Below are 71,729 nucleotides of genomic sequence, written 5' to 3'. Positions count from 1 at the left end.
AGAATTTTTGTGTCTGTATTCATCAACAATATTGATCTGTAATTCTCCTTTTTAATGGGGTCTTTGTCTGGTTTGGGGATCAAGGTGATGCCGGCCTCATAAAATGAGTTAGGAAGTTTTCCTTCCATTTCTATTCTTTGGAACAGTTTCAGGAGAACAGGAATTAATTCTTCTTTAAATGTTTGGTAGAATTCCCCTGGGAAGCCGTCTGGCACTGGGCTCTTGTTTTTTGGGAGATTTTTGATGATTGCTTCAATTTCCTTGCTGGTTATTGGTCTGTTCAGATTGTCTATTTCTTCCTGTTTCCATTTATAAGTTTCCCGGAATGCACCCACAGTTTATAAGCTTCCTGGAATGCATCTATTTCTTCCAGATTGCATAATTTGTTGGTATATATTTGCTGATAAGAATTTTAAACAATTGTTTCTATTTCCTTGGTATTAGTCCTGATCTCTCCCTTTTCATTCATGATTTTATTAATTTGGATCCTTTCTCTTTTCTTTTGGGTAAGTCTGACCAGAGGTTTATTGATCTTATTAATTCTTTCAAAGAACCAAATTCTAGTTTCATTTATCTGTTCTACTGCTCTTCTGGCTTCTATTTCATTGAGTTCTGCTCTAATCTTTATAATTTCTCTTCTCCTCCTTGATTTAGGCCTTATTTGCTGTTCTTTCTCCAACTCCTTTAGGTGTAGGTTTAGCTTGTGTATTTGAGACTTCTCTAAGTTTTGGGGATAGACTTGTATTACTATGTACATCCCTCTTAGGACCATCTTTGCTCTATCCCAAAGGTTTTGAACAGTTGTGTTTTCATTTTCATTAGTTTGCATGAATTTTTAAAATTATTCTTTAATTTCCTGGTTGACCCATTCATTCTTTAGCAGGATGCTCCTCAGCCTCCAAGTGTTTGAGTTTCTTCCAAATTTCCTCTTGTGATTGAGTTCGTTTCCAAGAATTGGTCTGAAAATATGCAGGGAACAATCTCAGTCTTGTGGTACCGGTTGAGACTTGATTTGTGACCCAGTATATGATCTATTCTGGAGACTGCTCCATGTGCACTCGAGAATAATGTGTGTTCTTTTGCTTTAGGATGGAGTGTTCTGTATATATCTGTGAAGTGCATCTGGTCCAGTGTGTCATTCAAAGCCCTTGTTTCTTTATTGGTCTTCTGCTTAGATGATCTGTCCATGCTGTGAGTGGAGTGTTGAAGTCCCCTACTATCATGGTATTATTGTCAATATATTTCTTTAATTTGGTTATTAATTGGTTGATGTAATTGGCTGCTTCCCAGTTAGGAGCATAAATATTTATAATTGTTAGATCTTCTTGTTAGATACACCCTTTAAGTGTTATATAGTGTCCCTCTTCATCCCTTACTGCAGTCTTGGTTTTAAATCTAATTTGTCGGGTGCCTGGGTGGCTCAGTGGGTTAAGCCGCTGCCTTCGGCTCAGGTCATGATCTCAGGGTCCTGGGATTGAGTCCCATGTCGGGGTCTCTGCTCAGTGGGGAGCCTGCTTCCTCCTCTCTCTCTCTGCCTGCCTCTCTGCCTACTTGTGATCTCTCTGTCAAATAAATAAATTAAATCTTAAGAAAAAATCTAGTGTTTGATATGAGGATTGCTACTCTAGCTTTCTTTTGAAGTCCATTAACATGATGAATGGTTTCCCACTCTCTCACTTTCAGTATGGAGGTGTCTTTAGGTCTAAAATGAGTGTCTTGTAGACAGCATATGGATGGGTCTTGCTTTTTTTTTTTTAAAAAGATTTTATTTATTTATTTGACAGACAGATCTCAAGTAGGCAGAGAGGCAGGCAGAGAGAGAGAGGAAAGGAAGCAGACTCCCTGCTGAGCAGAGAGCCCAATGAGGGGTTCGATCCCCGGACCCTGAGATCATGACCTGAGCTGAAGGCAGAGGCTTAACCCAAGGAGCCACCCAGGTGCCCCACTGCCCCCCCCCTTTTAAAAATCCAACCTGATGCTCTGTGTCTTTTGATTGGGGCATTTAGCCCATTTACATTCAGAGTAACTATTGAAAAACATGAATTTAGTGCTATTGTATTGCTTGTAAAATTCCTGTTTCTGTAGATTGTGTCTGTTTCTTTCTGGTCTATGTTACTCTTGGGCTCTCTCTTCCCTTACAGGATCCCCCTTAATATTTCTCACAGGGATGGCTTAGTGGTCACATATTCTTCCAGTTTCTGTCTGTCCTGGAAGCTCTTTGTCTCTCATTCCATTCTGAATGACAGCCTTATTGGTTTAAGTATTCTTGGCTGCATGTTCTTCTCATTTATTACCCTGAATATATCATGCCAACCCTTTCTGGACTGCCAGATCTCTGTGGATAGGTCTTCTCTAAGTCTAATGTTCCCACCCCTTTAGGTTAAGAACCTCTTGTGTCTGGCTGCTTTCAGGATTTTCTCGTTATCTCTGAAATTCACCAGCTTCACTATTAAATGTTGGGGTGTTGATCTATTTTTATTGACTTTGGGGGGTCCTCTCTATCCCCTGGACTTGAAGGTCTCTTTCCTTCCCCAGATGAGGAAAGTCCTCAGTTATTATTTCCTCAACTATACCTTCTCTCTCTCTCTCTTCTCCTTGGGGATTCCAATAATTCCAGTACTATTTCACTTTATGGCAGCATTGATTTCTTGAAGCCTCCATATTTGTTTTTCTCTCTTTTCCTCAGCTTCCTTCCTTTCCATCCACTTGTCATTTTCTGCATCACGTTCTCTTTTTTCTCCCTCATTTACTCCAGCTGTTAGAGCATCGAATTTAGGCTGGAACTCAGAGCCTTTTTGTTAGTGGCCTGATTAGATTTCACTTCTGCACTAAGTGATTCTCAGGTGTCTTTCGTGTCTTTTTTCAAGCCCAGCTAGTAACTGTAGAATTGTTATCCCCAGTTCCAGCTCCAGTATTTTACTTACACCCATGTCAGTTAGATCTGTGGGGACAGTATTACCTCTGGTCCTTTCTTTTGTCGTGAACTCCTCCTCGTGGTCATTTTCCCCAGAGGAGAGAGAACAAGAGAGCAAAAATAAAAAATATCAGCCACGACTCAAGCAAAACACACCACAGACAAATCTAAAGAGGTCAGAAACCAACAAAGAAAAGAAAAAGAAACTAAAAGGGAGGGGGGAGAATGTAATCTCCCAGACTCCCAGGTGGACAAAACATGGTGATCCACTTGGTCCCAGGTACATTTTGGTCTCTTTGTTAGAAGACACTAAATCCCAAAATTGTAAAGAAAGCAAAACTTATATACATACAAAAATAAAACTGAATACAGTGAAAGGAAGCCAAAAATGAAGAATATATCTATAAAAGGTAAATGCAAAAAATGCAAGTTAAAAAAACACTTAAAAACAAAGAGTTGATAAAATAAGAAACTAGTTAAAAAGGGGAAAAAAATGGGGGGGGGGTTGCTGGGTGGCTCAGTCATTAAGTGTCTTCCTTCAGCTCAGGTCATGATCCGGGAGTCAGAGTCCCAGCATGGAGCCCAACATCAGGCTTTCTGCTCAGTGGGGAGCCTGCTTCTCCCTCTCCCACTCCCCCTACTTGTGTTCTCTCTCACGCTGTGTCTCTCTCTGTCAAATAAATAAATGAAATCTTAAAAAAAAAGAAAGGGAAAATTTTAAACTGAAAGATAAACACATCATGAGAAAAAAACCCTCGAATTCTATATATTCTTTAACCCGAGCCCTGGAGTTTGCAGTCCTGTGTGCTCTATAAACTTGGTGTTCCCCTGTTGTTTCAAGGGGTCTTCTGGGTGGGGTCTGCTGTGCCAATTCTCAGGGGTCTTCCCCCTGCAAGCCTTCCACCTCTCTAGAGGATGAAAACAAAAATGGCTGCACCACAATCTCGAGCCCCACAATCCCCTCTCTTCAGCAAAGCCTCAGGCACAAGCGTCTTCACTTTTGTGTACCAAACTCTCCACTCTCCTGCGGTGCGCTGGCACCAAGCCTCTTGGGGGAAGGCAGAGGGTCCCTGTCCTTTGTACTACACCCACACTGTGAGTGGTTTCCTGGTCACATGAGCTCCTGTGCTGTCCCTCCTAGGGAAAGGCAGAGGTCTGCTGCTCTCCTGTCCTTTTCAGGGCCCTGCAAGAGAGTGACCACGCATCATGCTGTGGTCTGTGGTTTATGACAAACTGAGCTGAGAACCCCCTCCCAGACTGACTGACCCTAACTGGTTTCGCACTGCAATGCTTGGGAGCTCAGCCCGCTGAGGCATCTCCATTCTTTCTGCGACCCTGGTAATCCTGCGACCACACTGTCCCACCAAGGATTTTGCTTGGTTCCCCCCACCCCCCCAGCACTTTTCAGGTAGGGATGTCACTCACTGGAGCAGATTTCTAAAGGTTCTGGTTTTGTACTCCGGGGCTATATCACTTTCTGGTAGCCGCTTTATGGAGGCTCCCTCCCACCACCAACTATCTTCTGATATATACCCTCAGATTCATGTCTCCACACCTCCTAGCTTGCAAAAAGTGGTCGCTTTTTTATTTGTAGAATTTTAGCAATTCTTTTCTTACCTCTCAGGATGAATTCATAGGCGCTCAGAATGATTTGATAGTTATCTATCTAAATTTAGGGGACCAGATGAAGAGAGGTCCCCCACTCTTCTGCCATCTGGCTTCCCTTCAGTATTTTCCAGAATTTCCTGTTGTTGGACTGTGTGATGGTTAATTTTATATGTCTGCTTGGCTGGAGGCTGGTGATCAGTTGGTGTAGCCAAACCCAAGTCCAGATGCTTCTGTGAAGGTATTTTAAAGATGTGATTAACATGGACATCAGTGACCTTTAAGAGAAGCTGATGACCCTCCATAATGTGGATGGGTATCATTTAATCAGTTGCAGACCTTATGAACAAAAACTGAGGTTTCCGAAGGAAGAAGGAATTCTGCTTCCAGACTGGAACATAGAAATCTGGAGTTTCTTGAGTTTCCAACCTTCGGACTCAAGATGGCAGCATCAACTCTTACCTAGGTCCTTAGCCTGCTGGCTTAACCTACAGATCTTGGACCTGACAATTCCCACAATCAGGAGAGCCCATTCCTTGGGATCCCTCTCCTGTTGCTTCTCTGGAGAATTCTCTCTGGAGAGTTCTATTACAGAATTCTTCTAGCATTTACTCTTGTGTGTCCTTTATGTCTGGCTTCTTTCCCTCAGCATAAAGTCTTTGAGATTCATCCATACCATGAGGCATGAAGGTCCTAGTAGGTCTTGCCTTCATCATGGAGACATAGCACGTGTCCCTGAATGTCTGAACTCTGCCCAGCATTCAGCAGCTGCGGACATTTGTGTGTGAGTCCTTCTATGGATGTACGCTTCTATTTCTCTTGGACAAACACTCTAGGGTGCAGTGATCCTGCTTCAGGGTATACAGCTATATGAAACCAAACCTGGATATCAAAAAGATAATCTGCACCTCCATGTCCATTTCAGGGTTGCTCACAACAGCCTGGACATGGAAACAATGTAAGTGTCCACCAATGGATGAATGGATAAAGAACATGTCACACACACACACACACACGTGCATACACACACACATACACATTGGAATATTATTTAGCTACAAGAAAGAAGAAAATCCCGTCATTTGTAACAATATGGGTGGACCTTGAGGACATTAAGTGATGGAAGTCTGACAGAGAAAGACTAATGCTGCGTGGTGTCATTTATATGTGAAATCTAAAAAAGGGGAATGTGTAGAAACAGAATAGGATGGTCACTACCAAGGGTGGGGGTGTGGGGAAAATGGGGAGATATTGGCCAAAGGGTGCACACTTGCAGTTAGGAGAGGAGGGAGTTCTGGGGATCTAGTGCAAGGTAGGGTGGTCATAGTTAACAGTACTGTATTATATACTCGGAAGTTGCAAAGATACTAGATCTTAAATGTTCTCATCAGAAACAAAATTTGGCAATTATGTGACATGATAGAGGTATTAGCTTATGCTCTGGTGACCATCAGATTGCAATAGATAAATGTATTAAATCAACACATCATACACCTTAAGCTTAAGAAGATAGGGAATTATTTCCATTCTAGTTGGCAAGGAGTCATGATTCCCAGCCAGCTGCATATCTAGCCTTTCCCATAAGATATCCTATGATCCAGCTGCTGAAGGCTTAGTGGCTGCCACCAGAAATAGTCCATGGATCTTGTCTGAGGTTCCCAGCCAGCATTGATTCTGTTGGTCAGTGCCCTACTTAGACCAGGAATTCTATCCTTCCGATATCACTTTGTGGGAGCACTGACAACACAGACTCTGTCTCCGGTTCTCTGTCTGGCTCCAGCCTGAGTGTTGACCTTCCTGGGGACTATGTGTTCCAGGCTGCGTGGTGGCTAATGTATGCTCTGACCGGGAAGTGGGAAGGCTTGTTCTGATCTTCCCTTAAGGGATGCACAGAAGCCCTCACTTTTGACAACCAGTAGAGATTCTCTGGCTCACAGACAGCCCCACTTTAGGCAACTACCCTGTGACCTCACCACCATGCCCTTCACTCCATAAAGCTGGGGATTATGTCTGGACTGGGTGGAGAGTCACTGTTGGGAATGGCTGTGGACTCCGTGGATAGTCACTTCCCAATCTCCCCGTCAGAAAGTTACTCTGAACACAACTTTCTGTAAGAGCTACAGAGAGGCTTGCTTTGTTTTTCCATCCTTTTTTTCTTTTTTAAAAAGATTTTATTTATTTCTTTGACAAGCAGAGATCACAAGTAGGCAGAGAGGCCTGCAGAAGGAGAGAAGGGGAAGCAGGCTCCTCGCTGAGCAGAGAGCCTGATGCAGAGCTCAATCCCAGGATCCTGAGATCATGACCTGAGCCGAAAGCAGAGGCTTTAACCCGCTGAACCACCCAGGTGCCCCTATTTTTCCATCTTAAAGTGATTTCTTAATAGCGCAGAGGACCACAGGGGAAGGGAGGGAAAATGGAGTGGGAAGAAATAAGAGAGGGAGACAAGCCAGGAGAGGCTCTTGCCTCCGGGAAACAATCCAAGGATTTGAGAAAAAGGATATATGTGGGGGAATGGAATAACTTGGTGACGGGCAATAAGGAGGGCACATGACGTGATGAGCCCTGGGTGTTATACGCAACTAACGAGTAGGTAAACACTACGTCAAAACTAAGGATGTGCTCTATGTTGGCTAACAGAACACAATAAAAAAAGTAAATGGAAAAGCCCCTTGTTGGCCTGGAAGATACATTACTGACTCTCCTCCACTTTCTGGCACACCTGTTGTGAAAAACTGTTAATATGCTTAGCCCTTGTTCGGGGTCTGGGAGCTTGGACCCTGCCTTGTGGATTCTTGTGCACCGGCTCTGCTGGGTGGGTGTTTAGCAGAGGCAGGGTGAAGGAAGCCAGGTGGGACAGAGAAAAAGAACTAAAGGAGGAGGTGATCTCAGCTGCAATTAGCCTCAGCCTGATCCCATGGGGGAACTGAGCCTACTACCACCATGAGTTGATCTCACCACGGGGCTGGCCTCTTGCAGCTCTGACTGTGGGTTACTAGCTGGGCTGGGTCTGAGGGTTTGTGCAGGCTCTGGGGAAGGGGAAGCTGTGAGCTCTTATCAGGCAATGCTCACAGCAGCTGGGGATGGGTCCTCCACCTGCTACAGGGTGACGGTAGGGCATCAACATCATCCATTATGGGGCCCTCAGTTGGTATAGGATGACTGTGGTTTTGGGGGGGAAGGGGAGAAGTGAGGCCAGCAGGGGAGACCAGTGTAAGACTAGGCAGGGTCTTGAGTGCCATATTAATAATGAGACTGGAGTTCATCCTGAGGAAAATGGGGAGCCATGGGAGGATTTAGAGTACAGGAGGAACATGGTCAAGTTGGGTGGGGCTGTCCTAGAGTAGCCCTGCCAAGTACCTCTAGGGCTCCTCCAGGCTGATTTCTTCAAACTTGAGTGTCCCTTATTTTCCCCTTTGCTGAGAAAGACATAAGAGGTTAGGCTTACCAAGCCACGTGGCTAGCAAACCCATTTCCTCTATTCCATCCTTCCTCTTCTCCCTCTAGGCCTGCCCTCTGACTGGTAGGATCTCTGAAGGGCAGATTTTATAGCCTTGGCTAACTGTTTGGGGTTTAATAAAGGGTAACAGGCATCTCCTGATCCTCCACCCCTGACCAGGACCCCAGACCCATGTTTAGGTAGGATTATGAGGCTCCCCCAATACCTCCCTACCAAGCTGTCCACATCCACATCGCTGGAACCTGTGAATATGTGACCTTACATGGTAAATGGGGCTTTGCAGATTGATTAAGTTAAGGATTTTAAGATGAGGAAATTCCGGATTATTAGAGTGAGTCTAATGTAATCATGGGTATTGTTTTTAAAAGGGAGGGAAAAGGGTCAGAGAGGAGTGAGAGAGGGAGATTGAAGGAGAGGGGGAAGGAGACAGGAAGATGCTACACAACTGGCTATGAAAACAGACAAAGGGGCCCCCGGAAGCTGGAAAGGACAAGGAATGGATTTCCCCTGGCGCCTCCAGAAGGCACACAGCAATGTTGACGTCTTGACTTCAGTCCCCCAAGACTCACTTGGGACTCTGACTTCTGCATCTATAGTGTAATGGATTTGTGTTATTTTAAATGGCTGTTTGTGGTATTTTGTTGTGGTGGGGGCAGGAAAGTCGCATGTCCTCCTCCCATGGCCATCCCCATTCTGAATGTCGGCTATTCCTTCTGTCTCAGGCTCCCCACTCACCAAACTTTTCCCCATTTCTGCTTGCCCTGCTTCCTAAACTCCCTTCTATCTCCACATCCCTTGCCCTAGATCAGACCACCATGCTTTTCTCTCCCTCAGGATGCAGCCCCACCCTTCTCCATGGCTCCCACTTGGGCCAGGGCACAGCTGTTGTAAAGCCCAGATGACCCTCACTCCCTTGCTGAAATCCCCTCTGGTGCCCTGAAGATCAAGTCCAAACTCATGCACATTAGACTGTTCTGCATAAATTGATCTTTGTTGGCTTTTCCAGTTTAGTCATTGCTGGTACCAGGCCTTCTGTGAGTAACCATGACAACTTAGCATAGCAAAAGAATAACGTAATGACAATGAATATTATCAAGCATTTAATCTGTGTCAGGCAGGATTTTGTGGTTTTTATTACATTAAACCTCAATCCCTATAAAGCTGGTATTGTCTTCATTTTGGTGATGGGGAAAATGGCTTCTAGGTATACCAGTTGTCTCTTGCTGCCTATTCTACCACTCCAAAACTGAGTAGTCAAAAACTCCAGTTTTAGATAACCAGGTTTTATTTTCCTACAGTTTCTGAGGGTCAGGAATCTAGAGGTGGCTCAGCTGGGTGGTTCTGGATCAAGTCCTCCCCACAAACACCCCATGAAGTCACAGTCAAGCCATCGATCACAGACCTCAGTTCCTCCTCAGGTGGGCTTCACGGTGCTGCAGAGTGTCCTTACAACATGGTTGTGGGTTCCCCCCGGTGAATGATCCCAGAAGGAGAGGGCAAGCAGGAAGCCACAGTGACCCTCCAAACCTCAGATGTCTCAGATGGCCCAGTGTCATACCCTCCTTTTCCTGTTCCCCAAGTCTAGCACACCCTCAAGTAGAGGAGGATTAGGTCCCTCTTCCTGAAGGGAAGAGTACCAAGGAATTTGTGGATGAAGTTAAAACCACTACATTTATTTGTCTGCCTTTAGTGTCCACACCTTGGATGCACAAAACAAGGATTATGGAAGAAAGTGAAAATCCCAGAAGTTGCCCCAATTGGCAACATTACCCCACATTATGGAATCCTCTCCACAGTGATGCTCTGGGACATGGCCTGTTGGTACCCTTATTCTCCAGATGAAGAAACTGAGGCCCAGAGAGGCAAGTCACTTTCTAAGGTCACTTTGAGAATATCTTGCAAAATCAGGATCTGATCCTAGGTCTGATTCCATCTCCTGTGGCCATAAGAGCCAACCTCAGAGCTTTTCCTGCATGCCAGACTCTGTACTAGGCACACCATATATGTCTCCTCCTCAGAGGCTCACATTAGCCCCATGAAGTAGACCTGTTATTATTGGACCCAATTTACAAATGGGAATGTGGAGACACAGAGAGATTAAGAACTTGCCAGGACCACACATGACTAGGTAGTGGGATAGGAACCTCTTGTGATCTGGTTCTAAAGTCTGTGTATCCTCCAGTGCTTCTCCTTAACACAACACAGCTTTTGTTTATCCTCTTTCTTGGTGGAATTTGCTATGTTTTTGTGCTGACTCTTAACTGCAACCTCACCATGTAGGGTCCCTTGATACACACAGTGGGGCACCACTGATGAATCTTCTTTAATGATCATAACTGCAAGGTGGGTATTTTGTTTTGCACAGAGCAAAAGGGAGGATGTAGAAACACTTGGGGACTTTTCTTCCCAAGAAGTTGGGGCTAATCTTTGTGTCTCATTTTTAGCTTGTGGCAGATGCTTTTGGTGCCTACACACACCTGTGACCCTCAGCCCCTTGGGGCACACTAGACTGATATCTATCAGCTGCTGCATTTTGTTATCAACAGGTTTACACTCTGGTTATGCCCATTCTCTCTGCTTGGAGGCCAGGCCCAAGGTGCTGTGGGTTGATGTGAACCTCAATGCATGATGGGCAGTAGCTGGGGGATAGATACTCCAGCTCCCTTGCCCCTCTGCTGGGGTAACTGAAGACTTCTCTGGGCTGCCTTTCAGAGTTGCCCAGGGAGATTGAGCTCTAGTGCAACTTCCTAGATGGCATGGCCCTCTGGGACCCTTTACCATCCCCATCTCACTGCCTACCCCTCTGAGGTCACCTTCCTGATACACGACTTTCACTAGAATCCTGTTCTCAGCATCTGCTCCTGGGAATGCCGGCCAAGGCATTACTAGACCTTCATGTGTGTGAGACTATGTATGCAGGTGTGTTAGGGCTGGGAATGTGGTGGAGTGTTGCTGTGCTGTAGTCAGATGTAGGACAGCTGAAGGCAGATGGGATATTTCAAGGGCTAGACCTTGGAGCCAGAGGTTCCTGGATTCAAATCTTGACTCCAGGTAACCTTGGACAAGTCCTAGCCCCTCTCCATGCCTCAGCTTCCTTTTTAACTTTATTATTATTTTTTTTTTGTGAAATAGGTGGGAGTCAGAATTCTTACTTGATGATATTGATGTGATATGATGAAATTAAATTTTATTGGCAATGTGTCTAGCACAGCACCTGGTCCATGATGGCTGTGGTGGTTATTTGTGTGGGGTGTTCTGGAAGGAGACCTTTGAGTGGGATTTGCTTCATTATAGACAAATGATAGTAGTTTATTTATAGTTGGGGGCAATGAAAGATGGTCGAGAGGTGGGTGCTGGTGGGGAAAGAAAAGCAAGAAAGGAGGGAAGGAGAGTGATTGGAGAGACAGAGAGAGAGAACACAGTGACACATCAGCCAGACCAACTTTTCTTCACCATGGTGGAAAGAAAAAATTAGGGGTTTGCCATGCTGTCCTCATCCAGCGGTAATTCAGCAAAAAGTGCTGTCTTGCTCTGGTGGCATTGAGCAATTCTGACTCCACCTCTCCTTTCTTCCCACACGTTCTGTTTACTGAAAATCTCAAGACCATAGAAGAGGTTCCCTCTTCGAATGAGAGAAACACGACACCATGGGGAGCTCCAGCTTGCTCCTCTTCTGGGGTAAGTGTGGGGCTGAATGGTGATGGAAGGGTTGAGGGACGCCTGCACTGGGTGTATACTGTAGGGAAGAAGAGGGAAGGCCATGGGGTGTCCAGCCAGAGACCCCAATTCTAGGTTGGACACTGCCAACACCTTCACTGTGGGGCCCTTGACAAAAATCACAGAGCTCAGGGAATTCCCTTTGTCAGGGCAGACTTTCTTTATAGTCATTGATTTGACCTGTATTTCCTGAGCAGCTACTATGTGCCAGGTCCCATTGTAGGCATGGAGGGGAGAGCAGTGGTAAACAAGCAATTCTTGCTTGGCTGACATCCTCATGGGAGGGACAGGCAGAAAAGAAGCCACTGGCCATAACAGTAACCACCCACCTAGTAACATTTTAAGTTCCTCAAATAACTTCATAAAACGCCTCCAAATACTGGGTGACTAGTAGCCCCATTTTACAAAGGAGGAAACTGAGGCAAAAGAGATTAGATGACTTGCCCAAGACTACTTGGCTCACAGGGGTAGAGCCGGAGATCTGGCTCCAGAGTCGTATGCTTCATTGCTCATTACTAGGCTGTGCTGTCCCAAATAATAACCACACAAAAGCATTTCAGGCAGTGGGAGGGCCACAAAAGAAGAGAGTAACTGGGAGTTATGTTGAAGGGGGAAGTCAGGGAAGACCTCTTGGAGGGGGTGACATTTGTGCGGAGGCCTGAGCCATGAGATGGAGCCTTCCTGTCTGTTGTGTTATTTCCCTTTCTTCAGGCATCAGTTTGTACTGGTCTTATTTATGGCCTATGTTGTGGTTTTCTTCGTGTCTTTCAAGATTTGGTCACTGTCCAAATCTATGGATGAGAGAGATGAGCCCTGGGTGTTAAACACAATTAATGAATCACTGACCACTACATCAAAAATTAATGATGTACTATATGTTGGCTAACTCAACATAATAATTAAAAAAATCTATGAATGAGGGACAATGTTTTGAACAACAAATGTGGGCTTCCTTAGCTGTGGTCCAGAGCATCTATTTCTGAAGGAGAAAACATGGGTGCAAAGAGATTAAATAAGTCTTCCAAGGCCATGCAGTCAATAACTAGCAAAGCCAGATTTTTAAATCCAAGCATTTGGGCTCCAGAGTTGGTATGCTTAAAAACAGTGCTCTGTTCCCTCTACAATGATGAAGTGGGGATGCCTGGGTGGCTCATTCGGTGGTGCATCTGCCTTCGGCTCAAGGCATGATCCCAGGGTCTTGGGATCGAGTCCCGCATTGGGCTCCTGCTTGGCAGGGAGTCTCCTTCTCCCTCTGCCTGCCGTTCCCCCGGCCTGTGCTCTTTTCCTTATTTGTTCTCTTTCTGACAAATAAGTACATAAAACTTTTAAAAAAATCTAAAATGATGAAGGAGCAAAACAATTTTGGTGATAATGAATGGGGATGTCAGGAGTTTGGGTCTGTGGGACTTGTCGCCCGGCAGGCATCCTTAGAAGGAGCAGGTGACTCGTGGACTGCAAATGCAGGAATGCCAAGTTGTTGCTTTGTGGTGTCAGCGCTTGTATTAGCGACTAGTGCCCCTGATTCTGCCCTGGACTTGATCATCAGAGTAGTGATGACGACACTGAGGGTAGGGATTGTGGGAGGGGGAGAAGATGGGGTGGTGGAGGTCAGGTGGTGGAGTGGTGGAGGTGGGGGTGGTCATGGGGGTCGTGTGGGGGGTGATGGGGTTGAAGGTGGGGGTGTAGCCAAGGGAAGGGTGGGGGTGGGGGCAAAGGTGGCTGTGGTGGGGGTAAGGGTCACAGAGGTGGTAATAGCAAAGAAGAGCTAAATGCTGGTAGGCTACACTGCCTTTTGGACACTTTTTTTCATCTCTCCCTAAGAATCAAGTTTTGCCCTCTTGAGGAAGATGTCATTTCTCTTGAGAATACATGTTTTAGCGTCTGTTTTTTGAAAATCAGCTGGAACTTTTTTTGTAAAAGAAAATTAAGATAATACAAACCAAATGAAAAACATCAAGTGCAGAAACGCAGGAACGGCTGCTGTGTTATGAGACATACTGCCTGTCTGTCACGCTGTTGGATCTCTCATCTACGTTCATCAAACCTACTTATATGAGGTCATTCCAGGAGCACTGTTTTCAGCTTGAGCACATTGCTTCTCGATGGTTCACGGTGTTTTTCTTTTCTTTCCCCATAGGGTATTGTGGTCTATTCTTCTGGGTCATTTTCCCATTGGAATCAATGGCAGTTGGTAAGCTGGTCAAAGAAAATCCATATATTCAATGTGCGGGAAGATGTTTTTTGGGGAGGAGACCCATCTGTCCCAGGAGGCTGAGCTGCCGCTGAACACTTGCTGGGAGATACTTAGGGACAGAACAAGGGATAAGTAACATCCAGGTCTCCTGGTTCCTCCTCCAGGCACTTACCTTTGTGCCTTGGATTCACTGTGTGACCTCGGATGAGTCACACGAAACCTCTCTTGATGGTCACTCTCCTCAACCGTGAAATACAATTAACACAGGTTCCCATCCCAGGGACATTGTGAAGCTTCAGTTGAAAGAGGTCACTTTGTTAACTACTTGGTACATGTGATAAGAGCTTCATAAATGGTACTAGGAATGGGGATGGAATTTACTCAAACTACAACTCAATGTGGAAAAAAAAACTCATTTAAAAAACGTATTAATTGTTCTCATCTTCTACATAAGCTGCTGCTGGATGGAGAGGAAAAACACGCCAGTTCTTCGTGTTCTCAGTGTCTCCGTTTCCTGGCTCACCCTTATTTGGGAAATTCAGTCTGTGTTGTGCAAAGAGTTAATCTTTCGAATTTCTTACTCTACTCTCGGTCCTCCCAAGATGGTGGCTGCGTGTTGGTGTAGGGGCAACTTATGGGATCTTGTGGCTGTCAAGGGTGGACTGTGGATAGGATGTTTTGTCCATTGGTAGAGCATGGCCCCACCTTGCTTGTCTGGTAGTCCTCTCAGAAGCTCTCTACCCCCTCCCCCCACCAGGGGTCCATGCAGGAGCTTCTACTTTCCACGTTCAGGCTATAGGAACCCAGAAGATTTTTTTTTGACCACCTACTAGCTACCTCCTTCTGTAGATTCTAATCCTTGGCTCTCATACCCTGTTGGATGTGACAGCAAAGCAAACTTCTCTTTTAGAGTGGGAAACTCCACCTGGTTTTTGCTGGGAGAAGTCAGCCCCTAGCCTTGATACCCCAATTCATCCATTCCTACCCAGAAGTTACTGAGGTGATGTGGCAGAGGAGTAGGGCTTCTGGTGGGTCCCTCTCATCTCTCTTTATTAGCTTCCCACAATTTTTCTCTTCCCCTGTGAAAGGTATTTATTTCTCTTACACCATGGCTTAATGAAAACTCTACTTTCTAGTCCTTCTATCCTGGCCACCCCAAAATCTTTTTATTGAGATATGACTGACATATAACATCGTGTAAGTTTAAGGTGTGTATGTGTTGATATGATACACATGTTGGGGTCTGTTATCAAAGGAGCGAGACTGATACAAAGCGAAGGTCAAGCAAAGCTTTATTTCATGCTAGTATCAAGAATCAAACCGACCAGCCCGGGCCGTCTCTTAGTCATGTTAGGTCACACGTGGGTGGCCAATTGAATTACCATTTACCTTATAGTAGCTGTTTGAACTAGCCTATCACTCTGGTCAGAATTGGCACCCAAGTTTAACACCCAAAAGGCAGGGTTTACATTTTTTTGATGGTTAGGGAGATAGTATGTGTGCTTTACTGACTGGATGTCTCCACCTGGCCTGACTCGTCCTTGCATTCTGGGCTCTGTTATCTCCATCTGACCTGACCCGTCCCTGTATTTGGGCTCTGTTATCAGGGACTGGTCAACCATATTTTACTGGTTTCCCAGACTTGCTTTTAAGTAAGTTCCTCTGGGGAGGGGGCAGGGTCAGTTTAAGTTTTACTGCACGAACAACAAAATGGCTGTGTAAGCGAGATGGAGTCGATCTGGCTAGGTAGGTCCTTACACACACATATATTGAGAAAGATTATCACCATAGTGTTCACGAGCATCTTCATTACCTTACATAACTACCATCTTTTTTTTTTTCCTGGAATAAGGATATATAAGATCTACTTGTAGCAACTTCCAAGTACATGATGCGGTATTGTTCACCAGAGTAATTATGCGGTACATTAGATCCCTAAACGTGTTCATCTTATAAGCCTTTGCTTTCAAGGCTACTGTTTTGCTGGGAGCCCAAATCCAGTTTGGTAATTAAAACTTGAATGTTACCATTTCGCTTTCATGTGTGTCTACTGCTAAGACGTCCTAAAATCTCCTGAATGAGACTAAATCCTTCAGCAGAATGTGTTGGGGAAGGGAGTTCGCACCCATATAAGTGGAAAAGAAAATCCTATCACTTTATTTCCAAAAAGATCACCTTGATTTTAAAAAAAATCCGTCATTATCATTGATTCCAGAAAGCCCTTGGCCAGTGAGGAAGTCATTGTGTGACTCTCCACAGCTCTGAGACCCAGCTGAGGCCTGACACTATGCAGGCAAGTTAGGTAGATAAATAAATAAATAAATAAATAAAAGACTCTATGCCTCACATAGAGAGTGTGAGAGATGTTATAGTCAAGGCACATACTTGAAATTTGTAAGTGGAAATTCCAAAGACTTAACATTTGAGAAAACTAAGCACAATTGGAATTAAAAATTGGAATTAAAAATGGAATTGGGATGTTAACTTTGTGATAGTTCACCAAAGTACATACTTAAAATATTTGTGCTTGTCTCTCTATACCATACTTTATAAAATACTATGAAAATGCATATACACTTTGATACAGCAATTCCTAATCCAGAAATTTATTCCAAAGAGATGTTTGTATAAAGTACAGACATACCTCACCATACACTCAAGGATGTGTTCCTTATACTATTCTGGTAACAACTTGGAATGAACAATGTTTGTTTACATGAGGGGACTAGTTGGATAAAACGTTGTGTTTGTTAGAGTAACCCTAGTTACTGTAACAAACCCAAAACTGTCCATGGCTTACTAAAAATAAATTTAATTTTTGTTTGGTTTAGAGTCCAATGCAAATATTTCTGGCCAGTCAGAGCTTTTCCTCCGAATGGTAATTTGGAGACCCAGATGCCTTCTATCTGGGTAGAGATAGCTGGGTGGCTCAGCCATGCTAGCGTCTCAGAGTCTTCTTCAGACTGTGGCAGGAGGGAAAAGAAACAGTGGAGAAGGCATACCCACTTTCTAAAAACAGAGGTCTGGCGGTGAGGCATGGGGTATTTGCTTGGGGTCATAGGACCATACCTGGACACAAGGTGAGCTGGGAAATGCAGTCCGTGGTGGGTAAGCTGCCTGCTACTGACAGTTGCATACCGTGGAACTTTGGCTTCCAAGCCAGTCCCTGGCACAGTTAATGCCCATGGGCATAGTGGAAACTACATAGCTGTTCAAAAGCATGAGCTGGGTCTGTATGCACTGACTTGGAAAGTTGCCCCAAACATATCCTTCCCTTAACTTTTTATTATAGAAATATTTAAACATTCAAAAGTAGGGGAAACAGGACAACAGACTCCCATGTACCCATCACCCAGCTTCCACGCTTGACAAATTTTGCTGCTCTTGGTTTGCAAGACCTACTCTGAAGTGAAAAAACAAGAGGACAACAGAGTTGTCCTTTCCAGGATGATGGACCTGCTCTGAATCTACAATAGCCACTAGCCGTAAGTGGCTACTGAATGCTTGAAATAAAGCCAATAGGACCAAATAATGGGATGTTTTGTTTTATTTAATTTCATAGATTTATTTATTTTTTAAAGATTTTTTTTTGTCCTTCTAGGTTATTCTTGGAGTTTTTTTTAAAATGATTATTATGTTATGTTAGTCACCATACAGTACATCACTAGTTTTTGATGTAGTGTTCCAGGATTCATTATTTACGTTTAACACCCAGTACTCATTAGAACACGTGCCCTCCTTAATTTCAGAATGTGAGAGAGAGCACATGTGTGCACTCTTGAGCAGGCGGAGGGGCAGAGAGAGTGGGAGAAGCAGACTGCCTGGTCCCAGGACCCTGAGATCATGACCTGAGCTGAAGGTAGATGCTTAACCAACTGAGCCACCCGGCACCCCAGTTTTCAGAGATTTAAAAGCAAACACCTGTATATGATTAGTAGTTTTGGAGAGCACAGTAGATTGTATATTGCATAATCTCACTTGCGTTAAGAAAATTGTGTGAATTTATAAATTTATTCTTATTTAATAATACACTTGCATGACTGAGTCTATGAATAGGATTTAGCCTGGAGGGGATTCACTCTAAGCTTTTGACAGTGGTTGCCTCTGGGTGTAAAGATGGGGGACTGAGAGATCTTCACTTTGAATTTTATATACTTCTGCATTGTTTGTTTGAATTTTTTTACAAGCAATTATTACCTTTTTTTTTTTTTTAAAAAAGACACAAACCAAAAAAAAAAATGCACCAAAATAAGAATGACCTTCTGCTTTTGGTCATTTTCTGTAGACGCAGAGCTGATAGGATTGTTGTGTGAGTAACTTACCAGGGAGGACTCTCAGGAAACACTTGCAGGAGAGTGAGGAGAGCAGGATAGGGAGGAGAGAGAAAGTAGCCTCCCAGAAAGTGTTTTAGGAGAGTTTTAGCCACACAGCCTGGTCTCACAAGGAGCCCTGGAGTGTGCAATGCATCCCAGAGGTTCACCTGCTCAGGGGGAAGGCAGAGACTATGCTATAACTCACCTGTACCTGTTCCGCCAGTGTTTGCCTGGGGGATCCGCATGCCATCCCAGTAAAGCCGATAGGGGTGGTGGGTGCCAAGAATGGCCGCTATCCCACCCCTTCTTTTTTTTTTTTTCTGTATTAAGCAATCTTGCTGACCTTTTAATTTTTTTTCCAATTTTTTTATTTTCAGAAAAACATTATTCATTATTTTTTCACCACACCCAGTGCTCCATGCAAGCCGTGCCCTCTATAATACCCACCACCTGGTACCCCAACCTCCCACCCCCCCGCCACTTCAAACCCCTCAGACTGTTTTTCAGAGTCCATAGTCTCTCATGGTTCACCTCCCCTTCCAATTTACCCAAATTCCCTTCTCCTCTCTAACGCCCCTTGTCCTCCATGCTATTTGTTATGCTCCACAAATAAGTGAAACCATATGATAATTGACTCTCTCTGCTTGACTTATTTCACTCAGCATAATCTCTTCCAGTCCCGTCCATGTTGCTACGAAAGTTGGGTATTCGTCCTTTCTGATGGAGGCATAATACTCCATAGTGTATATGGACCACATCTTCCTTATCCATTCGTCCGTTGAAGGGCATCTTGGTTCTTTCCATAGTTTGGCGACTGTGGCCATTGCTGCTATAAACATTGGGGTACAGATGGCCCTTCTTTTCACGACATCTGTATCTTTGGGGTAAATACCCAGGAGTGCAATTGCAGGGTCATAGGGAAGCTCTATTTTTAATTTCTTGAGGAATCTCCACACTGTTCTCCAAAGAGGCTGCACCAACTTGCATTCCCACCAACAGTGGAAGAGGGTTCCCCTTTCTCCACATCCTCTCCAACACATGTTGTTTCCTGTTTTGTTAATTTTGGCCATTCTAACTGGTGTAAGGTGATATCTCAATGTGGTTTTAATTTGAATCTCCCTGAGGGCTAATGATGATGAGCATTTTTTCATGTGTCTGATAGCCATTTGTATGTCTTGATTGGAGAAGTGTCTGTTCATATCTTCTGCCCATTTTTTGATGTGTTTGTCTGTTTTGTGTGTGTTGAGTTTGAGGAGTTCATTATAGATCCTGGATATCAACCTTTTGTCTGTACTGTCATTTGCAAATATCTTCTCCCATTCCGTGGGTTGCCTCTTTGTTTTTTTGACTGTTTCCTTTGCTGTGCAGAAGCTTTTGATTTTGATGAAGTCCCAGAAGTTTATTTTCGCTTTTGTTTCCTTTGCCTTTGACCTCAACGTGAGACAGGAATCCATCAGAATCTTAGAGGAGAACATAGGCAGTAATCTCTTTGATATCAGCCACAGCAACTTCTTTCAAGATACGTCTCCAAAGGCAAAGGAAACAAAAGCGAAAATATCCCACCCCTTCTTACTGGGCAAGGACTCATGAACTGGTGTAGGATGAATCTCCAGGAGGAGACTGGGTTTTCCCCTTCGCAAACCCGCTCCTGCTTTCGTAACTTGCTGCTGTAATCACTGGCACTCGGGGAAATACGGAGACTGGCTGGCTCATGGCCACGTTCAAAGGGATCCGATGGCTTCTCCTTGCTCCGCTGTGGGCTGGTGGCAGCTGTGGAGCACGTGTTCTGGGAACAGGCCTCCCAGACTGAAGGCAATTAGACCTTGGGCGAGCACCTTCAGCTCTCGGTGTTGTCATCCGATTAATGGGTATTGCAATGACCCTCCCCCCTGACCTAATGGGTTAGTTGTGAGGATTTGACTCCATGTGCTGTTGTTAAGAGATGGGCTCTGGAGTCATAGTTCCTGGGTTCAAATCTTGGTTCCAGTCCTCACATATTTCAGTAAATTCCCTAAAACGTCAGTTTCTACGAAAATGAGAGTCAGACAGGTTAATTAATCCACCTGGTAGTGCTTCAAGTGGTACCTGGAACATAGCAGGTGCACAACTGTGTCAGTGCTCCCTCTTCTCAGAGAAACCGAAATTATCTGGTTCATACTGGCTGGGCCAAAGCCGTAGTGAGTAGACACAGTCAGGACAGTGACCAGGACCCCCGGACACCCTGCCAGCCTTCACCCTTTCTACTTTAACTTCTCTTGCATTCTGACTGATGGTGTGACCTCGGGGAATCTGTGGAAACACTCTTGGACCTCTGTTTTCATATCTGTAAAATGGAGTCCTTGTGTTTACCTTGAGGTAGGGTCACCAGGAGGGTGACCAACTGTCCTGGCTTGTCTCTTACTGGGAGGGGAATTCCCGGGACTCTGGCCTTCCAGTGCTAACACCAGGGAAGTCCTGGGAAAACCGGGGTTACTAGGTCCACCCATCTGGAAGCACTATTGTAGGGCCCTGCATATAAAGCATGGAAGGAGCCTGGAGCTTGGGAGGCACCAGTGAAACGGAAGATCTAGTTCTAACTTCAAAAGTCCTTTTGCCCCTTGGAGTCTCTTTATGCGTGGGTCAATTAGGTGATCATCCACTAAGTTGTTTGTCTCATAACTGAGGAGCATGTGTCTGTCTCAGGGGGATTGTTGAAAGGGTTTCCTGGCTTCTTGCCCTTGCAGTGGCCACCAGAGGGCACCAGTGAGCACCCAAGTCAAGTTCCACCTCCTCTGCCCACAACCCTCCAAGACTCCCACCACCCTCAGCTCAAAGCCCAAATCCTCTTGGAGACCTCTAAAGACCCACACGACCTGCTCCATCCCCTCCATGCCCTGCCCTCCTCCCTCTCTTCGCCTTGCTCTCTTTGTTCTGACCACACACCCCTCCTTGCTGTTCCTCTAATACCTCAGGCCCAGTCCTGCCCCAGGGCCTTTGCATGAGCTATGTCCTCTGCTTGGGATGCTTTTGCCCTACATATACACTTGGCTCTCTCCCTCATCTTCTATATGTTTCAGCTCATGAGTTATCTCAGTGACTACCCTATTTTTGACATCATATCCCTTACCCTCAACTCTCCAGGTTATTAGCTATGTGAAGATGGGGAATTTTGTGTCTTGTTCCACTTCTGAATCCACAGTGCCTAGAATAGCGTCTAATATATAGAAGGTGTTTGTATTTATCAGAGCTATCCAGAGAAGCAGAACCAATAGGAAGGATACATATAGATAAAAAATTTGTCATAAGGAATTGGTTCATGCAATTCGGGAGGCTGGCAAGTCCTAAGATCTTTGCAGTGACATGCAAAGGTCTCGAGACCAGAAAGAATTTGGGGAACTGAGCAAAGGTGAGCATGGCTGGTGGGACAAGGTAGGAGATGAGCTGAGAGTTTGGTCGGTGCCAAGTCACACAGACCTGGGTTGAGATTCTGGCTTGGGGTGGGTTTGAGTTGTGAGCGATTGAGCCAGAGGAAGAGGGTGACGGGAAGCTCCGATGAAAGGCAGGAAGTTTGCAAAGAACAGCATTGCCTCTGCAGATGAAAGAGGAAACTGTTAGTGAGAAGAGATACAACGGAGATGTCCTGCAGGGAAAGGAAACAAGGCATGTTGTAAGAAGGTTTTGCAGCATTCTATGAAGTGCTTTCTTACTCTGTCAGTGGACGCTGGCGCCTTACCGTTCACTCCTCTTTCTTTCACATCCCACACCCAGTCCATTGGCAAATACTGTTAGCATCACCTTCGGAAGAAACCCCAAATCTTGTGTCTTCCACAGCTTCCAGCGGGATTGCAGCCACCATCCCGGCTTACCTGGATGGGAGCAGGCGCCTCCTGCCTGGTCATCCTGCCCTCTACAGTTCATCTCCCAGCCAGGGGCCACAGGACCCTGTTAAAACCCCAGTCCAGCTCTGTCCTGTCTGTGCTCAGACACCTCATGGCTCCCCACACTCTCTGTAGAAAGCCGAGGCACGCCAGCACCCTAGCGGATCTAACATGATTTGTCTGTGTCCAGGCCTCCCACTTCCCCCTTCCCACTGTGTTCTAGCCACACCAACCTCCTTGTCATGCCACCAAACTCTTGGCATGGTCTTGCCCCTTCATGCCGTTTCCTCTGCTCTAGGTTCCTTCACAGCTCACTCACCTCCCTCTGGTCTTTGTTCTAATAATAGCATCTCAGCAAGGTCTTCATTATTGAGCACCGACTGTGTACTGAGCACTGTTGTATGCACTCAGCACACAGCAGTGAATGACAGACACAAATCCTTGCCTTCTAGGAGCTCAAAGTCCATCAGGACAACAGACTTAATCAATCACAGAAGTTGTCTTTTTCTTTTTAAACAAAGAATTGTTTTAGAAATTGTCTGAAAATTAATTTCATTTCCAGCCAGATTTACCTCTTCCTGGAGAGCAGTAGTAAAAATCATTCACTCCAATGAGTGGAGATGCCACTCACCGGCTGTGTGTCCTTGGACAAGTTACTCAACCTCACCAAGCCTCAGTTGTCCACATCTGTGTAATGGGAATTATATGAGTATACATACTAAGGCTGCTCAAGCCAATAAACAAACTTGGTAGCGTCACACAACAAAAACATTACCGTGCGGGTCTGGAGATCAGAAGTCCAAAGTGGGTCCCATTGGGCTAAAATCAAGGTGTCCGCAGGGCTGCGTTCTTTTCTTGAGGTTCTGCAGGACAATCTGTCTTTTTGCCTTTTCCAGCCTCTAGAGGCCTCCTGGATTCCTTGCCTTGTGTCCCTCCTCCTCCACTTTCAAAGCTAGCAATGACTGGCCAGGTCTTTCTCACGTTGTGTCACTTTGCCTCTGCTGGCTTCGCCTTCTGTTTATAAGGACCTTTGTGATTACTTTGGCCCCATCTGGTTAATCCAGAATAATCTCTTCATCTTGGGATCAGCTGATTGCCAATATTTTTTAAAAAAAATTTTTATTTTTTAAATTTCTTTTCAGTGTTCCAGAATTCATTGTTTATGCACCACACTCAGTGCTCCATGCAATACGTGCCCTCCTCAGTACCCACCACCAGGCTTACCCATCCCCTCCCAAAATAACCCCCTCAGCTTGTTTCTCAGAGTCCACAGTCTCTCATGGTTGGTCTCCCCCTCTGGTTTCCCCCAACTCCCTTCTCCTCTCCATTTCCCCTCATCCTTCATGTTATTCCTTATGCTCCACAAATAAGTGAAACCATATGATAATTGACTCTCTCTGCTTGACTTATTTCACTCAGCATAATCTCTTCCAGTCCCGTCCATGTTGCTACAAAAGTTGGGTATTCATCCTTTCTGATGGAGGCATAATACTCCATAGTGTATATGGACCACATCTTCCTTAACCATTTGTCCGTTGAAGGGCATGTTGGTTCTTTCCATAGTTTGGCGACTGTGGCTGCTGCTGCTGTGAACATTGGGGTACAAATGGCCAGCTCATTGCCAGTCTTAATTCCATCTGAAACCTTAGTGCTCCCTTGCCACGTACCATAGCATATTCGTAGGTTCTGGGGATTAAAATGTGGTCATCTACCAAGGGGCTATTATTCTGATGACCACAGGAATGATAATATCAAATAAGTCTCTTCCCAGGCACCTAGAAACCTGCCTCCACGTCTGGCTTTGTCTTTCTGGAGCTCACAGTGTGGCAGGGGAAATGATCATTAAAAAGCTAATGATGGGGGGGTGGGAGGTTGGGGTACCAGGTGGTGGGTATTATAGAGGGCACAGCTTGCATGGAGCACTGGGTGTGGTGAAAAAATAATGAATACTGTTTTTCTGAAAATAAATAAATTGGGGAAAAAAAAAGCTAATGATGGGGCGCCTGGGTGGCTCAGTGGGTTGGGCCTCTGCCTTCAGCTCAGGTCATGATTTCAGGGTCCTGGGATCGAGCCCCGCATTGGGCTCTCTGCTCTGCGGGAGCCTGCTTCCTCTTCTTTCTTTCTGCCTGCCTCTCTGCCTACTTGTGATCTGTGTCTGTCAAATAAACAAAACAATAACAAAAAAATCTAATCGTATAAATGATAGAGCAACTGTAATTATGGTAGGTGTCATAGAGGAAGAGCTCAGGAAACCTTGGGAGCGTCAAGGGAGGTGTTTTGGAGGAAATGACAGTTAAGCAAGACCTAAGGAGTGAATAGGAATGGGTCAGGCAAAGCAGAGGCCAAGGGAATAGCATATGCCAGGGCCCTGAGGTGGGAAGTCTGGAAATGGAAGTACCATGAGATGAGAAGCTTAAAGATGTGGTTGGGTCTTGTCACTGGGGCCTCATGGGTCCTGTTAAGTGGTTTGGGTTTTAATTCTGAGTGTGACACTGTAGGCAGTACAGTGTAGGAGCACTGTAGGCAGGGGTGGGGGTAGATGATCAAATTTGTATTCAGAGATGACTACTATGTGGAGAAAAGATTGGAGGGGACAATGGAGGGTTTAAGGATGTAGAATCCAGAGGAAGGTCTATGGGGATGGAGAAAAGCAGGATGCCAAATGCTACTTGTTTATTGGCTAGAGCAGCCTTAGTATGTATACTCATATAATTCCCATTACACAGATGTGGACAACTGAGGCTCGGTGAGGTTAAGTAACTTGTCCAAGGACACACAGCCGGTGAGTGGCATCTCCACTCATTGGAGTGAGTGATTTTTACTACTGCTCTCCAGGAAGAGGTAAATCTGGCTGGAAATGAAATTAATTTTCAGACAATTTCTAAAACAATTCTTTGTTTAAAAAAAAAAAAACCAACTTCTGTGATTGATTAAGTCTGTTGTCCTGATGGACTTTGAGCTCCTGGAAGGCAAGGATTTGTGTCTGTCATTCACTGCTGTGTGCTGAGTGCATACAACAGTGCCCAGTACACAGTCGGTGCTCAATAATGAAGACCTTGCTGAGATGCTAATATTAGAACAAAGACCAGAGGGAGGTGAGTGAGCTGTGAAGGAACCTAGAGCAGAGGAAACAGCATGAAGGGGCAAGACCATGCCAAGAGTTTGGTGGCGTGACAAGGAGGTTGGTGTGGCTAGAACACAGTGGGAAGGGGGAAATGGGAGGCCTGGACACAGACAAATCATGTTAGATCTGCTAGGGTGCTGGCGCGCCTCAGCTTTCTACAGAGAGGGGATGCCAGTCATATCAGATTAAGGGACGTCCTACTCCAGAAGGATCTCATCCTTGCTGAGGTCTTAACTACATTTATAAAGACCCTACTTCCAAATAAAGTTGCATTCTCAGGGGCCAGGGTTTAGGGCGTCATCATATTTGGGGGCGGGGCACAGTTCAGCCCAGAATAGTCCTCTTCGTGCTCTCATGCTGCCTCCCCTTGAAGCCCACCCTGGGGCTCTAACCTGACCTCTTCCTTCTGTACTGTCCAGATGTGAATGAGTGTCTGGATACCACCACATGCCCAGCCTACGCAACCTGCACCAACACTTTGGATAGTTACTACTGCACTTGCAAACGAGGCTTTCTGTCCAGCAATGGACTGACGCAGTTCAGGGGCCCAGGAGTGACATGCAAAGGTAAGTACGCACCCTCTCAAAACCTGCCAGCATGTTATAGGGAAATCAGGTGGAAGCTGGCTGGGTGGTGGATGTGGATGTAGGTACTTTTTCCCAAACATTTTTTTCTCCCCCTCTTCCTCCCTTAACCCTTTTTTCTTCCTTAAATTTTTAAAATTTAAATTCAATTTTCCATTATTTTCTTTCTTTTTCTATAATGACAATGATTCCTGCTCACCCAACCTTCCAACAATTCAGAGCTAGCTTTAGGATGAAAATGAAAGCAAAAACCGTGTTGTTTGTCAATATCCAGAAATAACCCCTGATTTCCTTTTAGGTAGCCTCCTTTTGGTTGTCTCTCCATGCAGAAAACAAGACTTTCTAACATTCACTGCGTGCCGGGTCCCCTGTGAAGGGCTTTCTATGCATTTTTACATTAAACTGAGTTCAGGCTTCTCTACCATGATGATCTCTACCATACAGAGGAGGAAACTGCTTGAGGCATTGGAATGACTCATTCACGGTTGTGCGGTTGAACTGACCTCCAGACCCACATCTTTCCAACTCTAACAGCAGTTTCTGAATCACATCACCTAGTCGTGAGGTGTTGGGGAAACATATTTACCCTCTGTAAGCCTCAATGTTTCCATCTGTAGAATGAGTGTATAAGACTACCCACCTCAGAGGATAGTTGGGAAAATTAAGTGCAGTCGTGTGTATGCAGTGTGCTAGGCACAGTACAAGAGGTACTACCGATGTAAGTAGCATAAATTGAAATAATCCCCAGAATGAGCAAAGTTCTTTGTTTGCATTTTTATGTTTAGATCACAGTTCTCCCCCTGGCAGTCAAGATCTGACTGTGCCTCTGAATAAGACCAGGGGTTGGCAAACTTTTCTGTGCAAGGGGCCAAAAAGTAAATGTTTTGGAGGTTGCAGGCGGAATGATCTCTCGTGACTACTTAATACTCCAGTTGTAGAGAGAAAGCAGTCATAGGCGATACACGAATGGATGGGTGCGGTTTTGTTCCAACAAAACTTTATTTATACAAACAGGTGGTAGACTGATTTGACCCCTGAGCTGCACTTCGCTGGGCTCTGAGAAAGAGAATTCATTTCTATTGTTGTAGTACCCAGAGGGTTCCCAAATCTTTCTTTACTTTTGGGTTACAGTTCGTGAGTTATTTGGTAAGCTTCAATAGTCCTGATGGGCCTTGGTTTCAAAATTTGGGTTGAAACCAACATTCCCCATCTAGAAAATTATGACTACTGCAGCAAGGATTTCATCTTCTCTACGTCTTTGACCCTCCTATGGGGCCCAATATCTTGTGAGTATTATTATTTATTCCAAATTCATATGGAATAAAGGGCATATGGCATGGAAGACTTCATTTCTGCCATCTTTGAAAATACAATCTTTTACACAAGATGAGTAGCCCCTTGCACAAAAAAGTTTGCCAACCCCTGGTCTCTTTCTGTGTCCAGATATAGATGAATGTTCTCAAAGCTCCTCAAGATGTGGTCCCCACTCAGTCTGCAGAAACCTTCTGGGGAGGTACAAGTGCAGCTGCTTCCCCGGTTTCTCTTCTCCCACTGGAAATGACTGGATCCCGGGAAATCCAGATGATTTCTTCTGCACAGGTAATGCTCTCAGGCATGAGTCTTTGGTGAACAGTGACCACTTGAGTTGGATACATGTGTCTCTCACATTAGACACACCATCTTCGGTCTGCTCACTCTCCTCTACTGCTCCTCAGACATCAACGGGTGCCTCTCCAGTGGCATCTGCCCAGAGCATGTGGAGTGTGTCAACTCCTTGGGAAGCTATGATTGTAGCTGCCAGAGTGGATTCCTCTCTCACAACTCCACCTGTGAATGTATAGAGAACCTGTTGTGTCTTAGACGCCCTCCTTCCCACACCTCCATATTAAATCAGTCATCATATTTTGGGGAATTTACCTGTTAAATGGGTCTTAAATCTCCATTCTTCGCTGTCCTCAGTCTGGGATTCCCTGCTATTTTACCAGCCTCTTCACTGGGCTTTCCCTTCCTCCAGTCTTGCCCTTCGAATCCATCCTCCAAACTGTAGCCAGAATGTTCTCACGAGATGCAAGGGCTCCATCTTCCTGAGTGTGGTGCAGTACTACTGTTCTCCATGCTCATTTGGAGGGAGGGTGACCCCATCAATCAAGGCATGGAGTGATCAAGCCCTTAACAATTCCCTTGGCTTGGACTGAGAGATATTTGAAGTCCTCTCTGATTTTTCTGATCCACTTGTAGCAGTTAGCTATAGCTGAGTAACAAATCACTCTGAAATTCAGTGGCTAGAAACGAACACCATCTATTTGGCTTTCTATTCTGTGCATTGGAAGTTTAGGTTGGGCTCTGACTGTCAGTTCTTTGGGTCTCTGTTGGGCTTTTTATGTATCTGTGGTCAGCTGAGGGCCAGCTTTGCTCATCTCAGCTGGGCTGGCTTGCATGCCACGGGGATGATCTGGAATGTTCCATCTTTCTTCTACTTTGTCTCTCATTCTTGTTAGGTGAGTCTAGTGCTTGTTCATATGGAGGAAGCAAGGATCCCAAAGAATGAGCAGAAGCAAAGAACTTCTCTAGAAGTCTACATATAGAACTGGCACCAAATCACTTCTGCTGCATTCTTTTGTCCAGCGGAAGTCATAGGCCAGCAGATTCAAGGAGTGGGGACACAAACTCCACATCTTAACGAGGAGTGGCAAAAAGTCACATTGCATGGCACCATCTGCTCCCCATGGTGTAGCCATGGGGAGAGTAAAGAAGGACGACCACGTCTATGGTCATTACTCTTTGGAGCTATTTACCACTCTCCTCTTACATACATTGGGCCAGAATTTATTTTCACGGCCATGCCTAACTGCAAGGGAGAAGAGGGGGGAGGGGAGAACATGCATGGCAAGTCTGTTTTCAGGCTCCTGTTCTCATTTCTTTATCCACCTGAACTTGGGTTTTCATTTCCATTGATCAGATGTGGATGAATGTACTGATCCTGGAATTTGCCCAAAGCATGCAACTTGCCACAACAGTCCTGGAAGCTACTCTTGTGTCTGCAACCTGGGGTTTGAATCTAGCAGTGGCAACAGGAACATCCAGGGCCCAGGAGAGACATGTGAAGGTAGGTGGGAGAGATCTGTTGGGGAACAAGATCCAAGTCCGTTGGCAAATACAGTCCTAGTAGGGGAAAGCTCTGAGAGTCTGGGCTGAGCTCAAAGCCCTCCCCTGCTAAGCTGAAGCCAATAATCACTCCTTCATTCCTTCCTTCCTTTCTTCACTCCTTCACTCATCAGAAAATACTTCATGAGCACCTTCTGTATGCCGGGCACTATTCTAGGGATGGTGGATACAGCAGTGACCAACAGAGGCAAAATTATTTGCTCTCCTGGAACTCATCATCCTGCGTTGGGAGAGATAGATAGCAATAGAAATCATGAACATAGAGTGTGCCAGAAATAGATGAAGGAGATAAAGATAAAGAAGGCAGGAAAGTGGACAGGGAGTGCTGAGGATGGGGGTCTACATCGAATAGGGTGTTAAGGAACGGCTATGCTGAGAAGCTGATATTTGAGGAAAGGTGTGAAGGGTGTGAGGGAGTGAGATACTGGGTATCTGGGGAAGGGTGTTCCAGGAGGAGGAAACAGCAGGTACGGAAGCCGGGAGTCAGAATCCCAGCCAAGGTGTTGTGCTTTTCCACTCATGTGCTCACTGTCTTCCCAACAACCTGATGGTATCAGTATATTTTATACCCATTTTACAGATGAGGAAACTGAACCTCCATTGTGCTGGAACAGCTCTCCCACAGTCAAATAGATAGGAAGCAGGGGAGTCCGGATCCGAATGCTGCCGAGTGTGTCTGAACACCCTGTGCTCTAACCATGATGCTTTTCTGCCTTCATGTGAGGCTGCCACCTCCAGCAACCCAGGGTGGGGGCTTGTCTAGGGCCGGCATCGACTTAACCCCCAAATTCCCAGACTCTGACTCAAGACAGCCTGGGAAGTGGTCCTCTAACAAGTCTAGAACCAGACAGAGCCTGATTTTAAATCCTGGGTGAGCCTTTCACAGGCTATGCAATAACCGTGAAGCCTCAGTTTCCTTATCTGGAAAACGGAAATAATGTTGGTGTGCACCTCACGGGGGCTGCCGGCAGCATTTCCTGAGCAGGTGCGTGTAGGATCTCCCTCGGCACCTGTCACAAAAATCTCAACATGTCACCAGTTAATTTTTTATTTTAGTTAGCAAATATTTAGCTCAGACTTGCTATCCTCCGGGCTCTTTTCTGAGGCTTTCCCAGACGGCACCTTATTTAATGCTCCAAACAACCCAGTGGGGTGAGTATTGTCCCTGTCCCCATCTGACAGATGATGGTGCTGAGATGCACAGAGGTGAATTATCTTGTCCATGCATTAGTCAGCTGGAACAAAATGCCGCAGATGGGGCCCTTTTAACAACTGAGTTTTATTTTCTCTCTCCTCTGGAGGCTGGAAGTCTGAGATCATGGTCAGTCAGAGAGGGCTTTCTTCCGGGCTTCTGGATGACCGCCTTCATGCTGCGTCCTCAGTGAGCTCTGGTGTCTCTTTCTGTTCTTTGAAGGGCATCGATCCCATCTTCAGATCTCCTCTTAACCTCATCATCTTGCAAAGGCCCCATGTCCAAACACCACAGAGTGCTAGGGCTTTAACATATGAATTTGATGTGCAGAGTGGTGAATAATTCAGTGCACAGCTCCCAGTAACACACAGACTATAGGGACAGAGCCAGGCTTTGAGCCCAGGCTGTCTGCGCCCTCCACTCAGACGCTTCTTAATCATTGTTATTGATAATATAACAACTCCTTGGAAAGGAGTTGAGATTTATGACAGAAAGAGTGAGACCAGTGAGTTCCAGGCTGAGGGAGCAGAGAATAAGCCTTCATGAACCTACAGGTAACCAGTGAATCCGAATCAGGAATTACGAGGGGGATTAGACTAGAAAGATAAGCTTGGTGAGGTTCGGTGGGACCAGACTCTTGGGGTCTCCGGTGTTCTGAGGAGGAGTTTGGATTTTTATCTCGTGCCGCAGAGAGCCTCGTCAGGAGTTCTGTGTGAGTCACAGACCTGCCTCTTTGCCCTTCCTTTCAGCAGAGTTTAGGAGGGTGCGAGCAGAGCCCAGGAGCTTCACTGGCTCCGGTCTAGGTGGGGTTGTGCTCTGCCAGGCCCTAGGCATCCTTCATCCTTTTGTCTTAGACTGGTTTTCCGCCTAGATGTGGACGAATGTGCCAGGAACTCAACTCTTTGTGGCCTGGATTCCATCTGTATCAACACCCTGGGAAAATACAATTGCTCCTGCCTGCCTGGGTTCTTTTCACCTGCTGTTTGGACCCCTGAGAGTTTGGAGGATTTCAGATGTGTAGGTAATGCTCCTAGACCTGCCAGGCAAACCACCCTGAAAAGTATGGCTTACAAACAAGGGTCTGTGCTTGCTCGTGATCCTGTGGGCTGACCGAATGGTCTTTCTGGGTCACTAGGATGGCTGCCAGGTCCAAAATGGACTCGCTTACGTGGCTAGTAGTTGGTGCTGGTATCTGGCTGGGAGCTCAGTTGGGCCCCAGAGTTTCCCTCGTGGGCCCATCCTCGTGGATTCTTGGGCTTCCTCAGAGCATGGCAGCTGGTTTCCTGGAAGGGAAGCTGCAAGGGGAAGGAAGCAGAAACTGGGATCTTGTAAGACCTGGGCTTGGAAGTCCCAGAACGTTTCTTCTGCCACGTTCTCCTGGCCAATGTCCCAGGGCCAGGCTAGATATCAAGGAAGGGGAAATTAACTCCCCATCTCGCTGGGGGAACAAGACCTGCACATAGGAAACGGAGGCATTGATGGCGGCCGTCTTTGGAGGATCTACTCTACTAAGGAACATGTCTTATGTTCTTTGTTCTTCCCCAACTTCCCAGGGCAATAGTGTGCTTCTTTTCATTAAAAATGTTCTTCTTTTCATTCACTGATCTTCACCAGCTGCTGACATTGATAGAGGGAGAACAACAGAGAGGCAAATCTGAGAGGGACCATAGAGAGAAACTGGTACAGCATTCAGGGCTGCTAGGCATCTTCTCAGGACCCCTTGACACTCAGACTATCACTGCTCCTTATTGTTTTACCTACTCAGTAGTTTTCACTTTGCATGAAGGAAGGGTTCCTCAGCCAAAACAGTTTCGAAAACCACACACCTAGTCCAGCTCCATATGCAAAATGTAAATTCCACTTGTGCTATTTTTTTTAAGATTTTATTTATTTATTTGACAGACAGAGGTCACAAGTAGGCAGAGAGGCAGGCTGAGAGAGAGAGAGGAAGAAGGAGGCTCCCCACCGAACAGAGAGCCTGACGTGGGGCTCGATCCCCAAACCCCAGGATCACGATCTGAGCCGAAGGCAGAGGTTTTAACCCACTGAGCCACCCAGGTGCCCCCACTTGTGCTATTTTTTAAGGGCTATTTCTGATGATGATGATGATGATGATGATGATGATGTGCAGTTAGCCAACATAAAGCACATCATTAGTTTTTGATGTACTGTTCAACGATTCATTAGTTGCACATGGAGTTGCTGTGGGCACTTTTTCCTTTCTTAAAAATGATTTTATTTATTTGAGAGACAGAGAGGGGACAAGTGGAGGGGAGAGGCAGGCTCCCTGCTAAGCCTGGAGCCAGATGTGGGGCTCGATCCCAGTACCCTGGAATCATGACATGAGCCGAAGGCAGCACTTAACTGACTGAGCCACCTATGTGTTCTAAATTGTTATTTTTCAATCTACTGCTGGGTAGCAGAACATCTGCAAATTTAAAACATGAAAATAAGGGCAACCATTTATTTTGTTCATGAATGTCTCTGTCATCTGGGTTGAGTTTGGTGAGTGTGTCTCTGTTCTATGCAGTGTCAGTTGAGTTGGCTCCAGTGGGGGCTAGAGGATCCACTTTAAAGAGAGCACACTCACATGGCTGGTAGCTGGTGCTGGCCTCCAGCTGGCTGCTGCACCAGGGCTGTGGGCTGGGGGGGGTCTTGGTTCTTCACCAGGTGAGCTGCTTTTTTCATGGCTGCTTGGGATTCCTCACAGTATGGTGGTCAAGTTCCAAGAGAAGGATGGAATGCATGGTGTCTTTATGACTTAGAGTCGCCACCCTCATGGTCACAGCATGCTTAGATCCAAGGGGAAGGAATAAAGGCCCCATTGCTTTCCGGAAGGAATACAATTCACATGGCATGAAGGGCATATTTCATGGAAGACATCATTTCTGCCATCTTTGAAAATACAATCTTCTACAAGTCAGTTTGCAGAGACCTTCTGGGGAGGTACAAGTGCAGCTGCTTCCCCAGTTTCTCTTTTCCCACTGAAATGACTGGATCCCGGGATATCCAGGTCGTTTTTCCTGCACAGGTAATGCTCTCGAGCATGGGTCTTTGGTGAACAGGGACCACTTGAGCTGAATACATGTGCCACTCACATTAGACACACCATCTTCGGTCTGCTCACTCTCCTCTACTGCTCCTCAGACATCAACGAGTGCCTCTCCAGTGGCATCTGCCCAGAGCATGCGGAGTGTGTCAACTCCTTGGGAAGCTATGATTGTAGCTGCCAGAGTGGATTCCTCTCTCACAACTCCACCTGTGAAGGTATAGAGAACCTGTTGTACCCTAGACACCCTCCTCCCCACACCTCCATATTAAATCAGTCATCATATCTTGGGGAATTTACCTGTTAAATATGTCTTAAATCTCTCCTTTCTTCCCCGTCCTCGGTCTGGGATTCCCTGATATTTTACCAGCCGCCTCACTTGGGCTTTCCCTTCCTCCATTCTTTACCCTCAAATCTATTCTCTAAACTATAGCCAGAATGTTCTCACGAGATGCAAGGGCTCTGTCTTCCTGAGTGTGGTGCAGTACTACTGTTCTCCATGCTCATTTGGAGGGAGGGTGACCCCATCAATCAAGGCATGGAGTGATCAAGCCCTTATCACATCCCCTTGGCTTGGACTGAGAGATATTTGAAGTCCTCTCTGATTTTTCTGATCCACTTGTAGCAGTTAGCTATAGCTGAGTAACAAATCACCCTGATTTCAGTGGCTAGAAACGAACACCATCTATTTGGCTTTCTCTTCTATGCATTGGAAGTTTAGGTTGGGCTCTGCTGGTCAGTTCCTGGGTCTCTGTTGGGTTTCTTATGTATCTGTGGTCAGCTGAAGGCCAGCTTTGCTCATCTCAGCTGGGCTGCCTCGCATGCCAGGGGAATGATCTGGGATGTTCCATCTTTCTTCTACTTTGTCTCTCATTCTTGTTAGGTGAGTCTAGTGCTTGTTCATATGGAGGAAGCAAGGATCCCAAAGAATGAGCAGAAGCAAAGAACTTCTCTAAAAGTCTACATATGGAACTGGCACCAAATCACTTCTGCTGCATTCTTTTGACCAGCGGAAGTCAAAGGCCAGCTAGATTCAAGGAGTGGGGACACAAGCTTCACATCTTAAAGAGGAGTGGCAAAAAGTCACATTGCACAGCACCATCTGAATCCCATGGTGTAGCCATGGGGAGAGTAAAGAAGGACGGCCATGTCTATGGTCATTACTCTTTCGGGCTATTTACCACTCTCCTCTTACATACATTGGGCCAGAATTTATTCTCACGGCCATGCCTAACTGCAAGGGAGAAGAGGGGGAAAGGGAGAACATGCACGGCAAGTCTGTCTTCAGACTCCTGTTCTCTATGGACTCTGTTCTAATTTTTTTAATCCATTTTGACTTGGGTTTGCATTTCCACTGATCAGATGTGGATGAATGTGCTGATCCTGGAATTTGCCCAGAGCATGCGACTTGCCACAACAGTCCTGGAAGCTACTCTTGTGTCTGCAACCTGGGGTTTGAATCTAGCAGTGGCAACAGGAACATCCAGGGCCCAGGAGAGACATGTGAAGGTAGGTGGGAGAGATCTGTTGGGGAACAAGATCCAAGTCTGTTGGCAAATACAGTCCTAGTAGGGGAAAGGTCTGAGAGTCTGGGCTGAGCTCAAAGCCCTCCCCTGCTAAGCTGAAGCCAATAATCACTCCTTCCTTCCTTCCTTCATTCATTTACTCCTTCACTCATCAGGAAATATTTCATGAGCACCTTCTGTATGCCGGGTACTATTCTAGGGATGGTGGATACAGCAGTGACCAACAGAGGCAAAATTATTTGCTCTCCTGGAACTCATTTTCCAGAGTTGGCAGAGATAGATAGCAATAAAAATCATGAATATAGAGTGTGCCAGGAATAGTTGGAGGAGATAAAGAAGGCAGGAAAGTGGACAGGGAGTGCTGAAGATTGAGGTCTACATCGAATAGGGTGGTAAGGAACGGCTATGCTGAGAAGCTGATATTTGAGGAAAGGTGTGAAGGGTGTGAGGGAGTGAGATACTGGGTATCTGGGGAAGGGTGTTCCAGGAGGAGGAAACAGCAGGTACGGAAGCCGGGAGTCAGAATCCCAGCCAAGGTGTTGTGCTTTTCCACTCATGGGCTCGCTGTCTTCCCAACAACCTGATGGTATCAGTATATTTTATACCCATTTTACAGATGAGGAAACTGAACCTCCATTGTGCTGGAACAGCGCTCCCACAGTCAAAGAGATAGGAAGCAGGGGAGTCCGGTTCCGAATGCTGCCGAGTGTGTCTGAAGACCCTGTGCTCTAACCATGATGCTTTACTGCCTTCATGCGAGGCTGCCACCTCCAGCAACCCAGGGTGGGGGCTTGTCTAGGGCCGGCATTGACTTAACCCCCAAATTCCCAAACTCTGACTCAAGACAGCCTGGGAAGCGGTCCTCTAACAAGTCTAGAACCAGACAGAGCCTGATTTTAAATCCTGGGTGAGCCTTTCACAGGCTATGCAATAACCGTGAAGCCTCAGTTTCCTTATCTGGAAAACGGAAATAATGTTGGTGTGCACCTCACGGGGGCTGCCGGCAGCATTTCCTGAGCAGGTGCGTGTAGGATCTCCCTCGGCACCTGTCACAAAAATCTCAACATGTCACCAGTTAATTTTTTATTTTAGTTAGCAAATATTTAGCTCAGACTTGCTATCCTCCGGGCTCTTTTCTGAGGCTTTCCCAGACGGCACCTTATTTAATGCTCCAAACAACCCAGTGGGGCGAGTATTGTCCCTGTCCCCATCTGACAGATGATGGTGCTGAGATGCACAGAGGTGAATTATCTTGTCCATGCATTAGTCAGCTGGAACAAAATGCCGCAGATGGGGCCCTTTTAACAACTGAGTTTTATTTTCTCTCTCCTCTGGAGGCTGGAAGTCTGAGATCATGGTCAGTCAGAGAGGGCTTTCTTCCGGGCTTCTGGATGACCGCCTTCATGCTGCGTCCTCAGTGAGCTCTGGTGTCTCTTTCTGTTCTTTGAAGGGCATCGATCCCATCTTCAGATCTCCTCTTAACCTCATCATCTTGCAAAGGCCCCATGTCCAAACACCACAGAGTGCTAGGGCTTTAACATATGAATTTGATGTGCAGAGTGGTGAATAATTCAGTGCACAGCTCCCAGTAACACACAGACTATAGGGACAGAGCCAGGCTTTGAGCCCAGGCTGTCTGCGCCCTCCACTCAGACGCTTCTTAATCATTGTTATTGATAATATAACAACTCCTTGGAAAGGAGTTGAGATTTATGACAGAAAGAGTGAGACCAGTGAGTTCCAGGCTGAGGGAGCAGAGAATAAGCCTTCATGAACCTACAGGTAACCAGTGAATCCGAATCAGGAATTACGAGGGGGATTAGACTAGAAAGATAAGCTTGGTGAGGTTCGGTGGGACCAGACTCTTGGGGTCTCCGGTGTTCTGAGGAGGAGTTTGGATTTTTATCTCGTGCCGCAGAGAGCCTCATCAGGAGTTCTGTGTGAGTCACAGACCTGCCTCTTTGCCCTTCCTTTCAGCAGAGTTTAGGAGGGTGCGAGCAGAGCCCAGGAGCTTCACTGGCTCCGGTCTAGGTGGGGTTGTGCTCTGCCAGGCCCTAGGCATCCTTCATCCTTTTGTCTTAGACTGGTTTTCCGCCTAGATGTGGACGAATGTGCCAGGAACTCAACTCTTTGTGGCCTGGATTCCATCTGTATCAACACCCTGGGAAAATACAATTGCTCCTGCCTGCCTGGGTTCTTTTCACCTGCTGTTTGGACCCCTGAGAGTTTGGAGGATTTCAGATGTGTAGGTAATGCTCCTAGACCTGCCAGGCAAACCACCCTGAAAAGTATGGCTTACAAACAAGGGTCTGTGCTTGCTCGTGATCCTGTGGGCTGACCGAATGGTCTTTCTGGGTCACTAGGATGGCTGCCAGGTCCAAAATGGACTCGCTTACGTGGCTAGTAGTTGGTGCTGGTATCTGGCTGGGAGCTCAGTTGGGCCCCAGAGTTTCCCTCGTGGGCCCATCCTCGTGGATTCTTGGGCTTCCTCAGAGCATGGCAGCTGGTTTCCCGGAAGGGAAGCTGCAAGGGGAAGGAAGCAGAAACTGGGATCTTGTAAGACCTGGGCTTGGAAGTCCCAGAACGTTTCTTCTGCCACGTTCTCCTGGCCAATGTCCCAGGGCCAGGCTAGATATCAAGGAAGGGGAAATTAACTCCCCATCTCGCTGGGGGAACAAGACCTGCACATAGGAAACGGAGGCACTGATGGCGGCCGTCTTTGGAGGATCTACTCTACTAAGGAACATGTCTTATGTTCTTTGTTCTTCCCCAACTTCCCAGGGCAATAGTGTGCTTCTTTTCATTAAAAATGTTCTTCTTTTCATTCACTGATCTTCACCAGCTGCTGACATTGATAGAGGGAGAACAACAGAGAGGCAAATCTGAGAGGGACCGTAGAGAGAAACTGGTACAGCATTCCAGGCTGCTTGGCATCTTCCCAGGACCCCTTGACACTCAGACTATCACTGCTCCTAATTGTTTTGCCTACTCAGTAGTTTTCACTTTGCATGAAGAAAGGGTTCCTCAGCCAAAACAGTTTTGAAACCACACAGCTAGTCCAGCTCCATATGCAAAATAAATTTCAATTGTGCTATTTTTTAAGGGCTATTTCTGATGATGATGACGATGATGATGATGTTCAGTTAGCCAACATATAGCACATCATTAGTTTTTGATGTAGTGTTCAATGGTTGATTAGTTGCATATGGAGTTGCTGTGGGCACTATTTCCTTTTTTAAAAAAGATTTTATTCATTTGAGAGAGAGTACAAGAGGAGTGGAGAGGCAGAGGGAGAAGCAGGCTCCCTGCTAAGCCTGGAGCAGGATGCGCGGCTTGATCCTAAAACCCTGGGATCATGACCTGAGCCGAAAGCAGACACTTAACCTACTGAGCCACCCAGTGGCCCCCCATCTGTGCTATTTCTGATGATTGTTCACCTAGCAGACACTTAAATGTGTCTGTCAGTGTGGAGATCCCTATTAAGAGAAGGGCACTCTTTGGTTAGAGATATTTTCTGTGACATCAAGAGGAAAACCACTTCCCTGGACCTTCCAACTCTGGGTCATTATCCTGTCCTTTGAGATCTCCAAATGAGTCTACTTATATCATAAGGACTTCTCCCAATGCTCCATGGTAATACCCGGTATAACACACCGTGTACTTGCCCAGGCTGCTAATGGATTTTGCCTATTTATTCCTCCTGTTTTGTGAATTGACAGAGGAATATAAAAACTGTTGTCCTTACCTTCCTCCTGCTTATTTATTCCCAGGACATTCTATTGCATATATTCCTTATGTCTCAGAAACCCCCAGAGGGAGAGGTAACCCCACAGTGCCACAGTGACCTGGTGAGACACCAGGATTCCTCAATTCTGGTGCTACTGACGTTTTTGGCTAGATAGTTCTTTGTGGTGGGAGGCGGTCCTGGGAAGTGCAGGATGTTTGGCAGTATCTGTGGCTTCTACCTACCACATCACCCCCTACCCCCAGCCCAGTCACGACAACCAAAGATATCTCCAGGCAATGCCCAATGTCCCCTAGCAGGGGTAGAGGGGACACACTGCCGTCAGCTGAGAATCACCAGCTTAACACTAACAGAAATTTCTTACTCTCATTACTACCCAATATAGACATACCTGGCCAGTGGTCAGCTTTTCTCCACACCATTTCCTTGCATCTGTTGGTTCTCATATCACTTATGGCTTTGGAATCCCTGTTTCAGCCAGTGGTGGAAAAGAGAGAAAGCACATATGCTTTGCAACCACCTTGGCCCAGAAGTGACAAATGTCATATCTGCTATTATTCTAAACATGAAAACTGATCACATGGCCCCACCTAGACGCAGAGGGTTCTGGGAAATGTAGTGCCTGCTTGGGCTACCATTTTTTAGGGATAACTCTATGCATTGGAAGTACGGCTTTTGTAGGATCACTGGCCAACTCTGCCTCATGCCCATTCTCTACGCTACAGATGTTGATGAGTGCCTCCATATGTGCCCTTCCAACGCAATGTGCACCAACACGCCTGGGAGCTACTTTTGCACCTGCTCTCCTGGCTTTGCACCAAGTAATGGAAAGCTGAGCTTCACAGAACAAGGAGTCCATTGTAGAGGTGAGAAGAGGATTTGCTGAACATCCCTGGAAAGAAGTATCTCCTGGTTCTTCTGGGTTGTTTGATATTCTCAAGTTCTTTGCAGATATTGATGAATGCTCCCAAGGTCCATCACCATGTGGCCCCAATTCTGTCTGCACCAATGCCTTGGGCTCCTACAGCTGTAGCTGCATTGGAGGCTTTCAACCCAATCCTGAAGGCTCCTTGAACTTCAGCTGCAAAAGTAATCATCTCTTTGTGTCTCTTGGCAATGGAATATGTCTTGGTTTGGCTGTGAAATCCTTAACCTACTCAAACTCTGGATCTTTCTCTTACTTTTACCTCATCTACAATTCTCTCTTTTCCAAGGTATTCATTCGCTCATTGATTAATTTACTCATTCAATAAATTATTCTTGGAACATCTATTAGTCAAACAGCCCCTGCACTAGTCATTGATGATTCAGTCCTGGATGTGATGGACATGATATTTGCCTTCATGTAGTTTATAGTCTAGGGAAAGAAGTAGAGAGTTCACACATTATTATTTCATAAGAACAAGGAGTGTGACTCCCAAAAAAATCATAGTATGATTCAGAGTGAGTAATGAGATTTGATATACTCAGGGCAAGTAACATTTAAATTGAAGTTTGATGGAAGGGTAGGAATTATCTAGATGAAGGGTGGAGAGCTCAGTGTGATGGGTTATGGCATGTGCAAAGGCCCTGAGGCTAACATAGAGTCAGGACCAGGGGAAATGGCATTAGGTGCACCTGAGGACATGGGCAGAGGTCAGATCCTGCAGGAACTGGTGAGCCACGTGAGGAATTTCAGAGCTTTTTTTTTTCTTCCTGAAAACAATAGGGAAGTGAATGGTTTAAATTTTTTGAAATTGTGGATGACTTGATACATTAAAAATAGAGGTACCTTACCTGGAGGCAATGAAGTATAATAATAAAAGGAATACATTCAGGGTCCTCGCCAACATGAAAGCTAAAATATCATCAGTGCCATTGTGTTTTCTACATGCTCCTTCCCCCATTAGATCTCCCTTAGTCCTCCCAGAAGGGACTATTTGGAAATTTGTGTTTATAATTCCCCTACTTGAAAAAAAATGCCTCCCATGTATGCATTTCTCAACAATATGTCCCTTAGTTTTGTTTGCTTTGGAGTATTATAAAAAATGGCCTCATGCGCTGGGTGGTCTTTGCCAACCTGCTCTTTCCACTCAGTCTCCTGCTTCTCAGTGTCCCTGATGTTTCAATGTGTGGCTGTCATATAATCTGGTAATGGATGGATTTGAAGCAGGGGATCATTAAATCAGGCTTGTCTTTTAATCATAGCTTGCTGTGGTTGAGTTTTAACTTGGTTGCTTTTGTTTTCTTCCTAGGGATCCCCTTCAAGTGTAAAGAAGATGTGATACCCAACAATGAACAAGTCCAGCTCTGCCAAGTGGGAGCAGCAGTGGAGCCTGAACATGTAAGTATTTTTAATGTTCCTAGCTCTTGAGTTTCCTAGAAGAACTTCTAGAAGTTCCTAGAAATTCCCTAGAAGCCACTCAGGTGGGATGTTGTTTTGCAGTTTTAACAAAGGCTAAAATAATGGAGACCTAAATTGTATAACAGTTTATTTCTCTCCTTGTAAACAATCTGAGTGTCAGCTGTGGAGAGTTGATGGGATGGCTCCTTAAATGCTCTGCCATCATCGATACAAGCCTCCCACTCTGTGGCCCAATATGGCTGCTCCAGCCCCTGCCATCACATCTGCATTCCAGCTGGTGGACAGCGGGTAGGGCAAAGTGAAAGGCATAGTTCTTCTCTTTAACAGTATAACCCAGTATCACTTCTGTTTATATCTGGCTTCAAGGAAAGCTGAGAAAGGAGGACATTGGCCTATCTAAAACTTGGGATTTCTTTCACTAAAAGAAGAAAGGATGTTGGAGTCTCATTACCAGTGAGGGTACTGGTGCTGTGTCTGTAGGATGTCGGGGGGTGATGCACAGCCCCTGGGCCAGGCAAAGAGGAATTTGGATGTCCTCATTCTCCAACAAAGTTGTTCCAGAAACTCGAGCCTCCACGAGCATTTTAAAGAATTGATGTCACAATTTTCAAGATGAGCTTATAAATTGGCTTGGGAATTCCCATGCACTTGGAACCATTGCTGTTGTTTTTTGAAAAGAGTGTGGTGAGATACACCTAAAACGTCACCATTCTAACACTTTATTTTTTATTTAAAAAAATTTTTATGTGTTCATCTAGCCAGCATAGAGTACATCATAAATTTTGTTGCCGTGCAATTAATATACTACAATGGTGTGCAATCATCACTTCTAGCCCTCAAACATTTTCATCCCCTCAATGGAAACTGTATCCCCAACAACATTGTCCTCCAGTGCCCCCTGGAGGAACTGGCCCCTGGTAGACACTGATATGCTCTCTGTGTCCATCCATTGTTCTATTCTGCATATTTCATACAAATGTAATCATACAGTACATGGTTTTTGGTGTGTGCATGGCTTCTCTCACTGAGTATGATGTTTCCAAGGCTCATTCACATTGTAGCAGGTGTCAGTGCTTTATTCCTCTTTGTGGCTGAATCATAATCGATTTGGACCACTGGATTTTTTTTTCCATACATTCCCCCATCTTTGACCCCCCCCAAGTAGTTTTGCTGTTTCTTTGCATTTGTTTCTTTTATTCATTGAAGAGAAAGCTTCCGTGGCTTCAATTCTGTTCAAATGGTGAGTTTCTGTTTTCCTGAGAATTCTAGAGCCTCCTGACACCTTAGGAGTTTAGGACCACCCTTATGGTGGACTGGGTGGCCAGTGGGTGCTTCGCATGCTGGGGCATCGACGGGTCAGTGCTCACTCATGCTCTTCCTCTGGGGCACAGGGTTCCTTCTGCACATTAATAAATGCCACCTTCAGTGTTCTGGACGATGCCTGCGAAAACAGGACAGCCGAGGTCTCTCTGAAGGTAACAAGAAAGTCTTCGTAATCAGGTTTGAGCTTCAGACAGCTTGGGGGACACATGGGGTATAGAAAGTCCTCTTTATAATTGATGGGCCAAGTTATCCTGTAATTTATTACAGTTATAAGGTTTTAAAATGTAGCATACAGTCAGGTATGCCCTTCTCTGTCCAGTTTTATGAGTTTTATTACGTAAATACATCTGTGTAATCACCACTGCCATCAGAATATGGAGCAGTTCCTTTTCCTTCCCAAACTCTCCCTGGGGCTTCCCCTGCCCCCCCCCCTTTTTTTTTAGATTTTATTTTTATTTATTTGACAGAGAGAGACACACACAGCGAGAGAGGGAATGCACGCAGGCGGAGTGGGAGAGGGAGAAGCAGGTTTCCTGCTGAGCAGGAAGCCCAATGCGGGGGGGCTCAATCCTAGGAGCCTGGGATCATGCCCTGAGCAGGAGATGGATGCTTAGCGACTGAGTCACCCAGGCGCCCCAGGGGCTTCCCCTTTATTGTCAGATCCTCCCTCCACCACCAGCCCCAGTAAATCTCTGTCATTAGAGTCTTGTCTTTTCAAGAATAGTATATAAATGGAATCATATGGGGTGTGGCCCCTTCCTTCGTTCCTCTTTCTTTCTTACTTTCTTTCTTTCTGTTTCTCTCCCTCCCTCCCTCTTTCTTTCTTTCTTTTAGGGATTTTTATTTATTTATTTGGGGAGGGAGAGAGAAAGAGAGAGAGAGAGAGCATGAGCAGGGGAGAGAGCCAGAAGGAGAGGAAGAAGCAGAGGGAGAGGGAGAAGCAGGCTCCCCACTGAGCAGGGAGGCCTGGGTGAGGCTTGATTCCAGGCCCCTCTGGATCATGACCTGAGCTGAAGGCAGGCGTCTCATTTTCCGATCCACCCAGGTACCCCAGGATGTGGCTTCTATCACTCAGCATAATGCCTTTGAGGTTCATCAAGGTTTTGATCAATAGTTCCAATTCTTTTTTTTCCAATTCTTATTTTTGTATAACTGTTAGTGACATCATCTATAGTCACAGCATTGTGTAACCACCACCTCCATCCCCCCAAAAGGAAACTTGTACCCTCAAAGCAGCTGGTCCTCATGCCTCCCTCCCCCAGCCCCTGGCAACCACCAGTCTGGTTCTGACTTGGTAGACGTACCTGTTCTGGGTATGTTGTAAAAAAGGAGTCCTACAAGATGTGGTCTTTTGTGTCTGGCTTTTAACTCTAAGTGTAACATTTTCAAGGTTCATGCCCAGTGAAGCACACATGGGTGCTTCATTTCTTTTTATGGCCGAGTACTAGCCTGCTTTTTGGAGGTACCACGGTTTATCCATTCATCTGGGAAGGACGTCTGAGCTGTTTCCACGAGACCAACATCTCCTCTTTCCCCTGACCCCACCTCAGCTTTGGGCAATAATCAGGAGAGCTGCTGTAAACATTCATACACAGTTTGCACATCTGTGTGTCTGTCCGGTGGAGGCAGTGTGTGTCCCTGATTTTTCATTTCTCCGGGGTATAAAACCTAGAGACGGGATTACTTGGCCATTACAATGGTAGGTTTTAAAACCTAGTTTTTCTTAAGACTTCAAGTTGGACTCAAAGCTGTTGTTAGTTTATCAATAAATTTGGTTGGTTTTGTACCAAAATCAGAATAATACTTGCATTTGTAATTTGATTTAAAATTTTAAATTTTAAATAATAATAAACTATTTAAATTAATTAATAATAAATTATTGATTTATTGGTAAAACATTTATTCATCAAGTGTACATTCATTCATAGGGTTTTCAGATTAAATTTCCATAGATGAATGATTTTTTACAAATTTAATTAGGTTCCCTCCATTTTATTTATTTTTTAACGATCTTATTTATTTATTTGACAGAGAGAGATCACAAGAAGGCAGAGAGGCAGGCAGAGGGAGAGGGGGAAGCAGGCTCCCCGCTGAGCAGAGCGCCCAATGTGGGGCTCGATCCCAGGACCCTGGGATCATGACCTGAGCTGAAGGCAGAGGCTTTAACCCACTGAGCCACCCAGGTGTCCCTGTTCCCTTCATTTTATACTATGCTTACGAATATTCTTATTTCCCTCCAAATTTCAAATATCTAATGAGAAAGATTTACTAACCTAAAAGGCAAAGTTATATGCTTTCAAGGGATTCATATATCCAATGTATCAAATACATAAATACATAAATCAAATGTATAAATGTACTAATTCAGATTTTTTAAATGTTCAAAACCATTTATCAATAGCTGTGTTCTCTTACAGTTCATATTGAATACACATTTATCACACATCTAATCGCTTTGGGTAGTGAAATCATGTGGTTAATCAGTTAGCTTCTCTAACGTGTTGAATTGTTCCAAACCCTTTCAAAACCGTTTTCCAGGGACACCTGGGTGACTCAGTGGATTAAGCCTCTGCCTTCAGCTCAGGTCATGATCTCAGGGTCCTGGGATTGAGTCCCCCATTGGGCTCTCTGCTTGGCAGGGAGCCTGCTTTCTTCTCTCTGTCTCTCTGCATGCCTCTCTGCCTGCTTGTGATCTTTGTCTGTCAAATAAATAAATAAAATCTTAAAAAAAAAGTTTTCCAGAATGCCAAAGATCACAAAACTTTCTAAAGTGAACACAAGAGTGTTAACCCCGTGGAGTCTAAGTTTACCTACCGATTTTTTTTTTTTTTACCTCCCCAAGGAAATAAAACAGCGTTCCCAGCTAAGAATAGATCTCACATTTCAAAGGGAGTTTAATGAGGTTTCCTCAGCCACAGAACTGAGGACCACATTTTTTTTAAACGGATTCAAAGCCCACAAGAACTTTTTATTTATAAGATTTTAAAAAATATTTTATTAACATATAATGTATTATTAGCCCCAGGGGTACAGGTCTGTGAATCGCCAGGTTTACACACTTCACAGCGCTCATGATAGCACATACCCTCCCCAAGGTCCACCGAGGACCACATTTTTGCAGGATGATTCTACCTGAGATTTTTCTCTGCGTTGGTGGGGAGGATCCTTATACTCATGCCTTGCAACTGGGATACGGTTACAGAACTCAGCGCATCCTGTTTCTCCAGAAAGAACAACTATCAAGTTGTACCGTTATCCAGTTTCTATTGAAATTCTTTTCATGTTTTTAAAAAAGATTTATTTATTAATTTTAGAGATTGTGAGAAAGAGAGAGGGAGGGAGTAATATTCCATTGTATATATGGACCACATCTTCTTTATCCATTTGCCTGTTGAAGGGCATCTTGTCTCTTTCCACAGTTTGCCTGTTGTGGACATTGTTGCTTTGAGCTTTGGAGTACATATGGTCCTTCTTTTCACTACATCTCTATCTTTGGGGTAAATACCAGGTATTGTTTATTAACTATCCAAGCACTTGTTTTTATCCTGCGAGAGCAGGGGGACGGTCAGGGGAGACAGACAGAGAGAATCTCAAGCAGACTCCCTACTGAGTGTGGAGCCCAATGCAGGGGTGGACCCCACGACCCTGAGATTGTGACCTGAGCCCATATCAAGAGTTGGATCCTTAACTGACAGAGCCACCCAGATGCCCCTCTTTTCATGTTTTTATTGTCCGGTTTGGATAGATAGAAATTGGTATTCCTACCAGGATTTCAGTTAATTTCCTTCCCATCTATCTGGAGTCCATTAATTTCTTCTTTGTGTCTATTAAGTCATGAGTCCTTTTCATATTTTTGTTTTGTTGGGGTCAGAGTCACATTGTAGAAGTCCACTTACTGACAATCAGTAAACGGAATAGTATCAACATTAATATTAATATTTTTATTGCTGTTCTTTCCTTTATTCCTCCCTAGACATAATCAATGGAGGAACATTGATCATAGACATAATCGATGGAGGAACATTGATCATAGACATAATCAATGGAGGAACATTGATCATAGACATAATCGATGGAGGACCATCCAGTGGTTAACGTTTGGATGTGTATCTTTCCATATCCTTCCACTCGGTGAATGCCACACACACACACACACACACACACACACACACACACACTCTGAAGCCATTCAGTGAACACCTACTAGAAGGATTCAGCCTCTGATACCAGCCTGCCAAGGTTCAAGTCTTAGTTCTGCCACCTCCTAGATGTGTGTCCTGTCTCCCCATCCAAAAATGGACACAATAGTCTCTACTTCACAGATATCTTCCTAATATTAACATGTGTAAGACACAATACCTGACTTACAGTATTGATTACTTTTTATGTCTATGTGCCAGAAACAATAATATCGTAAGTACAACCATTTTAATGAAAGTACTTGTTTTCTCAGTGAAATGAGATACTATATACTTTATATATATAATTTTTATGTATATATATACAATGTACTTCAATGTATGTATATATATACAATGTATTTCAGTGTATGTATATATACAATGTATTTCAGTATATATATATACACACACACATATACACATTGTATGTAGGTACATTGTATGTAATGTGTATATATACAATGTGTATATATACAATGTGTGTGTGTATATATACACAATGTGTATATATACAATGTGTGTGTGTGTATACACACACACACAATTTTTAAGCATTTCTGGGAGGATTAATTCCAGGAGGAGAAATCACTGGGTCAGAGCTATGTGCACGCGATATTATTCCAGGTGCTCATTTAAAGGCCACGCCAGGACACCCAGGTGGCTCAGTCGGTTGAGCATCTGCCTTCAGCTCAGGTCATGATCCCGGGGTCCTGGGATCAAGTCCCATGTTGGGCTCCCTGCTCAGTGGGGAGCCTTTTTCTCCCTCATTTCCTGCTGCTCCCCCTGCTTGTGTTCCCTCTCTAGCTGTCTCTCTCCCTGTCAAATAAATAAATAAAATCTTTTTTTAAAATAAATAAAATCTTTTAAAAAAAACATAAAGGCTACACCACTTTGCCCAAGGAGGCCTTTGGGATCAGGAAAAAGAAGCTGAGTAGATGCCTTTTTAATTCTTCATTGGTCTAGACTGTCACACTCTCTATTGAGGAGAGAGAGAAGGGAAAGAGAGAGGCCAGAGAGAGGGAAAGAGGGAGAGGGAGGAAGAGAGAAAGGAAGGAGAGAGTGGAAGGGAGAGAGAGGGAGGGGGAGGGAGAGGGAACAGCAGCTGTTCCAGGGGTCTGGGAAGAGGGAGAGCGTGCACAGCATGCAAACACCTTTCCTTGCAGAATACAGCTGAGAGCCTTTCCTCGGTGCTCAAGCAAACGTCCACATGGTCCAACTTCACCAAAGAAGAGACCTCTGCTCTGGCCACTGTGGTCCTGGAGAGTGTGAAAAGCAGCACACTGGCAGCTTTCCTGAACCCCTCGGCCAATGTCAGTCAGACTGTTCGGGCTGAACACTTAGGTAACAGGGCAATGGCTTGGAGCGGGGCCCTGGGTGATGTGATTCTCCACCACTTTCCCATATCCCATTTCCCCAGTGGTTTCAAACCTCTGAAGTCACAGAAGAGCCAGTCCAAGGATATGAACAACATCTCCCATTTACGGAGTGGCTGACATTGAGTTGAGAGTGTTGCCAGATAGGGTTTGGAGTGTGTTCTCTGTTCTACAACCGTCTGAGTCCCACAGTAAATGCAGCCAGTATATGAGATGGGGAAAGTACTATAAAGAAAAATACAGCCGGGCTAAGTTGGCTCAAGAGAGTCAGACGTGGGAGGGACCTTGCTAGCTTACATGGGGAGGGAACCGTGTTCGTATTTGATGAGTTCAAGGAACAGTGGAGAGGCCAGCATGGCCAAAGTGAAGTAGAGAATCGTAGAGCCTGCAGGAGAAGGGGTCAGAAACAGAGGGGAGAGGTGGATTTTGCAGACTAATGTAGGGACTCGGGATTTCATCTGAAGGAAAATTGGGGGCAGGGCATAGAACTGGAGAGTCTGAAAACAGGCATGGCATGATCTGGCTTATATTTTAAAAGGACACCTCCGGTTTCCTCACCTGTTTTGTTTTCACGAAGACCCCGTAGTTATGGTCATGCCACAGGTGAGAGACCTGCAGCTCAGAGGGTAATTTAAGTCACTGTTCCGTCTGGCGCAGCTGGTGAGTGGCAGAGCCCTGGTCCAGTCTGCTGGGTTTGCCCCAGCCCCTTCCTCTTCCCTTTGGTTTCAGAAAACTTGTCTAAATGCAGAGTAGCTAGAAGGTCGTGACCGTTGCTTGCCATCACTGTTGACTTCAACCCCATCTTTCCCTGATGCATCCCCCCTGGAGTGAGATCTCGCTCCCACAGCTCCTGCTGGGATTCTTAGTTTTCTGGGGCTCCCATCCTCCTGTCACTCCTCAGGGGCGCAAGATCATCCCAGTGATGAACCGGCCTTTTTATTCGTTATTTGCAATGAGGTATATATAACTTTTTTGGACAGAAATCAAATCCAGGACTCCCTTTCTGAGTGACCTCAGGCAAAGTCTCCCTATCTCCTTTGATCTCCTTTTAAAGATTTTTGCTTACTTATTTCTCAGAGAGAGAGGCGGGGGGAGAGAGAGGGAGCACCCGCGCAAGCAGAGGGAACAGCAGGCCGAGGGAGAAGCAGGATCCCCACTGAGCAGGGAGCCCAATGCTGGGTTTGATCCCAGGATGCTGGGATCGTGACCTGAGCTGAAGGCAGACGCTTCACCGCAATTTCCTTTCACTTCACGTTCCTTTCACTTCAATTTCCTTTTAGAAATTGAAAGCAAAATTATCAAGGAAGGATGCACTGAAGAGAACATGACCTTTCACTTGAAAGCCCAAGGGGACGAGATGAAGATTGCATGTTCCATCATCGAAGAGTCTGACTCCACAGGTACTGACTTGGACCGAGAATCAAGGCGGGTGGGTGTGGTGTAGTCAGTCGGCACACATCCCTCAGCCAACTGGCAGGTGCCCAGACTGGTGAAGGACTCAGTGAGGTGAGGGCCTTGTCCTCAGGGAGTTTTCCATCAGCTGGGGAAGTCAGATGTTAAATAAATAGATTTCCTCACAATAATGGGGCACCAAGACCTTCACTGTCCAGTTAAGCAGCCTCTTATGTCAGCGAGCACTTGAAATGTGGCCAGGCTGTGAGCGTAAAACTACACACCAGAGTCCAAAGGCTTGGTACAAAAAAAAAACGAAGGATAGAAAAATCTCATTCATATTTTTATATTGCTTATATGTTGGAATGATCATTGTTTGCATGTATTTGGTTACTATCGTTAAAATTAATTTTTACTTGTTTCTGGCTTTTCTAAAAATTGTAGCTACTAGAAAACTTTAAATTACCTGGGCGATTCATGTTGTATAGCTGGTGGACAGTGCCAGTCTGTATCAGGGATTGGCAAACTTGTCCTGCAGAGGGTGGGTTGTAGATATTTTAGGCATTGAGGGCAATACAGTCCCTCACGGTGCAAAGGTGTTCATGCATGGATGGGCGTGGCCATGTTGTAGCCACATTTTTACTTATACAAGAGAGGCCATGGCCAGATTAGCCTGTGGACTGCTGTTGGCCACTCCCCCACCCATCTGCAGTCTGGAGGGCTCAGGGAGCAGGCCTGGGACATCCCTGAAGACCACCAATGTTGAAAGGGGAAGCCTACCTAAGAGAGGGAGCCAGAATAACCATAAAAGTAGGAGGCAAACTTATTTCCACAGCTCAGTTTGACTGTCTCTTAAAAATACAAATTTAAGTTTATTTTTAAATGTAGCCAACATTTCTCCAGGTGGGAGCAGCTCGGGATTTTTTTTGAATGGTTCCCATGAGGGTCACCAATCTTGAAGTCCACTAGTTGTACTGGGGTTGCCATCCTCAGAGAGGGCAAGTGGGGTACAGAGTGCGTGGGGTATTAAAGTGTGTGTGTGTGTGTGTTGCATCATCTATAATCACTACGGAACAAATGATTTTTTTTTTTTTTGCCTTTGTGGGAATCACAGGGCCCACTGGGGTGGCTTTTGTCTCCTTTTGGGGCATGGAGTCTTTTTTAGACGAGAGCTTCTTCCAAGACCCTCAGACCCCTTTGGCCAACTTCCAGAGCAAGTTGAAGATGAAGATGAATTCTCGCATTGTACAAGGCATCATGACTGGGGAGAAGAAAGATGGCTTCTCTTACCCAGTCATTTACACGCTGGAGAACATTGAGGTTTGTGAAGAGGTTCCTGCTGAATCCCCATCTACCTATGGAGAATGTCCCATCCCCCAGTGGGCTCAACTTTCTTTTCTGATAGGGACCCATGAAGGCGACAAGCTCCTACAGTTTCTTGCAATTCAAGCTGACCCCCCAAATCTACCTCCTGAGGGAGGGCTTCCCTATTTCTACGTGTTATTCTTCCATCCATCATTGTGCAAGACTGGGCTCAGATTAAGTGATGTTCACGCAGGAACATTTAGAGGAACGTTATTTACATGAGCTATGACCAAGTCAGCGCTAGAGGCAGAGCTGATACTGAGAACTTTCCCTCCCTCCTTGCACACAGAGATACTTCGTTTCCCTCCCAAACACACACCTACATCTTCTTGCCCCAAATGACTCTTAAATCCGTTTGAAAGAGCACCTCAGGTGACCAGAGCCTTTCCATTTTCAGCCGAAGCAGGAATTTGAGAGCCCTATCTGTGTTTCCTGGGACACCAACTTGGAGGGTGGTAGGTGGATGTCCTCTGGCTGTGTGGTCCTTGAAGCTTCCAAGACACATACTGTCTGCAGCTGTAATCGAATGATGAACCTGGCCATCATCATGGCTTCTGGGGAGCTCACGGTCAGTACTGATTCTCTGTGTTCTGGCTCCCCAAATGCAAGGGGAAAATATTGAGTAAATATCCATTGTGCATCTCTCATGGCTTTGGATGTTGTGGGAGTCATGGGTGACAGATGGGGTGTGCAATAACTCTGCCCTTGGAGAATTCATGGCCTGGCTGGGAAGCTGTGGCATGCACTTATAAAATGAGAAGTAATCCTAAGCAGATGCTGGGACAATTATAATCACAGATCCCATTTACAGAGCGCCTACTGTGTTGGACCCTTTATTTTAAGTTAAGTGTTTTCAAGTCCTTTTACAGGCTGGGGGCTGAGGCTCCATAGCCCACCTGCTTAGGAAACTCGAGACAAGCCTCGAACCCAGCATAGTCTAGCTCCAAATGTCTCTTTCCACAAAACCATGTATATGGTACAAGAAGTCGTGCTATGGGAATTCAGAAGTGTGTAGGTGAGAGCCAGCAAGCAGTCAGGGAGGGGATGGGATGTGAAGTGAGCCTTGGTGAGTGGGTAGATTCAGTGGAGAGGAAAGACATACGGAACACGCAGTGCATTTCCTGCACAGCTGTGAGCACTTCAAGTATTTTCATTGACTCCTCCTGCAACAACTCTAAAGGGTTACTGTTTGCATCCTCTTTTAACTGATGAGGAAACAGAGGCACGGAGCAGTCAAGTGTCTTTCTTGCCCAAGCTCATAAAACTAGGAACTGGCAGAACGGTAGTCTGTTCTCTTAGCCACCACATCACAAAATCATAGAGAGTAGCTGGTGAGATATTGCCTTGTCACAGAAGGAACTCAAAAATTTAAGATTAATTGTGAATAGGGGAAGGACTCCACTTGCCATTTCCACTCCCAGAAGTTGGGGCATCTCCGAACGCCTGTGTAGCATCCTGGATCAGGGCAGGAAACAGTAACCACTCTAGGTATTTCGAGCAGGGAATGGGATGCTCACAAAATCATGAGAAGGGATGGAGAAATTGAGGTCAGGGCCTGCCAGTTGGGGTTTGGATTCAAGATCACCCTTCTGCAGCTGCAATCCAGAGGTCAGAAATTGCTCCTGTCAGATCACTCCATATCCATGCAATCAAAGAAGGGACAGCTGGAATGTGGAACCCAGCCATAACTTGCTCCTCCCTGCAGAAAGAAAGCTGGTATCGGCCGCCATTTTGCCTTCCAGAACTTCTGTGCATACCTCTCATTGGAGAACCTAAATGACATCCAGGACCCTAGCCCCAGAAGATTCTGAGAAATGTAGTTTATAGGCATCCTGCTCTAGTACAACATGAGGTGGGGCACAGGAAAGGGGAGGGGGAGGCAAGGGGATGGGTGCTGATGGATTTCAAAGCATGATGGTAGACAATATCTGGTTCACTCCGAGTGTCAAAGGGAGAAAAGTTCCCTGAGCTCTTTCTGCTCCAGTCAGGAGTCAGGATAATTCTTTTTTTTCTGCCTGGAGGAATGTCAGTCCCTCTCTGAGTACTGTATCTCCTTCCTGACAGATGGAGTTCTCCTTGTACCTCATTAGCCATGTGGGGATAATCATCTCCCTGGTGTGTCTCGTCTTGGCCATCGCCACCTTCCTACTGTGCCGTGCCATTCGCAACCACAACACCTACCTCCACCTGCACCTCTGCATCTGCCTCTTCTTGGCCAAGACTCTCTTCATCATCGGTGTAGACAAGACTGACAACCAGGTCTCACATCCCTTAGACTGTGTCCTCACTCAGCCTCACCATGTCCACATCTGCCCCTGCTCATCCACCCAACAACTATGCTAGTTCCCACCTCAGGACCTTTGTATGTGCTCTGCCCTCCTTTGATGATACTTGTTCCCAGCTCTTCACCTGGTGGACTCCTTCTTGTGATAGGTTTCAGTTTAAAATCATTTCCCTGGTCATCTTATATACTGTGGTGGTCCCCCCATTACCGTTTAAACCATCGGTTCTTATTTTTGAGGATTCCGCCCCCTAGAGGACACTCGGTGGTATCTAGAAACAGTATTGGTAGGGGATTTGCTGGAACCCAGTGGAGACTAAGTATGCTGCCAAGCACCTTACAAGATACAGAACAGTTCCCAAGACAGAAAATAACCTGGCAATAATGTTACAAATATCAATAATGTTACAACTGAGAAACTCTATCCCTTATCAGTCTATTTTGCTTTCTTTCTGAGCATTTATTTGAAACCATTATGATTATTAGTTGTTTAACTTGTTGTGCATCTACACCCCTGAACTAGACTATGAGCAAGAACTTTGGCCAATCTACTCCCCATAACTATAACAGGAACATGGTAGGCTCTCAGGATTTTTACAGAAGGAGCACTAGTGACATTTTGCCTGAAGTGATCTTTCTTTATGTGGAATCAACTCTCATTGCGGAATGTTTAGCTTCCCAGACCTCAATGCTAGTAGTACATGTCACTCCCACCATTTGACCAGGAGTGAGCAAACGCTTTCTGCAAAGAGGCAGATATAAATATTTTTGGCTTTGCAGATCCTAGGGTCTCTGTTGTAACCACTTAACTTTGCTGTTTTAGTGAAAACGGCCTTAGAAAATATAGAAATAGATGTGACCATGTACCCACGAGATGTTAGACAGCCAGTCCAATGGCTATGCTTTCCTCACTCCCACACTCAATATCTTCATACATCCTCTGAGGTAGGGTGATCAACTATCCCTTCTTCTCAAAACTCTCCCAGTTTTAACACTGAAAGTCACATGTCCTGGGAAAAACTAGTTCCAGGCAAACCAGTGCAATGGGTCCCCCAACCAAAGGGATGATAGCACCTGCAGGGAAGAATATCTCTATAAAGGTTTGTGGAATAATGGGCTGTGATTGGGGAACTCCAATCAAAGTGTACCCCCACTGTTGTCTGGATGTGCTTCTTGGGTGGTGGGGGGAGGGTGAAATGATCCTGAACGTGCATGCTTCTCCTCTCCAGATGGGCTGTGCCATCATTGCAGGCTTCCTGCACTACCTTTTCCTGGCCTGCTTCTTCTGGATGCTGGTGGAGGCTGTGATGCTCTTCCTTATGGTCAGGAACCTGAAAGTGGTGAATTACTTCAGCTCTCGCAACATCAAGATGTGGTACCTCTGTGCCTTTGGCTATGGGCTCCCAGTGGTGGTGGTGGCTGTCTCTGCCAGTGTGCAACCACAAGGTTATGGGATGCATAATCGGTAAGTGATCTCCTTCTCTCTCCCTGAGGAGCCTACTGCTAGGGTTCATGGTGATATTTACAGGAACACCAAGAAGAGCTATAACAGTCGTGGTAATTGAGTCTACCATTTATTGAGCTCTTTATGTTTTGTCAGTCTCAGACCTGCCATGTACAGTAGCATAGGTTATACACTACACAAATCTAGGAGTCCTATTTGCATTATAATAAAGATAAATGGTGGTGGTATAAACAATGAACTTGGTTGTAAATTTTAAAATCACGGTTTCTGGAGCCAGCCTGCTTGGGTTTGAATCCTTGCTCTACCACCTTTTAGCTGTGCTACCTTGGGAAAGTCATTTAACCTCTTTCATACCATTTCCATTTCCTCATCCGTACAATAGGGGCTGACAGCAAAACCTACATCATAGTGTCGTGAAGGTTAAATGAGATGTTATCTGCAAAACATTTAGAACAGTGTCTGGCACAGTGTAAAGCATTATACATGCCATCATCATCATCATCATCATCATCATCACAATGGTTTGTTTTAAAGCAGGGTTTGTTTATCACATGGTTCATATGAAAGGATTGTAGGTAGTGTGTTGGTGAGTATCATTTATTTATTTTTAAGACATTTGTTTATTTTTTATTATGTTTTGTTAGTCACCAAACAGTAACACATTAGTTTTTGATATCATGTTCCATGATTCATTGTTTGCATACAATATCTACCCAGTGCTCCGTGCAATACATACCCTCCTTAATACACATCACCCCCCAAGATCATCAAACCCCAAGATGGCTTGCCCATCTCCCCCAACCCCTTTCCCTCTAAAACCCTGTTTGTTTCCCGTAGTCCATGGTCTTTCATGGTTCTTCTCCCCATCTGATTCCCCCCCCCTTTATTTTGGTGAGGGAACTGAATATCCAGGTTTTCCCCTTGCCTACTACTTATGGTTTATATTTCAGGTGAGGTCATGAGATAAGATGTGATGGACAGGAATCCATAGTTAGTGGGGACTCATCAAACCTAAATCCTGCAAGCTTTACAAATATGTATTACCTCTGGTACTTCTCAACCGAAATCTTATGTGCAAGGACTGAGTCTCCATTGTGTACAGTGTGAAGAGTGTCCCCTGGATTTTTGCAGTGTACAACCTGTGCACATGGTGATACCTAAAGTAACAGCTTAATGAATGGTAGTAGCTTTAGAGGAAATGAGGCTCAGCACAGTTAGCTAGGAAACTAGGAAGCTAGGAAGGGTCCAAACTGAATTCGGATTTGACTTATCAGGAGATGGAAGTGACAATGTAAGGCCACCATGATGAAGTGTCCGATGTTGGTGTGGGTAATAGAAGCACTGACAGACCAGAGAAGGATGATAATACACGGGAGTTGGAAAGTTCATGGAAGGCTTCCTGAAGGAGGTGGTATTTGAATGAGTCTTGAAAACCCCACTGAAATGTACACAGGCAAAGAGGAAAGGGGGTACAACAGAGATGAAGGCAATAGCTTCCCAAGGGAGAGCTCAAGGTGTGTTTGGAGAATGGATGGATTGGGCTGAGAGAAGGGGAAACTGGGGGAGGGGCATGGAATTTGGAAAATACCTTCCAGGTGGTAAGAACCACAGAAAGTTTTGGAAGAGAGGAGTACTGACAAGGATTTGAGGTGACCTTCAGAAGAAGCACTAGGCATGGGGAAGAGAAGGAGAAACATGGTGCATTTCTGAGCAGGTGTGGTTGCAGGTAATGGCTCCAGCCCAGTGGGCACCTCTGGGGAACTATATAGGGCATGCACCTCTGATATCTCACCCAGGGGGCGTACTTGTTGACCAGCTCCCTCCCAGCAGCCATTGGTTAAGGGCTCCCAGACAGCTAATTCTCAGAGCTTTCAATCTGATGCCTCCAGCCAGAGATGCAGAAACTGATAAGGAAGTTGGCCAGTATTTACTGAAGTAAATTTACTGAAAGAACAGGGACAGCATCTTCTGTGCATTTTACACCTTTTTATTACTACTACTTGGAGACTCATGTTCCAGGGAGAGAATGCCTGGTTGGCCAAACTTGATTATTTTCCTTCTCTTGTGTAGAGAGGGGGGCACACTTTTGCTAAAGGAATATTGGGGTGCTGTTCCTGAACACGGTGGAATGGTTGTGAAATGGTGAAAACAACAAATTACCAGAGACATGCTGGAAAGAGGCAATGAATTCTCTCTTCCTTCTCTCTCTCCATTCCCCGCCCCCCGACCTTCCCTCCATTACTTTTAAGAAATCATCATAGAATGTCTCATCCATGCCAGGACTTGCACTGAGGGCTGGGTATTCAGAGATGAACAAAAGTCCAAAGTCCAGGGGCTCCTGGGTGGCTCAGTGGGTTAAGACTCTGCCTTCGGCTTAGGGTCCTGGGATGGAGCCCTGCATTGGGTTCTCTGCTCAGTGGGGAGCCTGCTTCCCCACCCCTTTCTCTGCCTGCCTCTTTGCCTACTTGTGATCTCTCTCTGTCAAAAAAAAAAAAAAAAAAGAAGTCCAAAGTCCAAATTCTCTTACAGGTCACAGTCTTGTAGGGAGAGGACAATTTGCAAGGAAACAACCACCATAATTTATACCAATAGATGCTATAAGAAAGAAACCAGGTGTACCCATGGGGATAAAAATATATGTTTATAAAAAATTTAAAAAAATTGAAAAAAAAAATAAATTAAAAAAGAAAGAAAGAAAGAAACCAGGGGTGCCTGGGTGTCTCAGTGGGTTAAGCCTCTGCCTTTGGCTCAGGTCATGATCTCAGGGTCTTGGGATTGAGCCCGGCATCAGGCTCTCTACTCAGCAGGAAGCCTGCTTCTCCCTCTCTCTCTGCCTGCCTACTTGTGATCTCTCTCTCTCTCTGTGTCAAATAAATAAATAAAATCTTTAAAAAAGAAAAGAAAGAAACCAGCAAGCCCTGCCAGAGATGGACCAGGAATAGTGATGGTCAGGAGTGGCTTTTCAAAGGAGATGACATCTGAGCTGAGTTTTGAAGGAGCAAGTGTACCAGTGAAGAGGTCTGAATAGGGGGGAAGAGGTTACACAAAGATTATGAATTGAAGATGAGCTCTACTCATGGCACCTAGTGAATACTTCAGGAATATTTACCCAGGAGGAAAGTCTGAAAGAAGACTTGCTGTGTTCCAAAGAAAACTTACCTGTAACCTGCCACGTCATGAGAATTTTCATCTCAGGGTCATCTCCCTATACTCTCCTCCATTAGTGCATTCGCTGGGGTAGGAGTAACAGTAGGGTCAAGACTGAGACCAGCACTCACTGCTCTTTATTTCCATAGCTGCTGGCTGAATATAGACCGAGGGTTCATCTGGAGTTTCCTGGGGCCAGTCTGTGCCATCATCATGGTAAGAAAATCGCTTGACGCCGTATGTTTTGGTGCAGGAACAAGGAGACCCAGGGGGATCAGGGAGTGCCAGTGGAATTTGCATAACTGAGGTCACTTATTTTTCTCAAACATTCTCCCTTCTGATCCCTGTTTCTTGAGATTTCCAAATTAGAGTGTAATTTCTTTGACTTGTGTTTTTTTTTTTTTTCCTTCTCTGCCAACATGCAAATCCCCTAGAGGGGATAGATCTCTGGAAGAACAGATAATCTTATCTGTCCTTTGTGTTTCAGTGAGAATGAGTCTGTTGATGTCTTCTGAGGTTAGACATTGAATAAGAAAAAAAAAGGGGAGAAAGAAATTAAGAGTATTTGATGGTCAGGGAGGAGAAGAAAACTGAGGGTTGAAAGCAAAGGGAAGCCTAGAGTTGTTTTTTTCCCCCAGCTTTATTGTGGTGTAACTGACAAATAAAAATTGCATATATTTAAGATGTGAAACTTGATGTTTTGACTTATATATATATATACATCATGAAATATTCACAATCAAGCTAATGAACATATTTATCACCTCACATAGTTACTGTTTTTCTTTCTTTTTTTTTCTTTTTTATGTGGTGAGATCGCTTAAGATCTGCCCTTTTTTCCTTTTTCTTTTTCTTTATTATTATTTTTATTTTATTTAATTTTTATTATGTTATGTTAGTCATCATACAATATGTCATTAGTTTTTGATATAGTATTCCAAGATTCATTGTTTATGTATAACACCCAGTGATCCATGCAATATGTGACCTCCTTAACACCTATCATGAAGCCAACCCACCCTCTACCCCCGCCCTTCTAAAACCCTCAGTTTGTTTTTCAGAGTCCACAGTCTCTCAAGGCTTGTCTTCCCCTCTGATTTCCCCCTCTTCATTTTCCCTTCCTTCTCCTAATGCCCTCTATGTTATTCCTTACGTTCCATAAGGAAGTGAAACCATATGATAATTGACTTTCTCTGCTTGACTTATTTCACTCAGCATAATCTCCTCCAGTCCCATTCATGTTGATACAAAAGTTGGGTATTCATCCTTTCTTATGACTCAGTAATATTCCATTGTGTATATGGACCATATCTTTATACATTCATCTGTTGAAGGGCATCTCAGCTCTTTCCATAGTTTGGCTATTGTGGACATTGTTGCTATGAACACTGGGATGCTAAGATCTGCCCTTTTAGTAAATTTCAAATATACAATACAGTATTGTTAACTGTAGTCACCACACTATACATAAGATCTCTAGAACTTATTCACCTTGTGTAACTGTGGACCAACATCTTCCCTTGTCCACTCCCCAGCCCTAGCACCCACTGTTCTACTCTCTGGGAACCTAGGGGTGTTATCCACTGTCTTCTTGCCTTCTTACCTCCAACCCAGATTCAACAGTCCTACAAGCTGATGTTTCTTCTGACTCTCACTCATGGTGGCTTTTTTCCTTGTGTCACTTATAATTGTTCATTGTGAGCTCCTATCCCACTGATCTAAATCTTGGGAATTCTTGAGACTGTATTCCTCCAGATGGGTTTTGCTCTGACTTCTGTAAGACCTGGGAGGTGGGGTGGGGTGGGTACGTATTAGCTTCCTAGGTCTACCATAACAAAGCATCACAAACAAAGTGGCTTAGAACAACAGAATTATATTGTCTCACAGCTCTGGAGGCCAGAAGTATAAAACCAAGAGGTCATCAGGGCCATGTCCTCTCTGAAGGCTCAAGGGAAGGATCCATTCCAGTTTTCTATCCAAAAAGACTGGTAACCTCAGGAGTTTCTTGGCTTATAGAAGTTGGTCCTCTCTCTGTGCTTGACTGTGTCTGTGTCCAAATTTCCCTGTGTTATAAGGTCATGTGGGACTAGGGCCCAACCTGTGACTCATTTTAATTTGCTCACCTCTGGTAAAGACCCTAAACCCAAATAAGATCACGTTCTGAGGTCCTGGGGGTTAGGTCTTCAACAATTCAACTGAGGCAGGGCGCCAATCTTGATTCTCACTTTCCATATGCATACAGTGAAACTTAGTGGTGATCACCCAGATGAGAACCAGCAAGGGCTATTTATTGCTATAGTGAGGGAGTCAGTCACCATCACTTGCACTTTGCAGAGATTCAAAAGCAGGCAGAAGAGTGGGAAAGTTTTATAGGGATAAAAAAGGGAAAGCTTCAGTTGTGCCCTAAGCAGAGGCTGTAGGCTTTGGGACCCTAAAGGCAAGCTAACTCAAAGCAGGGCATCTTCTGTGAATGCTTAGGGGAGCATTTTGGCTTTCTACTTTTGGTTCTAAATTGGAAGTGAGGGCAGAAATTAGGGAGGCTGTCAGTTACCAATCAAGAGTCGGTTGCTTAGGGTCGACTGCTTCCTGGAGTGTTTACTGCAGACTTTGAGTCTTTCACAGGTAGGTGGTCTGGCCATTGTCTATTCGTATACCCAATCTCTCAGTCCTTTCTGCTTCACTTTGTAGATCAATTCCATCCTCCTGACTTGGACACTGTGTGTCCTGAGGCAGAAGCTTTCCAGTGTCAATTCTGAAGTCTCAACATTCAAAGACACCAGGTACAGAACCTCCTTTCTTTTCTCTCCTTTTCCAATCTCCCTCATCTTCCCCACAAACATTCACGGAGTAGCTTTCATATGCCTGGTCCTGTGCACAGGACAGAAGAGCACAGTGTCTGGATTTGGGGTCTCAAATGTCAGGTCTGCCACTTGTAAGCTGCGTGACCTTAACCAAGTTACATAACCTGTCTAAAACTGTCTCCTTATCTGTACACTAGGGATGCTAACATTGTCCACTTCATCTGGCTTATGAAACAGTAACACAGTTACCAAGAAGAGTGTTTCCTATGTTGAAACTATTAATATATTTTCTAACTCATCTACTGTACACAATGATATGTGCATATTTGCAAAACAGAATATTGCCATCTATTTTATATTTGTAATGATTTTTTTTCCTCTTAATGTCATGAATATTTTTCAATTTAACTAGACATTCTTTGACAGTATCGTTTTTTGGTAAAACATTTCAGTGTAAGAATGCAGCACAGCTTACTTAAGTCATTCCTTATTCATGGAACATTCATGTTGTTTCTGATTTCTTGGGGCAAGTTGGGCTATTATAAACAATGCAGTTTTTAATACCCTTGTAGATAGATCCTTTTCCATGTTGGTGGTTGTTGGATCATAACAGTAGGCATAAAACTGCCTCAGTCAGATGGAAGGTTGGATTGTCACACTTTCAACATATATTGCAAATTGTTTTCCAGAAAATTTATTTCCATTTGCAAGAGTGCTTGTTTACCTACAGCTTTGCCAACACCAGAATATATCATTTTTGTTGTGTCTTTTTGCTGATTTAATAGGTGAAAGATTCTACCATATTATGTTAGTTTTGTATATATTATTTTATCTTACAGATGTGGGACATTTTCACACTTTTTTTTAATCCTTTTTTAAAGATTTTATTTATTTATTTGTCAGAGAGAGAGAGTGAGCACATGCAGACAGAATGGCAGGAAGAGACAGAGAGAGAAGCAGGCTCCCTGCTGAGCAAGGAGCCCGATGTGGGACTTGATCCCAGGACGCTAGGATCATGGCCTGAGCTGAAGGCAGCCGCTTAACCAATTGAGCCACCCAGGTGTCCCACATTTTCATACTTTTATAGGCCATTTGTGTTTCTTAACTTCATCACTCAACTAATCCCTTTTTTTAAAAAAAGATTTTATTTATTTATTTGAGAGAGAGGGCACAAGCAGTGGGGGGAGGGGCAGAGGGGGAGGGAGAAGCAGACTCCCTGATCAGGGAGTCTGATGAGACAGGTTCCATCTCAGCACCCTAACATCATGACCTGAGCCAAAGGCAGCCACTTAACTGATTGAGCCACCCAGGCACCCCTCAACTAATCTTCATCTTAAGAAACTACCAAAGTCAGACATTGTCTAGGTTTTATTGTCAGGAGCCATATGATGTCCTTTGCTTATTTTCCTATCAGTATCTAATCCCTCATCTATCTTAAATAATTTTTGGAAAAATTTTTGGAAAAACATTTTTAGAAAAAAATTTTTAGAAAATAATTTTTTCAAAAAGTTGATGAAAAAAATTATAAAACAAAGTTAATACATGCAATGCTAAGAAAAATCAAGCAGTGAAAAAGGGAACACATGGAAAGCAATTCCTTCTCTCTTCCCTGACCCCCAGTTCCCCAGATCTCTCCCACCTTAAGAAACCATTATCAGGTTCCTTCCAGGATATTCTATACACACTCACCTTCTATTACATAAATAATTAGATACTATACATATTCTGAACTTCGGGATTTTTCCACATAATAGGTATCTGATTTCATATGAATACTTATGTCTAAAAACAACTAACAAAAATGTTTTTGTGCCAGACATTACTGTAAGCACTCTTAACATTTTGTTAAATTAACATTTAATCTGTAGAACAAGAAATATCACCCTGTAGGAATTGCATTATTGTCCCTATATCAATTTGAGGAAACTGAGGCAGTTTCCACAGGTACCCAGAGCCTGTACGTTTACCCCCATAGTATATGGTCACTCTCATCTCATTTAAAAAAGCGGTTTTATGGGGCAGCTTGGTGTGGCTCAATCAGTAGAGCAGGCAGCTCTTGATCTCAGGGCTGTGAATTAGACCCCCGTGTGGATGTAGAGATTACTTAAAAATAAAATCTTCAAAAAATGTTTTTATTGGAGCACCTGGGTGGCTCAGTGGGTTAAAGCCTTTGCCTTCAGCTGGGGTCATGATCCTAGGATCCTGGGATCGAGACCTACATCAGGCTCTCTGCTTGGTGGGGAGCCTGCTTCCCCTCTCCTTCTGCCTGCCTCTCTGCCTACTTGTGATCTCTCTCTGTGTGTCAAATAAATAAATAAAATTTTAAAAGTGTTTTTATTATTTGCTTTTATTTATTTTTTTGAAAGAAAGAGTACTGAAAATCAGTTTTTAATGCACATTTATCTCCACTTTGGCATTCCACTGCATCTGTGAATTGGCTTAGGTTTTAGTCTCTATAGATGTGCCTAATTCTGAACATTTCCTATAAATGGAATCATATACTCGGTGTCCTTCTGTGACTGGCTTCTCTCACCGACATAATGTCTTCCGAGTTCATCCGCATTATAGCTGATATCAGAATTTCATTCCCTCTTAAGGCTGAGTATCATACCAGGGTATGGATGGGCCAAATATTGTTTATCTCCTCTCAAGTAGATGAACACTGGGGTTGTTTTAGTTGGGGAGGGGATGGGGAACGAATCCTTCATAGGTGTAGGGTTTCTTTTTGGGGTGATAAAAATGTCTTAGAAGTGGCTGGGGATGATGATTGCACAGCATCGGGAGCGTGCTAAGTGTCACTGAATTGCGCACTTTAAGTGGGTAAAATGGTGAGTTTTATATTATGCAAGATTTTCTTCGATTAGAAAAAAATGTCCTTGTATTTCATCCTACGACATTACCGTTCATTTAGCATGTGCTCAGTTCTTGATCTGTATGTCCTTTGAGCATTTTCATCACTATCAACACCATTACATTAAATATATGTGTCCACACGTCCTTGTGGCATGTGTATCTGTAGGCCAACTGCCTTTTAAGTGCCAGCGGGACTTGATTTCCCTGATTCTGGGCTTGGAGATGCCACGGCACCTTTATTTCCACCCAGGTGGTGGGTAAGTGGTGGGGGCACAGTCCATGAGGACAACAGCCACTGCCCAGAGCTTTACTGTCTCCAAATCTTCTCCCCTAGGTTACTGACACTCAAGGCCTTTGCCCAGCTCTTCATCTTGGGATGCTCTTGGGTGTTAGGCCTCTTCCAGATTGGACCCATGGCGAGTATCATGGCCTACCTCTTCACTATCATCAACAGCCTGCAGGGAGCCTTCATCTTCGTCATTCACTGTCTGCTCAACCGCCAGGTGCACAGCATTTGCCCTTCCCAGCCCCAGTCTTCGGGGGGAACATGCCTGTATCAGCCCACATCCCTGCATCTGGGAATAATTCATCTTCTTGTGATGTGTTTTTCCCTCCAGGTACGGGAAGAATACAGGAGATTGTTTACCAAGAAGATCAAACCCAGCTCTGAGACCCAAAGCTCAGGGATATTACTGTCTTCCAACCCCTCCACTTCTAAAACGGTGAGAGACGGTGTGTTTTATGTGGGTTCTGTTCAGATGGAAACACTGCTTCTTAGCAACACCAGATGCCACTGTGCACTGTGCACTAAGATTCAGTGGTTTAATTAAATAGGAAATTCTTCTTCTTCTCCTTCTTTTTTTCCTGCAAGAATAGAAGCTCAGAGTTAGCTGTTGCTGCTATTGGTTCTGTGAGCTAAATGTGTCCATGTATATTAGCACATTTACTAAAGTGTTGTGTTCAAGAGTTGGGGTTCAGGAGCCAGGCTTCCTGGGCTAAATCCCAGCTTTGCCCCTTAGTAGCTGTGTGAGCTAAACAAGATAGAATCATGACTCATACAGATAGAATGTGAGCATACATTAAATATTTTATTCTACTCGTTAATCAGTGAGGGAGTGAGGTGAATGTTAACTTGGCTCAAAAGAGAATGCACAGAACAGATACATATATTATGTAATATATATAATATATTGTGTAACATGTATCATAGATATCTTATATATTGCATACATTATATACAAATCATGTAATGTTTTATATATTTTGTATAAATGATATATAGTATATATTATATATGTATTATGTAATATATATACATGTCTATACTTTGCATTCTTTTCTGAGCCAGTTAAAACATCTGCCAGGTTCTCTTGTTGATAATTTTATATATAGATAGATAAATATAGATAGAAAGATAGATAGATATTAGAATTATATATATATAATTATAAAGTTACATAATTAGTACATAATTATATATAATACATAAAATTTCATATTATGTATTTAACATGAATTAAATATATATTAACATATGAATTACATGAATTATACTAAACATATTCCTGCAAGAATAGAAGCTCAGAGTTAGCTGTTGCTGCTATTGTTTCTGTTGCTCAGGAGTGTTGTAAAGGATCTAGGTTTTCCCTACTTTTCAGTTTTCATGGTTGCGAGATGGCTGCCATAGCTCCTGACGTCACGACCATGTTGAAGGCAAGAGGGATGGTGCAGAAGTGGCGAAGCTTTCTCCCTTTCCCAGGAAACAAAAGCTTTCCCAGAAACCCCTCAGTGGATTTCCTATTCACTTAGTTTGTCAGAACTGTATCACGTCATGACACATTGTTACAAAGGAATTTGACAAACAAGTATTTGGCTTTTTTGCTTCTAGAGTGGACGCTATCCACAGTGAAGAGGTTGAGAACAGCTTTCAAGTTTGCCATTAGTGCCTGTGGCACTACAGACAAACACACTGCTCACTAGAGACCATCACTGTTAACATTTTAGTGTTTATCCTTCTGGTGTTTGTTGACATATTTCTCTCTCTGTATTTATAAAATCCATGGAATCTCATTTGTAATAATCCTGTTGGTTCTAATTCTGATTTCTCTCTCACAGGGTTAAAGTTCTTTCTTACTTTCAAATATGCCATGAAGCAACATTTGAGGAAATCAGGTGCCTACAGGACCCTACTCTGAAAGGCACAGCTTAAGGCACAGAAGCAGGATCTTCCAGCCCCAGAATGCTCTGGAAAACAAGAACTTTTGTCCCAAATGATCAGTTCATCTTCCGTGTTCTGCTCTTTGAGTTTCTAGAATTTTGTGGAAGTAACAGATCCCAGTGCAATGGCAATACCAAGCTTACCTGGTTGCCATTTTGGTTTCTCCTAAGTTTGTTGGTGCATGGCCAAGCGTGCCTTTCCAGCACCTGTCATGAGCCTGACACAGAGCAGCCCTCAATAAGTGATTTGTCCTATGACTGACTGACTTACTCTTTGACAAAGTCTCCTCTTGCTTTTAAAGAAATGATCAGTAAAACAGTAATGATGGCCCTAGGGGGATGAATAAAAATAAAAAATGGACCTTTTTTTGGTGCAAACACTTAAAACAGTTATGTGGGGGACGCCTGGATGGCTCAGTTGGTTAAGCGGCTGCCTCTGGCTCAGGTCATGATCCCGGGGTCCTGGGATCAAGTCCCGTATTGGGCTCCTTGCTCAGCGGGGAGCCTTCTTCTCTCTCTGCCTCTGCCTGCCACTCTGCTTGCTTGTGCTCTCTTTCTCTCTGACAAATTAAAAATAATAATAATGAAAAAATAGTTATGTGGATGAGTAGAAGTGCTGGATGGAGCAGAATCCCAGCATTTCATGGAGACTGGCAATGCTTGATGACTGCACCCTTTGGAAAGTGTTTTGGTTTCCTGGGACCTTTCAGGGAAGCAACATCTCTCTTCCTTCCAGAAACTCTCTTAGGACTTGGCTAAGGTTCACACTGCTCACAAAGTTATCACCATCCCACCTAGCCTTCCATCCTGCATAAAATCTTGATTGCCAGGGAGAGTAGAGGGAGATGAAACTTTAAAATGAAGATATCCTCTGTGCTTGCTTTGGCAGCACATACACTAAAATTGGAACAATAAAATGCATATATCTTCCCTTCTGTCTTTCTACTTAAAGTGTGGTCCATGGACCAGAAGTATCAGCATCACCTTGTTAGGAAAGTAGGATCTCAGGCCCCACCCCATAATGGCTGAACCAGAACTTGAATTTTTATGAGAGCCCCAGGAGATTTGTGCTGTACACAGGAATGAATGTTCTAGAATCTTCTGGAATATTCTTCTGTGTGTCATGCTGGTAGCAGAACTTGTCTTTATTTTGGTGTTTTGTTTTGTTTTGTTTTTGAGACATAATTTTTGATTTTTTAAATTAATTTAATTTTTTAAATTTTAATTTAATTTAATTTTTAAAAAATATTTTTTCTAGTCTGCTATGGTCACAAAGGATCTCTTAACATTCTTAAGACTGTGACAGAATAAGAAGAATACAATTAATATAGTTTGTGGGAACCTTCTGGGTTCTTGCTCAGTTCTTGCTGTATCCTGTAGAGATTATACTTTATCTCTGCCCAGTATACTGTCACATTAAACAAAATCTCTCTATGTGATTTTGCTCCAGAAGTTCATATCCTGGCAGAGATGTCTAACAGAGAGAAGTTCAATTCAGATTTCCTTTGGCCAGTTTCTTCCTCTTTCACTCCATCAGGTCCAGTTACCCTCACCAAGGTAGGACAGGCCCAGCCTATTCACTGCCCAACCACACAGCCCAAGGTGATCACAAGTATTACAACCGATCACGTCTTTCAAATAGAGGATTGGCCGATCATTACTGGACTCCTTAGTAAATTGAAGTGCAATTTTAAAAGTATAGAATGGTGGCCAAAATATAAAGCATGGTCTTGCTAGGACAGCTCAACTTAGTGGAATACTTGCCCCCACCTGTTATCAAATTCTAGATAGAATTAAAGTCTAAAACGTTAAAATCCAAATATCTTGGCGTGCAAAGAATTAAAAGTCAATAAAGTCTCTTGATTCCTTGTGTTAAAATTAAAAAAAGAAACTCATGAACAAAATTTATCTTGCCTTTCTTATTTGAGTCAGAACTTGTCATTAACCCAGTGAGCCGCCCAGGTGACCCCAGAGCTCATGTTTAAAACCAGAAAGGAAAATATCTTCTTGACTTTTGGACTTTGCATCTGCCATTCCCTCCTCCTAGGATAACTTTCCTCAAAATCCAACTGATTTTTTACCTTTTCTTGAGTATCAGTCATCACTTCCACCAGGGAGCATTCCTTGAATCTCCTGAAGTAGCATTAGATGTTCCTGTGTGTGTCCCTAGGGCTTCATGCTTTCTAACCCTGCATTATAACTTCTCTTTTTCTTAGGCATCTCCAGTGTAGACTGTGAGCTCTACAAGTACAGGGAATTGTATCTAGGAGAGTCTCCATAAATACGTTGAATGAATTAGTAAATGAAAGATTACTCTCCATTTTGAGGATGAGGAAACTGAGGCTCAGAGAGGTTAGGTAACTTTCCCAGCATCACACAGCCATCAGTGACTGAGCTAGGCTGTGGGTTCTTGACCACAGACCTCCTCTTCCAGACCCTGTGCCTCTCTTTCTCCTTTTCTTCCTTTCACCCCAGGAATTCTTAGTTTGGGGATACAGAAGAAAGAAAAAATATTTACTATGAGTCAGCTTACCACCTAAGATGGATTCAGTTAGCTCAGTAATGATCCTGGGTTAGACAGTTGGAGGACAACATTACACTTGATTGATGGAGGCTCAGTCTGTTATTTGTGGCAGCCACAGCCTGAGAGGGAAGCTGACCCACGAGTTCACTTATGATAGCTTGGTTCTCAGTGTTTTGCTTGTGCAGAGAGTTCAATACAAAGTCACAATTCTAAGGAATGGTGACAAAAGACGGCATGGCTCCTACCCATCACAAGTTGTGGTAGATTGATTGCATCGGTGGCCTCAAGAGGGGACTTCCAATTCTCTACACGCCTTCCCTGACACTTTGTGACCTCTTATTGCTCTCACTCAGGCTTGGCCTTGAGACATGCTTTGGTCAGTAGAATGACTCAAAGACAGGGTTTCACAATTGTGTGTGCATGTCTTCTTGCCCCTTACAAGGTTAGTTTTACTTGCCCTCGCATCCCTGCCTCCACCCTGAGACCCTACCCAGCTACCTTGCCAGAGTGGTGTCAGAAACATGGGGGACAGCCATGTCACCCCATTGTACCAGCTGAGGCTGTCCTCCGTCGGCAACCTGTTGGACCTATAGCTGGCCGCAGTCAGGTGAGCGAGCCCAGCTAGTGTGGCCCGGCTGCCCAGCCCAGCCAACTCAGAGACCCAGAAGTGGCAATCAAGTATCCCTATTTTAAGGCAGCGAGTTTCAAGAGTGATTTACTCAGAAGTATTCTTTGTGGTGGTTATAGAGTAACCAATTGATTATCAACATCTTGTATTTAATTGCAACAATTTGGTACATATGAAAAGAAGGACTGGGGTTTTCATTTTCTCTTAGCTATCAGGATCTATAAATTTGTAATACTTAAACTTCTTCCTGATAGAAGACTTACACAAAGGCTTGTCTTTATGATGATGTTACCTGTGGGTCAAAAATACAGTGGCCTTAAGGAACCATATAATTATATCTATATCTCTTTCTATATATATTTAAGGGGACATGCGCTCTCATTTTTAATTTGTTTTTTATTTTTTTAGAGAGAGAGAAAGTAGGGGGAGGGGCAGAGAAAGACAGAGAATCTTAAGCAAGCTCCACACTCACCACAGAGCCTGACTTGGGGCTCAATCTCACGACCCTGAGATCATGACTTGAGCTGAAACCAAGAGTCGGATGATTTTTTTTAAAGATTTTATTTATTTACTTGACAGACAGAGATCACAAGTAGGTAGAGAGGTAGGCAGAGAGAGAGGGGGAAGCAGGCTCCCTGCTGAGCAGAGAGCCCGATGTGGGGCTTGATCCCAGGACCCCGAGATCATGACCTGAGCCGAAGGCAGAGGCTTAACCCACTGAGTCACCCAGATGCCCCAGGAACTCTATATTTCTAAGGTAAGTAAAGGCTGTAGCCTCCACAACAAGAATTTTTCTTACTCTAAACATCAAGCTACCTTTGGTATGGTCCTTTCCCCTGCTACCTCCAGTGCCTCTACTAGAGGGAGAAAAGGGACTCAAAATAAAAACTCCATCATTCTCCAATCCTATAAATATAAAGATCCATTCAATCAAGGAATATTTCTTGACCACCTACAATGTGCTTTCCCCAGAACATTATAATAATTGAAAGAATGTTGAAAAATTGAAGTTAAGGAAATTAGAACTGAAAACATTTCAAGTTTAAATATCTTATTTTTTCCCCAAATCAGAATTTATTAAAATTTTACTTTCTTGGTTTTGATGGCAGTAAACTCAATAATATTTTCAAAATCGAGTTCTAGAAAAAAATTCAGTCTTAAAAAGTACATTAATGGATAATTTAGATAAATGGATAAATTGTCCATATACACCATGGAGTATTATGCCTCCATCAGAAAGCATGAATACCCAACTTTTGTATCAACATGGACGGGACTGGAGGAGATTATGCTGAGTGAAATAAGTCAAGCAGAGAGTCAATTATCATATACTTTTTTGTGGAGCATAAGGAATAACACAGAGAACATTGGGAGAAGGAAAGAAAAGTGAATTGGGGGAAATTGGAGGGGGAGAGAAGCATGAGAGACCAGACTCTGAGAAACAAACTGAGGGTTTGGAGGGGAGGGGATGGGGGGCTGGGAGAGCCTGGTGGTGGGTATTAAGGAGGGCACATATTGCATGGAGCACTGGGAGTGGTGCATAAACAATGAATCTTGGAACATTGAAAATATAAAATTAAATTTAAAAAATAATTTAAAAAATTAAAAGTACATTAAGAAAATATATATAAGGGTACACATTTTTCTTTTTTGCCACAGGGAAAAAATGATGACCTGGCATAGTCCTGGGTATTTCGGATGTTGGGTTTATCATGCATCTTCTTGCATTGATTTTTGATGTTTTGAAATGTTGAATTGACATAGTATTTATCTTGATTACTCAAGGGATTGCCTCTTTTTCTATTGTGTCTGAGGTGGGTGCTTTCTTCTCCCTACCCTTGTGCTGGCCCTGATCATGACCTTTTGGGGGCAGATTTACAGCTAGTTCTTCAGGAAGTAGGACAATCTCCTTGGCACCCTTTGCCTAAAAACAATTATTAGTAACACTGTGTTAGTTGCACCTGCTTACATGTAAAGCGAAAACTAGAGTGTGACATGACAGATGTCTCATGTTACCTGAAGATGACCTAGAGCAGGTATACCTATACTATTCTGAGATCTGTATATATATATATATATATATATATATATATATATATATATATTTTTTTTTTTTTTTTTGCTCTTGTCACATGAACATTTTTTCAACTTCTCAAACCTTTTGAAACTTGTTTTGTTTTGTTTTCATGGCTGCATGGTGGTCTGTGGTATACATGTGTTATAATGTATTTAATCTGAGTTATGTCATCTCCAACTTTTCAGTGTAAACAATGCTGTAAGGGACACTGTGAGCTAAATTTCAAACACTCTACAATTTAAATGCTTTTGAGACCAGTGATAGGTTGTGAATGGGGAGAAGCTTGTATGTCTTGTTTAATGTCTGGTTGCAGAAACACGTAACTCTACCAAAGCTGTCAAAACTTTCTAAACTTCAAATTACTCAAGAGTAATGTGTACTCAAGAGAAGCTTTCCATTATCGGTTCTGAGTCATCTGGTCACCTCCTTGCCTTAACTTTCCATTCCATTGTGTCTAAAGCTATCAACCTTTTATTTGTAATACTCAGCATGTTGAATTATAATCAGATGTTCTTGTGCTTTGTCTTCATTTGTCTCTGTATGCCTATGACCAGCAGAAGACTGGGCTCACACATGGAATCTATAACGTTTGTGGAATGAATGCATTAAGAAAGTGTTGTGCCAGTCTGCTGCACAGTAATAGGACAGGGTTCTGATATCTTCCCTCTGAAGGACGTGTTCTCCTGGTTTTCCAAATCATCTCCTGCTCTTGCCCAGTGACTGAAACAGGGTCCTTTTCCATTTCCAAGCACAACTCCATGATAATTCCATTACAAATATTACTATTTCCAAAATGAAAACTGGTGACTTAGGGAAGTTTCCCTAAAGGCAGAGCCTGAGACAGGGATTTTGGTGCTCATGATTTATTGAGGGAATGTTCTGAGCAAAGAGAAGGTAAGGGAAGCAGGATGTGGTAGGAGAAGATGTGGGTTCAGACAGATCCCACGGTGAGCTCTGGATTGTACCTCAGTGTCTGCCCCCTTTGAGGTGGGTTTCATACCTGTGTCAGTCAGTTAGGACATGGTGCTGCCCTCGTGGTATGGGGGAGGTGTGTTGCAACTCCTGTTCAGCTGGGGCCAATCGGCTGAAGGGACAGCTGGACCAAAAAGAGCTTTAACAGCAGACATCAACAATATTGACTACTTCTCCCCATTCCCATGACCATTAAATATGAAAAAGAACGTTGTGTTAATCACTTAGATACTTGCTTACATGCTCATTGTAATGAGATTTTGAACTGCATTTTAAAAAAGTTTGTTTCAAATGATGCTTCTTAGACATTAGGATAAGAATTTCCTCTTGACGATCTTAGGGAT

The 71,729-nt window shown here is 44.3% G+C and overlaps 1 protein-coding gene across 3 annotated transcripts; it reads left to right on the top strand.

Moving 5' to 3' along the window:
* The first annotated feature begins 11,580 nt into the window (after positions 1–11,580).
* On the top strand, positions 11,581–65,550 carry ADGRE1 (adhesion G protein-coupled receptor E1). Of its 3 annotated transcripts, XM_044255434.1 has the most exons (23): positions 11,581–11,654; positions 13,831–13,884; positions 25,601–25,747; positions 27,209–27,364; positions 28,725–28,871; positions 33,270–33,389; positions 34,534–34,680; positions 36,797–36,946; positions 39,168–39,308; positions 39,394–39,531; positions 40,677–40,765; positions 42,178–42,261; positions 47,454–47,631; positions 48,944–49,063; positions 50,170–50,375; positions 50,818–50,988; positions 52,485–52,679; positions 53,931–54,166; positions 57,463–57,529; positions 60,002–60,093; positions 63,302–63,470; positions 63,585–63,689; positions 65,083–65,550. In XM_044255434.1, exons 1-23 carry the CDS (start codon positions 11,624–11,626, stop codon positions 65,086–65,088), a joined length of 2,949 nt encoding a protein of 982 aa, XP_044111369.1. In that variant the 5' UTR covers positions 11,581–11,623; the 3' UTR covers positions 65,089–65,550. The 3 variants fall into 3 exon arrangements, with proteins under 3 accessions (XP_044111369.1, XP_044111367.1, XP_044111368.1); XM_044255432.1 differs by lacking the exon at positions 36,797–36,946; XM_044255433.1 differs by lacking the exons at positions 33,270–33,389; positions 36,797–36,946.
* Positions 65,551–71,729: the final 6,179 nt, after the last annotated feature.

The sequence above is a fragment of the Neovison vison genome, chromosome 6, assembly GCF_020171115.1.
Source record: "Neovison vison isolate M4711 chromosome 6, ASM_NN_V1, whole genome shotgun sequence".
NCBI classification, from domain to species: Eukaryota; Metazoa; Chordata; class Mammalia; order Carnivora; family Mustelidae; genus Neogale; species Neogale vison.
This window is presented reverse-complemented; position numbering and strand designations above follow the sequence as displayed.

Bases quoted from the DNA above. Each gene is read 5' to 3' on its own strand.
- ADGRE1 (XM_044255434.1), top strand. From the start codon at position 11,624: ATGGGGAGCTCCAGCTTGCTCCTCTTCTGGG. The intron at 27,365-28,724 runs GTAATGCTCTCA...TCCATTGATCAG, and splicing joins AGATGATTTCTTCTGCACAG to ATGTGGATGAATGTACTGAT. The intron at 57,530-60,001 runs GTAAGAAAATCG...TTCACTTTGTAG, and splicing joins CAGTCTGTGCCATCATCATG to ATCAATTCCATCCTCCTGAC.